At 44.0% G+C, this 51,969-nt stretch overlaps 7 protein-coding genes, 1 long non-coding RNA gene and 1 other non-coding gene across 10 annotated transcripts; 5 read left to right on the top strand and 4 right to left on the bottom strand.

Annotated features, from left to right (window-relative positions):
- The first annotated feature begins 9,306 nt into the window (after positions 1 to 9,306).
- On the top strand, positions 9,307 to 10,663 carry LOC136355716 (uncharacterized). Its single transcript, XR_010740023.1, has 2 exons — positions 9,307 to 9,725; positions 9,819 to 10,663. It is a non-coding gene; the product is annotated as an uncharacterized lncRNA (long non-coding RNA).
- Positions 10,664 to 11,842: 1,179 nt separating this feature from the next.
- Positions 11,843 to 16,309, top strand: LOC4332557 (U2 small nuclear ribonucleoprotein B''-like). Of its 2 annotated transcripts, none has more exons than NM_001417594.1 (5): positions 11,843 to 12,005; positions 12,508 to 12,680; positions 13,382 to 13,475; positions 14,644 to 14,714; positions 15,535 to 16,309. In NM_001417594.1, exons 1-5 carry the CDS (start codon positions 11,933 to 11,935, stop codon positions 15,817 to 15,819), a joined length of 696 nt encoding a protein of 231 aa, NP_001404523.1. In that variant the 5' UTR covers positions 11,843 to 11,932; the 3' UTR covers positions 15,820 to 16,309. The 2 variants fall into 2 exon arrangements, with proteins under 2 accessions (NP_001404523.1, NP_001404522.1); NM_001417593.1 differs by having other exon boundaries at positions 14,641 to 14,714.
- Positions 16,310 to 16,383: 74 nt separating this feature from the next.
- Positions 16,384 to 23,769, top strand: LOC4332556 (protein SCAR2). The gene is made up of 9 exons (NM_001417592.1): positions 16,384 to 17,817; positions 18,820 to 18,980; positions 19,116 to 19,239; positions 19,345 to 19,474; positions 19,574 to 19,641; positions 19,727 to 22,766; positions 22,854 to 22,937; positions 23,020 to 23,127; positions 23,237 to 23,769. Exons 1-9 carry the CDS (start codon positions 17,663 to 17,665, stop codon positions 23,276 to 23,278), a joined length of 3,912 nt encoding a protein of 1,303 aa, NP_001404521.1. The 5' UTR covers positions 16,384 to 17,662; the 3' UTR covers positions 23,279 to 23,769.
- An 800-nt stretch (positions 23,770 to 24,569) lies between these two features.
- Positions 24,570 to 27,074, top strand: LOC4332555 (uncharacterized). Its single transcript, XM_015773325.3, has 4 exons — positions 24,570 to 24,980; positions 25,911 to 25,980; positions 26,214 to 26,284; positions 26,823 to 27,074. Exons 1-4 carry the CDS (start codon positions 24,612 to 24,614, stop codon positions 26,823 to 26,825), a joined length of 513 nt encoding a protein of 170 aa, XP_015628811.1. The 5' UTR covers positions 24,570 to 24,611; the 3' UTR covers positions 26,826 to 27,074.
- Positions 27,075 to 27,426: 352 nt separating this feature from the next.
- TRNAL-AAG (transfer RNA leucine (anticodon AAG)) lies at positions 27,427 to 27,507 on the top strand. The gene has a single exon. It is a non-coding gene; the product is annotated as a tRNA-Leu (tRNA).
- A 785-nt stretch (positions 27,508 to 28,292) lies between these two features.
- On the bottom strand, positions 28,293 to 31,993 carry LOC4332553 (26S proteasome regulatory subunit 4 homolog). The gene is made up of 6 exons (XM_015777315.3): positions 31,422 to 31,993; positions 29,724 to 29,969; positions 29,342 to 29,511; positions 28,992 to 29,208; positions 28,776 to 28,916; positions 28,293 to 28,588 (listed from the first exon to the last, which is right to left on the bottom strand). The coding sequence occupies exons 1-6, from the start codon at positions 31,914 to 31,916 to the stop codon at positions 28,505 to 28,507; spliced, it is 1,353 nt and encodes a 450-aa protein (XP_015632801.1). The 5' UTR covers positions 31,917 to 31,993; the 3' UTR covers positions 28,293 to 28,504.
- A 2,978-nt stretch (positions 31,994 to 34,971) lies between these two features.
- LOC4332552 (CASP-like protein 4B2) lies at positions 34,972 to 37,658 on the bottom strand. The gene is made up of 3 exons (NM_001417591.1): positions 37,233 to 37,658; positions 36,988 to 37,123; positions 34,972 to 35,651 (listed from the first exon to the last, which is right to left on the bottom strand). The coding sequence occupies exons 1-3, from the start codon at positions 37,523 to 37,525 to the stop codon at positions 35,460 to 35,462; spliced, it is 621 nt and encodes a 206-aa protein (NP_001404520.1). The 5' UTR covers positions 37,526 to 37,658; the 3' UTR covers positions 34,972 to 35,459.
- A 3,705-nt stretch (positions 37,659 to 41,363) lies between these two features.
- Positions 41,364 to 42,576, bottom strand: LOC9266180 (uncharacterized). Its single transcript, XM_015774567.3, has one exon. The coding sequence runs from the start codon at positions 42,389 to 42,391 to the stop codon at positions 41,855 to 41,857; it is 537 nt and encodes a 178-aa protein (XP_015630053.1). The 5' UTR covers positions 42,392 to 42,576; the 3' UTR covers positions 41,364 to 41,854.
- Positions 42,577 to 48,619: 6,043 nt separating this feature from the next.
- Positions 48,620 to 51,550, bottom strand: LOC4332551 (laccase-3-like). Its single transcript, XM_015773527.3, has 4 exons — positions 51,299 to 51,550; positions 50,795 to 51,191; positions 50,561 to 50,689; positions 48,620 to 50,047 (listed from the first exon to the last, which is right to left on the bottom strand). Exons 1-4 carry the CDS (start codon positions 51,419 to 51,421, stop codon positions 48,804 to 48,806), a joined length of 1,893 nt encoding a protein of 630 aa, XP_015629013.1. The 5' UTR covers positions 51,422 to 51,550; the 3' UTR covers positions 48,620 to 48,803.
- Between the last annotated feature and the right edge of the window lie 419 nt (positions 51,551 to 51,969).

The raw sequence follows: 51,969 nt of genomic DNA, 5'->3' as shown, positions 1-51,969 counted from the left end.
TGACGCCGAGCTGATGTGTTTTTGACTTTGTCTATCAGGGGTTGTTCACTTTGTTTCTAAAATTAACAATCTAAACATTGTCAAAATCTTCACTATCAAATCTCTCATTCACGAAAACTTTATAAAAGTAACAAACTAAATACAACCTACACATCTCAACCTTGGTAAGGTTGATTTAGGCATCAAAGCATAAACAACCCCTTATTACATTCGTCCTAAGATATAAGCATTTTTGATTAAAAAAAATAGACTAGGACATTTCTAACTACGAATGTAGACAATCACTTGTTTATATTTTTTTTTCTATGCCCACACATAACTACGAATGTAGACAATCACTTGTTTTTATTTTTTTTCTATGCCCACACATATTAACAGGAATTTAGTGAGATTAGTAATAAATTTCTGATTTTTGCCTCTCGAAGCATGTATTAGGGAACACATTTCTAGGGTAGGGGCGGGTGTCGTGTTACGTGTGTATTTGTGTGTGTGCATATGATGTCTCCTGTATAATGAAGTACTCTTTTTTTATATTTCGGAACGGTGGAAGTAAGATTTTTCTCAGTATGTTGATCAGATTTTATTTTTCAGATTAACTTACCCGATAATTAGTGGCAAGTGTTACGTTGTGATGTCAATTAGTAATTACCACCTTTTTTCTATCTCAATGAGTCCTTTTAGGTTGTTGGGTTGATACTTGTGTTTTTTTTAATCGAAATTGAAAATGACTTGTCAGTTGTAACCCTCATAGCTGTGACTACACCAGCAATTATTCCACTCTTTTAAAAGTTGGTAGTTTTTCTTTATTATGTATGTTTTATAACCCAATGTCATGGCACATATACACACATTACGTGTCTGGATTGCTGGCTTAATGCGTAGTAGATGTTTTCTTTGATTTGTATATGACTTTTGGTTGCAACATTCCTGACAAAGGACTACACTAACAAGTAAACCACGCTTTTAGGAAAAACAATTTCATCTTGTATTTTATTCCTTTGTGGACTAATAGACGACATGTCTACATTATTGTCATTTTTCTTTGAAAGTCAATATATAATTTGACACCTTTTCCGCCCAAAGAATAAATACTACTACAAAATTTTCTCATTTCGGTTGCGACCTGAATTAAATTCCCAATGGATACAGGCCGGAAGCTTCCTGATCTGCGATAATTAATCCTCATCACGACATCGTAGCCAGCCGTCTCTGTACAAATATTGATCAGCAATGTCGTGAGCAACTTACGACCTCGTCCCTTCCGACAAACTCTTGTCTTTTTCCTTCCGCTCCCTCCGTCCTAGAAAAACAAGTATTGGATGTAACACATTCTAATACTACAAATTTAGATATACTTCTGTACAGATTTATTGTACTAAGATATGTCACATCCAGTTCTAGAATTTTTTTTTTATGGAAGGAGTATATAGTAGTAGAGTTTTTTTCCCCTTGCAGGCTGTGTGCGTGGTATTGTTCTCCATGGACAAAGTATTTCAATTTTTAAAACGACTTGGCAGAGTGTGTTTTATTTCATAGTGTCCACATGGCAACTTCTGTGATACACTACAAAGCAGTACGTTGACTGTTTTCAGTCGACTTTCCGTCACCGATCGCAGCTGTATATTCGCTCGATCGGAATAAAAGGGAACTGGAATCGAGGTTAGTTAGGACCGGGGGTGTTGGCCGACGAATCTGCACTACTGATCTCCAATCTCCACTGACTTTTGTCTTAAACTAATCCTCTTCGTTCTCCTCTCACGGTCAGCATCAAGGCTAGCTAAGCTAAAAGCTACAGCCATGTTCTGAGGTTGCAACATGGCGATCAAGCTAGCTAGCTAGCTGCATCTAAGGAGATTATTACGACCGATATTAGCTAGCTAGGCAAGGCAAGGAGGAAAGCAATGCCGGCCGGTGGGTGGGAGCTCAAGGGTCAATGTCAGGAAATAATTGGTGCTCGAGATCGAGAGGACGAACAAAATCGACTAAACGGGGAGGTTTAACAGGTGATGAAGCAAGATCTCAGTAGGTGAAATTAGCTGTTTAAGCTATAGTAGCTAGCTAGCTAGGAACAGCGTGGGCGTGCCGCGTGCATATGCGTGCTGATCCGATGACCAAAGAACCAATAATCCGCGATGTGTGTGTGGTAGCCATGCATATGCATTGACATGTAAGAATGGTCAATAGTCATCTCTAATAGTCATCCATGTCTAACTGAAAAAAGGGCGGAGCTAAGAAACTATGACGCCGAGCTGATGTGTTTTTGACTTTGTCTATCAGGGGTTGTTCACTTTGTTTCTAAAATTAACAATCTAAACATTGTCAAAATCTTCACTATCAAATCTCTCATTCACGAAAACTTTATAAAAGTAACAAACTAAATACAACCTACACATCTCAACCTTGGTAAGGTTGATTTAGGCATCAAAGCATAAACAACCCCTTATTACATTCGTCCTAAGATATAAGCATTTTTGATTAAAAAAAATAGACTAGGACATTTCTAACTACGAATGTAGACAATCACTTGTTTATATTTTTTTTTCTATGCCCACACATAACTACGAATGTAGACAATCACTTGTTTTTATTTTTTTTCTATGCCCACACATATTAACAGGAATTTAGTGAGATTAGTAATAAATTTCTGATTTTTGCCTCTCGAAGCATGTATTAGGGAACACATTTCTAGGGTAGGGGCGGGTGTCGTGTTACGTGTGTATTTGTGTGTGTGCATATGATGTCTCCTGTATAATGAAGTACTCTTTTTTTATATTTCGGAACGGTGGAAGTAAGATTTTTCTCAGTATGTTGATCAGATTTTATTTTTCAGATTAACTTACCCGATAATTAGTGGCAAGTGTTACGTTGTGATGTCAATTAGTAATTACCACCTTTTTTCTATCTCAATGAGTCCTTTTAGGTTGTTGGGTTGATACTTGTGTTTTTTTTAATCGAAATTGAAAATGACTTGTCAGTTGTAACCCTCATAGCTGTGACTACACCAGCAATTATTCCACTCTTTTAAAAGTTGGTAGTTTTTCTTTATTATGTATGTTTTATAACCCAATGTCATGGCACATATACACACATTACGTGTCTGGATTGCTGGCTTAATGCGTAGTAGATGTTTTCTTTGATTTGTATATGACTTTTGGTTGCAACATTCCTGACAAAGGACTACACTAACAAGTAAACCACGCTTTTAGGAAAAACAATTTCATCTTGTATTTTATTCCTTTGTGGACTAATAGACGACATGTCTACATTATTGTCATTTTTCTTTGAAAGTCAATATATAATTTGACACCTTTTCCGCCCAAAGAATAAATACTACTACAAAATTTTCTCATTTCGGTTGCGACCTGAATTAAATTCCCAATGGATACAGGCCGGAAGCTTCCTGATCTGCGATAATTAATCCTCATCACGACATCGTAGCCAGCCGTCTCTGTACAAATATTGATCAGCAATGTCGTGAGCAACTTACGACCTCGTCCCTTCCGACAAACTCTTGTCTTTTTCCTTCCGCTCCCTCCGTCCTAGAAAAACAAGTATTGGATGTAACACATTCTAATACTACAAATTTAGATATACTTCTGTACAGATTTATTGTACTAAGATATGTCACATCCAGTTCTAGAATTTTTTTTTTATGGAAGGAGTATATAGTAGTAGAGTTTTTTTCCCCTTGCAGGCTGTGTGCGTGGTATTGTTCTCCATGGACAAAGTATTTCAATTTTTAAAACGACTTGGCAGAGTGTGTTTTATTTCATAGTGTCCACATGGCAACTTCTGTGATACACTACAAAGCAGTACGTTGACTGTTTTCAGTCGACTTTCCGTCACCGATCGCAGCTGTATATTCGCTCGATCGGAATAAAAGGGAACTGGAATCGAGGTTAGTTAGGACCGGGGGTGTTGGCCGACGAATCTGCACTACTGATCTCCAATCTCCACTGACTTTTGTCTTAAACTAATCCTCTTCGTTCTCCTCTCACGGTCAGCATCAAGGCTAGCTAAGCTAAAAGCTACAGCCATGTTCTGAGGTTGCAACATGGCGATCAAGCTAGCTAGCTAGCTGCATCTAAGGAGATTATTACGACCGATATTAGCTAGCTAGGCAAGGCAAGGAGGAAAGCAATGCCGGCCGGTGGGTGGGAGCTCAAGGGTCAATGTCAGGAAATAATTGGTGCTCGAGATCGAGAGGACGAACAAAATCGACTAAACGGGGAGGTTTAACAGGTGATGAAGCAAGATCTCAGTAGGTGAAATTAGCTGTTTAAGCTATAGTAGCTAGCTAGCTAGGAACAGCGTGGGCGTGCCGCGTGCATATGCGTGCTGATCCGATGACCAAAGAACCAATAATCCGCGATGTGTGTGTGGTAGCCATGCATATGCATTGACATGTAAGAATGGTCAATAGTCATCTCTAATAGTCATCCATGTCTAACTGAAAAAAGGGCGGAGCTAAGAAACTATGACGCCGAGCTGATGTGTTTTTGACTTTGTCTATCAGGGGTTGTTCACTTTGTTTCTAAAATTAACAATCTAAACATTGTCAAAATCTTCACTATCAAATCTCTCATTCACGAAAACTTTATAAAAGTAACAAACTAAATACAACCTACACATCTCAACCTTGGTAAGGTTGATTTAGGCATCAAAGCATAAACAACCCCTTATTACATTCGTCCTAAGATATAAGCATTTTTGATTAAAAAAAATAGACTAGGACATTTCTAACTACGAATGTAGACAATCACTTGTTTATATTTTTTTTTCTATGCCCACACATAACTACGAATGTAGACAATCACTTGTTTTTATTTTTTTTCTATGCCCACACATATTAACAGGAATTTAGTGAGATTAGTAATAAATTTCTGATTTTTGCCTCTCGAAGCATGTATTAGGGAACACATTTCTAGGGTAGGGGCGGGTGTCGTGTTACGTGTGTATTTGTGTGTGTGCATATGATGTCTCCTGTATAATGAAGTACTCTTTTTTTATATTTCGGAACGGTGGAAGTAAGATTTTTCTCAGTATGTTGATCAGATTTTATTTTTCAGATTAACTTACTGGTTTATATGTCGTTAATCGAGCATATAAACATACACTAATTAGTGGCAAGTGTTACGTTGTGATGTCAATTAGTAATTACCACCTTTTTTCTATCTCAATGAGTCCTTTTAGGTTGTTGGGTTGATACTTGTGTTTTTTTTAATCGAAATTGAAAATGACTTGTCAGTTGTAACCCTCATAGCTGTGACTACACCAGCAATTATTCCACTCTTTTAAAAGTTGGTAGTTTTTCTTTATTATGTATGTTTTATAACCCAATGTCATGGCACATATACACACATTACGTGTCTGGATTGCTGGCTTAATGCGTAGTAGATGTTTTCTTTGATTTGTATATGACTTTTGGTTGCAACATTCCTGACAAAGGACTACACTAACAAGTAAACCACGCTTTTAGGAAAAACAATTTCATCTTGTATTTTATTCCTTTGTGGACTAATAGACGACATGTCTACATTATTGTCATTTTTCTTTGAAAGTCAATATATAATTTGACACCTTTTCCGCCCAAAGAATAAATACTACTACAAAATTTTCTCATTTCGGTTGCGACCTGAATTAAATTCCCAATGGATACAGGCCGGAAGCTTCCTGATCTGCGATAATTAATCCTCATCACGACATCGTAGCCAGCCGTCTCTGTACAAATATTGATCAGCAATGTCGTGAGCAACTTACGACTAAAAAAGCGACCATTGCCTGCATCATTAGGAGCACGATTGCGCAACATATCTAAAACCTGCCATATCATATTAACACTTAACGTGAGTCACGACGGAATTAACAAGTCCGTCTTTTGGAGGATCTGTATCGTCCAGGATTTTATTCCCCCGCTCTTTCATATGGCCACTGCAATCCAATCTAAACACTTATTTGTGTACATCGGCACATATAATTTGCTAGCTCCAAAAGACAGGCCCATTACTTAATTTGCACATCATAATTAAGGCGCAATTAAGTATAGACGATTTGAATAATCAAAAGATGACTGAACCGTACTACCCTGTTCGCCAAATCACCAGTCTCCCTTCAGATTACTGAATAAACGCTGTGCATGCATCAGTCTAATTACTAACTTAGCTTGGCTAAGTTAATTTGGACTAGAGCATTAAAGCCCGGCGATTCGATTCGGGTCAGTCAATATATTCTATCCTGTTTTCCATTCACGCTGCAGAATATATTTTTTTTCTTGTGATCTTCCATAAGAGAAAAGAAAAAAAAGGAGATCAGCATTGCGAGTTTTTGAACTTTGAACGAACGGGCAAGCAATGCATATATAATACCAGAATTTTGGACCTGTTAACTTTAATGCTATTTTCAACTATATCATTTTTTAATAAAATTGTCAAAAAAATGTCTACGTTTAATTTGTTGCTAAATTTAGTCAATACATAAAAATATCCTACTAAAATTTTGATAAAATGACAATATTATTAAAATTTTAGCATTATTAAAACTTGTTAAGGTTTATTTTGACTATACCTGAACAGCCTCAGATGGACGATGGATCGATCCAGTCCCGGGGCCGCGGGGCATCATCCAAGCTGCCGCCCGGTTTGGAAGTCACGGGCTTGCTCCCCCATCTGCAGGTGGCGTTGGGCTGCAAAAGAAGTTTGGGGGGTTTTGTTCGGCGCGCTCGCGTGCAGGAGGCTGACCCGGCGGCGGTGTGGAATCGTGCGTGGATTGGGCGGGCAGGTCAATCTCGGCGAAGTGGTGCGGTCTCGGCGGTGGAAATGTGCTTTTTGACCCGGCCTACCGCAGCGAGCGCGAGCGGTAGCGGTAGGCTCGCGGTGGCGCACGGGCGCGCGGCGCCATTTTGCGGTGAAAAGGAGGGCAGTTTTGCGGGTTGGGTTCAGTTGGTCACATCAGGTTTGGTCTGGGCCGGCGCGTTACGCTGTTCGCGTGGTAGTAGAGTTATACTGCTTGCCGTCAATCGGTTTGGTAGACACTGGACGTCGACACCTTTGGTCAGAGGAGTGGCCGCACGCTTGTTTTGAGAAAATATTTGATTTTCCACTGACCATGGGAAACCGTATCAATTCGTACTTTCTCTTCTCGTTTGTAGTAGCATTTTTTTTTCTTGTGTGTATACACATGCGGCAGAATAGAGAAAAACAGAAAGAGAAAATCTGGCGTAGCCAGCCAACAGAAGTCAGAAGGCAAGCTTGGAATTCCACATCACGTTCATCCACGGTGTTCTGAAAAATAATAGGTGCATCCACAGTAATAATCCAAAGGAGCAGGGCCATAGTGAGTAGTATTACAACAATCAGTTTTACCCTGGCCAGGTGTGTTCTGAGATAATGGTTTGTTTAAGGAGCACCAAACTAAAAGCCACGACAGTGATCGAAACACAACAGTATAGCAACATTGGCCTGCGTCGATCTAGAGCCAACTTGCCCCTAATCAAAGAGGGGGCTAATCTATCTAAGAATCTATTAGAAACCCAAAGAGACTTGAAGATCATTATGGACGCATTATCCTGGATTAAATCTGGTATCCACTGCCCACTAGGGCTCTCCACTTGCCGGTGGGGGGCTGCAAGAGGGAGCATTTTTCTGCTGCTTTTTGCTACAATGGGAAGTGGGCAAGTGACCTGCTCTCCCTGGAGGTCAAGAGATCTTGCTTAGGCTTAAGCCTAGTTTCTTCTCCCGACAGCTCAAGCTAATCAACTAAACTACGTGTGTCTATGCGGTCCTTAAGAAAAAGAAAAGACGCTGTGATTAATCATGCAGCAACTTGACCACTGAATCATGCGACGGGAAGAGATCACCACGAGCTAGCGCCATCAGCTGGGAACGAGATGCATGTATGTGCAGTACTGCAGTGCAAAAACCACTGCGATAGCTGCTTGTTGTCTGTACTTTACTGTACAATTCACTATTGTCGGTCACGTTTAGCGGCGGCCGGTCCGGTGCTAGTTTTCTCCTATGTCTGTGTGATGGCACTGTTGGTATATGGGTGGTGGTATATTATTTTCGTTTTTCTGGTTACGATCTTCAAACATTGTAATCTTATAATTTTTTCCTACTCTATCCGTGTGACATTAAAAAAAAAAAACCACTGTCATAGCTGCTTGTTGTCTGTACTTTACTGTACAATTCACAATTGTACTGGCTAGTGGACTGGTAGTACAGGAGAGAAAGAAAAGGACAAAAAAGAGCGGAGTACGAAGCTCTGCTCCAGCTAGCTAGCTCGACAGATCCATTAATATGGTTTTGACATGCATTTGATTGGTTCCAAGTGGAAGAAAAGAAAAGCCTCTCTCCAGTGATCCGGGATGGAAGGGAGGAGCGGGTCTCTCAAGAAGGCAACTTGGATTCATGGCGAGTTGGCGCTGCGAGTTTACCGGGTACGTGAAGAAGGTCGCCGCCGACGCATTCGTCGTGCTTAATTAGCTAACATGCTGCTTGCAGCATTGCTAGCTGTTTTGGCAAACTATTTTTCAACCGGACTTAATTTGCGCTTTCCCCTTTATAGGCACTAAGGCTTTCTTCGAGCACGAGTTCGGAACTTCTCCCGTCACACGGAAAAAACGAGATAACTCATTAGCGAATGATTAATTAAGAAAAACTTAAAAAATAAAAAAAATTAATATGATTTAAAAATTAAATTTTCTATAGAAAATTATTTTAAAAAATAAACAGCTTAGTAGTTTAGAAAATGTCGTACGCGAAAAATAAGAGAGAAGATGGGAATTATAAGTGCCAAACGTAGCCTCAGACAAGGAGAATTATGGCATTTTAATTACAGGGTACAGAGAGCATATGCACATCATCATACTCAACACGTACAACTGTCGTCTGTAGAAGGATATCATATCACCATCTCATCATCAAAACAAAACAAAAGAAAATAATTTAATATGGCAAAGAGTGATGGCCCACCACTAAAGCCCAAGAATACACAGCTTCTACGTTGGGAATAAGTTCATCTGAGGTCCCTTAACTTGTCAACGAATCCGATTTTCGCTCTTCAACCGAAAAACCAGATACAACAGATCCCTCAACTATCAAAACCGGTGCAGATGAGATCCCTCGGTGGTTTAGATGGCGGTTTTGGATGACGTGGTGCCTACGTGGCTAATTTGACTCGGTCTTCATCTGATGTGAACTGACGTGGCAATTTAATTCAGAAAAATAATAAAACCCGTGGGACCCACATGTCTGGTGGGACCCACATATCATCCTCAGTCCTCCCTTCTCCCTGCTATCCTCTCCCTCTTCTTCCCTGCAATGTGGACTGGGGCAGCGGGCGGAGTGGCGCGACGGCGGCCGGAGCAGCGGCGCGCTGAACGGCGGCAATCCGCCGGGCCTCACGGGCGAAGGATCGTGGCCACCACCACCGCCACGGGCCCCCTCCCTCCGCGGCGTTCAGGTCGTCGTCGTGGCCGCTCCCTCGCGCCGCAGCCGCATGGGGACCTCGTCCCTTCCGCCACCGCGCCGCGTGCCGGAATCAAACCTTGCCGATGTGCGGCGCGAGGCGGTCGATTCAGGGCTCCGGGAAGGGCGTGCCGTTGTCCCACACCAGCTCGATAGTAATACCCGTTGGCTCAGCATCATCTCCATCAGAAGGCATATCCTTTTCTGCAGTTGACTCCTCGGTAGCTTCATTCACATACTTCGAAGTTACAACAATGCCTGGTTCCTCATCTTCACACTCATCTCTAGTCATGCTCGCATCAAATTTGGGAGATAATGATTCTGATAGTTGTAGCATGAGCCTCCTATTTGCAGTGCCCTGGTTTGGAAATGCGGAGTTCGACTGTAACTGCCAAGACATGGGAAATCCAGTCCCCTGGAGGAATGGCTGCCGGCGGGGAGGCCCATGCCGGCGCGGTGGAGCAGTAGGAGGTTGACTGGAGGTCGGACGAGGAGTTCAAGAGGTTCATGGGGAACCCGTCCATCGAGGCCGCCATGGCTCCATCGAGCTGGAGAAGAAGCGCGCCGACCGGAAGCTCCGCGAGCTCGATCGCGAGCCCGACGCCAACCCGCTCGCCGGCCTCCTCCGCGGCCTCGCCAGGGACTAGCTTGCCGAGAACACCGCGGTCAGCCTCCCTGCCATTCCCACCTCACGCTTGCTCTCGGATCTGCGCGTGCGGGGGTGACGTCGTCTGGTGTGCGGTTGTGCTCGTCGGCGGCAGGTGTGGGGGGTGACGTCGTCTGGTGTGCAGACGCAGGAGTGTAGGTGGGCCTTCACATTGTGGCGAGGGAACTGAGGATGACATGTGGGTCCCATCATTTTTTATTATTATGTGTGCGAAACTGACATGTGGGTCCAATGGGTTTTATTATTTTTCTGAATTAAATTGCCACGTAAGCGCCACGTCAGATGAAGACCGAGTCAAATTAGCTATGTAGGCGCCACGTCATCCAAAACCGCCATCTAAACCGCCGAGGGACCTCATCTGCACCGGTTTTAATAATTAAGGGACCCGTTGTATCTGGTTTTTCGGTTGAAGGACGAAAATCGGATTCGTTGACAAGTTAAAGGACCTTAGATGAACTTATTCCTCTACGTTGTATACTTGTACGGAATAAGTTCACCTGCCATCCCTCAATTTTACACCGACTTTGTATGATATCCCTTATCATTAATATCAGAAATCTTCACCCCTAAACTATATAAAACAATTCAATTTAGGTCCCATTACAGTATAGATACATGTTTTTGCTGACGTGGCATCCATGTCATCAAAATAAAAAAGTATGTGGGTCCCACATGTAGGTGAAGCGAGAAAAAGATGTGGGGCCCACCTGTTGGGACCATCTTCTTAGAGAGAGGAAGGCCGGCTAGAGAGAGTGGGGGCGCCAGCGGTAGAAGGGGTAGAGGGAGGGTGTTGACAGGAGATGGGGAGAGAGGCGGACGACGCGACGGCACTGGCGGTTGGCACGACGGCGCTAGCAGGATAGGGAGAGAGAGAGGCGGATGGCACGCCAGCGGCTTGGAGCGCCTCATCCAGAAGCTCCGCTATCCTCCATCGACAAGACCGCCGCCGTATGCGTCTTCGTCGACTTCATCTAGGTCTCCCCCCTCCCCGCCTCTGTCAAAGCTGCCGAGGACCAAGCCGCATAACTCGTCGCCATGCGATAGGGTTTCGCCAAGGCGGTCGCCCGTCGCCTCCACTCCTGAGATGTGAAGAGTTGCCTCCACCTCCACCTCCACCCGCCTTAGTCGCCTCCCGCCGCCGCGCTTTGCCCACCGTCGCAGTGAAGGAAGGTAGGCCTCCTAACGGCGGTGAAGGGTGCGTTTGCCTATGAGTCCAACTGGAGGACGTTTGTGGACGCAAGCCGCCACTTGGGAAGAGGGGGGCGGGCACCACTGGCACGCGGATCTAGCAGCCCGCTGCTGCGCCCGCTTTGCCTGCCGCTGCACCTGCTCAAGAGAGGAGAAGAAAAAAACAAGAAGAAAAATTTCTCACTTACATGTGGGACCCACATATTATTTTATTTTTATTTTGCTGACTAGGCTGCCACGTCAATAAATCTATGCATCTATATTACCATGGGACTTAAATTGGACGGTTTGATATAGTTTAGGGGTGAAGATTTCTGGTATTGAGCATAAGGAATGTCAAACAAACTCAGTGTAAAAGTTGAGGGATTGAAGGTGAACTTATTCCTACTTGTACAGAGGCAAACGTGTACATGGGCTGTGGACCCAACGCGCCAATACGGCCCATCGATATTTTCGCACGCGCCGACTACGAGGCCCGAGGGCCGAAGAGAGAAGCGAAGGGGGCAGAGGAAGCAGGAGAGCCAAATCCCTCACCGCGGCCACAATATCGCGGCCCTCTCTCCTGCTCGTCTCGTCTCCCTTCCTCCTCGTCTTCGGCGGCGGCGCGGCGGAGATGTTGTCCGGCGACATACCCCCGAACCAGACGGTCTACCTCAGGAACCTCAACGAGAAGGTCAAGAAAGAAGGTACGCATCTTCTCCCGGGCGGCGACCCAGCGCGCGGCCGCCCGCTGGCCAAAATCCCTCGTAAAACCCTAGCCCTCCCGATCTGGGCCGCTGCTCGCTGTCGCCTACTCGCCTCGTTGTAGGGTTTGGTCATGTAGCGTCCGGAGGTTTAGGATGTTGGAGGTGTTTTGATTTTTTTTTTGTTCCCATAGCAGTTGATGAAGGGGGGCAGTCGGCGGGCAGATGTTGGAGTTGCTCCATGTTTTCTCGCTAGAGGCTGATGGGAATGCCCATCTTGATTCCGTTTACCAGGTTAAGCTGTCGTTTGGGGGGAAATCTCTCTTACATTGTGTGTCATAGAAATTCGAGTGTGTAGTGCAAAAAATAGTCTCCTGTTCTGTGTACCCTAAGCTAACCAGATAACCCTAGTTTGTGTAAACCATCGCTCTGTTGTTCAACTATGGTATAACAGTACACCTCTTTGCTCGATTCATGCAGTAACTTATGTTGATCTTTCCTGCAGAATTAAAGAGATCACTCTATGCGTTGTGCTCCCAATATGGGAGGATACTGGATGTGGTGGCCTTAAAAACACCTAAACTGAGGGGGCAGGCATGGGTGGTCTTCAGCGAAATTACCGCCGCCACAAATGCTTTCCGTGGACTGCAGGAATTCGATTTTTATGGCAAAAGAATGGTAATCATTTGCACTTTAGTTGATAACTGATGTTTTAATTTCCAATTTGATTTTTTTATATGGTGTGTATGTTTTGCCTTAGAGTAACATTGCATTGCTATTTTTTCACATGGGATATTAAGTATTTGCAGAGTTCAGTCTGGTGCCATATGTTGGGCTGTAAATTTTTTACAACAAGGTTCTAAATTCAATGTTAAATTTTCAGTAATGAAGCTACTCAGATGGTTATCAATTTAAATTTTCAGTGATGCAAGTAATGTACAGTTACACATGGATCCATTTATTAATAGTATGATAATACCTTGATCTGGCTAGCAAGCATCATATCATTTGCGTTCTACAATGTTTTGCGGGATGCTTAGGTTAATGAAGTAGCATAGATAAACATGCATTCTTCATAGTGTTGGTCTTACATACATTATAATTTGATTATGTAGTAAGCATTCACCTTTTTGTTATTTGTAGAATAACATGTCAGGATAATCTCTATCTAGATGCTGAAAAACATATGCCTTAACTACTGTAGAGTCAATTGCTCCTAATACAATCTCTTGTTTGTATACTGGGCAAGTGAAAATAAACAATTTATATGGACGGTCTATTACATCACAATCAGAAGAAAATAGATCAGGCTTAATAGTACCACTCTATTTATTACCAAGGGCTAGTTACAACTTAATTCTTTTCCTTGCCCTGTGCAGCGAGTACAATATGCGAAAACAAGATCTGACTGTCTTGCAACCGAAGATGGTTCTACTGCTCCAAAAGAGAAAAGAAAGAAGCAAGAGGAGAAAGGTATTTCTAATTGCATTTTCATTTATGGATGTTTGATCGTTCTATGCACAAAACTTTCTGATTTGCAATCCTAGCAGATACCTTCAGGTAGTACAGGAATGGGGAAATACTAAGAATTCTACAGTGCAAGTTAAAATTGCATTCTTCAATATCTTCAAAACTAGGGCATCAGCCTTTCAAACATCTATGTAGTGTATACTCCCTACATCACATAAACATGCCATTTCGGACATACATCAACTTGAACTTTCAAAATCTTCGGCATTGATGTCTTTTAAGTATTTCAATTATATATATCAATATCTTAGGTCTGTTATAAAACACGTACTTCCAAAGTATTCTCATCTTCTTGGTGCCTATGTCCAAAACAAAAATGTTCTCATGAATGGAAGTTGTGTAGTGGCTAGCAAAATGGAAAGATTCCTTTCTCTATCTCTGCTTTTTGTATCAATTGTACTCCTGTTCATTCTTGAAATTTAAGGAGGTACTCATAAGCTCCTTTTCCAATAGAAGAATACATTAATTATCTCAAGAAGTCTATGTCTATTCGACACGCATGACACATTGGTTGATCCACCAATTGTGAGCAAGCTACGGAGACATTTAATTTCTTTGTTCTTGAAGATAGGTAATTACACCATAGTTTCTCACACTTCCATGATGCTCCACCTATGTCTATGAACTTGAGAGCCCAACGTTTTTTTTTATACTTTGTGATTTTCTTAAGGTCCTTTCACCACATTTGACTTCATCCTAGACATCCTCAAATGCCTTATGTTACGTTAGGTACACAACACTTTCTTTGGTGATGAAGATGTATGTTGTTGTGGGGACTTCCGTCTGAAGTTTTTTCAACAATAAAATAAAATTTTGGAAGTGCCTAAAGTGTCCGCTAAGCTTATCATGAGCATCATTACCTCTATTTTATTTCAGATGCGCAAGCTACTTTTCTAGGAGTAGTAAGTTTTTGTGTTGGTAGTTCAGTCATCAGTCATAACTTATGAAACTTGATTTATCTGCTTGTTGAGTTCCCTTTGGTTTGGTTCTACTCTTTAGTTATTAGGGAATTACTGCTTAGGACTACATTTTATTTTCATTTTTCACTGTTCGATTATTGAAGAACATGTATTTATATGTTTTGCATTTGGTTTTTGCTCTCTTTTAGCAGCGGAGAAAAAACGACGAGCTGAAGAGGCGCAACAATCTGGTCCTAATGCTGCTGCCCAAAGCAATGGGACTGTAAGTTCTTTACTGGTTTATATACCATGATTTCGTTTTTTATACCATTATTCTATGCCACCTCTTATCACCTTGCCACTATTATTTCTTGAAGCCTAGTTTTTTTAATGCATTCTGTCATATATATAGTGTGGATTTTGCTGCTTAGGTTCATCTATTCTGATACCAGATATCTACCACAGTGTTTCTTTGTGCCAGCATTGTCTTATTTTACACAAATGTTGAAATGGTATATACACTTGACTGGATTATGTCTTTTACTAGTTTCAAGGTGAATGTCCATCTTTTGGTTGAAAGATTTGAGGCATCATAGGGAATTAATGAATTATATGTGTGTGCGCTTACATTAGGGGGCTACTTGGTCATCTTGACTTGTATGGAAAAATTACTGCTGTTCAATTCTTTAAATTGAACTATTTTTAGATTATTCTGGCAGTAGGAAGATAGTCTTACGGTAGTACAGTTTTTTTGTTAGCTCACCAATTTATGTCCTCGGAAACTCTGCTATAACTGTTTTTTCTTGTCTATCCCAGAAGGAACCAACTTAGGCTTCCTGGTAATAACTACCTTAGTGTTGTCCATCTTCCATGACATGGGTTAAGTGGGTAGTAGTTAGTAAGATATAATATCTCTCTATTGTTCCATTAATCTATGCTGAATGTATCGCTATCGTCAATTAGATTATGTGGACAAAACAAGCACCGGTATACTTACTACTTTCATATTATCATTTGTAATGCAGGAAATTTCATATGCTCAACTACTATGCAACTTTGAGTTTCTTCAAGTATTTTGAGTTTCTTTGTTGACTTCTGTGCAGGGTTATCAAGCCTCACGCCTGGGCAAGACTTCGCAAGAGCCACCTGCACCTCCAAACAATATCCTTTTCATCCAGAACTTACCAGCTGAGACTACAAGCATGATGCTCCAGATCCTGTTCCAGCAGTACCCTGGTTTCAGGGAAGTCCGGATGATCGAAGCCAAGCCAGGCATTGCTTTTGTGGAATACGAGGACGACAGCCAGTCTATGGTTGCAATGCAAGCTCTGCAGGGTTTCAAGATCACCCCATACAACCCAATGGCTATATCCTACGCAAAGAAGTGAATGATCCATGGGATCCCACAATCTGGCAAGAAAACCTCTGTACTTGTAAGACTTTCCGCCCTTAGCTTTCAAACTGCTGTATCAGTTTTCTAACACTGTATTTTTGGAAAGCAATTGCTTAGTTTAGAAGTCTTTGTTGCTTAAATCATATTTGGTCTTCATTCTTTTTGTTAACCCTGCTTTTGATGCTGGCATGTCTGGTATTGTGGCCTTTGTAGGCTACATTATCTTTTCTCCTACACTGGTGGTAGAAGTTAGAAGATGTATCCCTCCCTTAAAAGCCAAGAGAAAATCATGCCCCTATATTCCCCTCGTCCATTTTCCTTGGTCAGAGATGAATGAGGTGTATATGCCATATTATATTGCCAAAAATCATAAGTGTCACCTCAGTAGTTGCAGGCATGATGATTGTTGAACACGTATTTTAGTGGTGGGATGGTAGGTTTCGTGGCCTTGTGATTTTATACAATAAAGTGTGCGGCCTTCTACTACTATTTGGCTATTATGGGATTCTTGTTGCATTCGTGGCCCTCATATTAGGTGTATGCCTATCCATTCTCCCATCTATGAGTAACTTTGAAGTCCATGAACGTATATTGTGCATGCTACCCATGCATTGGCATGTTTCTAGTGGAAAAGCGATCGCGCGAAGATAGCCACAGCCACTCAGCCAGCCAGGCTACAGTGTAGTTGTGCTCACTCGTGCAACCTATGTGCTGGTAGGAGTATCTCTTATCAGGTCGGTACAGGTAGCCGGTAGCCTGGAATTTGTAGGGGCGTTGTCTTGTCGCTGGACACCGTTCGTTCCGGCAAAAATCACACGAGATAAATCTTGTAGCGTACTGACCTTGTGAACAGTATTTTTGTCGTGTAAGAGGGGGCCGGGAGGAAACCATGTGACATGTTAAAAGGCGTTTGCTTGTTTTTGCTGTGGGTTAATTCGCCTTTTTCACCTGTGGGCCGGGAGTATGCTGGATGTAGATGGATTTTTTTCTGGGGTTGCTTAGAATGGTACTAACTATGATTTGTTTTCAACAATTCATACAGAAGTATAGGTTTTACTGTTGTCTCTGGCTGCAGCCCGTGATATTCCTTGTGCTAGGAAACAAAGCAGCAAAGACAATTTCATGGTCGTTCTCTTATCCCTGACGAAAGAAAGGGGAGATTATACGATCAAGTGATGACGGAATCGGGGCATTACAAAATTGCTGCGGATATGATGAAGTGACGACGACAGCATTTGGATGTTCTGTTCTGTCCACACAAAAACGCAAATGTGCAGATCATTTCAACAGAAGAATTTTACCTTTCGATTCCAAATTTCTCAGCTATTTCACGCATGCCCTAGCAGTAAGTAGAGAGTACTACGTATAATGGGAGTTCACAAGAATCGTCGCATACACGAGCAGCAACAAAGCCAACAAAATTAACAAGTTCAGATGCACTCCGCCGGCGGTACGGTGGGGCCCACATGGGTAGTAGAGTCACCTCCCGGTGGGTCCCGCTTGACCTGACCTCACCCCTCCCCCGGGAGAACGGACGGAGAATTAATTAGCCTCCCACAACTCCTTAATTCCATCTCCTCTCCCCTGCTGATGTGTTGTGTCATCGTGTGCTTACGAGAAAGAAATACACCTTGGAGAAGAAACAAAAGGCCCGCCCCGACCCGACGAGGCGACGAAGAAGACGAAGCGCCAAAAAAAGCGTAAAAGGCAGCGCAGAGAGCTCTTCTCTTAGCCATCTGAATTGGAAGCTGCACTGCGCAGTGGCACAGCGGCGCGCACCGGCAGCTGCAACGAGAAAAAGCTGCCATTGTTGCTGCAAGGAGGAGAGGTGGAGGGCAATGCCCCTGTCGAGGCACGAGGTCGGCAACGAGTACTCGCTCGGCGGCCGCGAGCTCTACCGCCGGGCCAACCAGCACGACCCGGAGGCCGTCCTCGATGGCGTCGCCATGGCCGGCCTCGTCGGCGTCCTCCGCCAGCTCGGCGACCTCGCAGAGTACGACGACCCTCCCTCCCCGTCCTCACATGTCTTACTTTGATTTATTTCGAGAGAGAGAGAGAAAAAAAACGCCTTCTTCGATTGCTCTCCCGGTTGAATTCCTCATGGATGGTGAGCTTTTCTGATTATATTTCTTGAGAGCATTTTTTTCTGAGTTATTATTTGGCGAATTTCCTGGGATTGTTGCGTCGCAATTTGCTGGGGGTCAATGGTGATGGGATGTTGATCGCAGTAGATCACCTAATGACCTAATGCATTTGTTATGAACAAACACCGGAGGCCTTGGTGATCCTTTTTTTCTTCGAATAGGTAGGTGATTGATGTGTTAGCCATTTGACTTCCAGGTAGTTAACTCTGGTAATGTCCTAGTCCTAGCTCAGCAACTCCAACAAAAAATATCTTTTTTTTTTCTCCCCCGTCTTCTGATTGTGATCGAGCACGTACTGGTCATCATGTACTAGCACTTTATGGCCCAACTTTTTTTTAAGAAAAAAGTCTCAGGTTCGCGTTCATCTATTGAAGGATGCTCTGATTGATTTCTTAGAGCCTGGAGGTTGAAGCAACGGAAAACAAAGAATTGCATAAAAGCAACCATAGTTTGACCTGGATTCATCCCTTTAGCTGTTGCTGTGATTGCGATGATAATGATCCTTGGCATTTCTGTTGTTTATCAACGTTGGAATCAGTTGGCAGAAGTCCAAAATGCGCATCAAAATTCATCAGACGTTCTTGAATTCCATTTAAGCCTTACACCAGATGGCTGTTAGGACATAGGACACATGTGTCGAGTACTCTTCTTTTCACTTTATGAACAATAATGATTTGGCTATTTTTGGATACACCAACTAATTAAAAGCCTCAACTGATATATTTTGCTATAATCAGTAAAGATTCCATGTCACCACACGGCAACATAACTAGAACTTCTGGCAATCTTAGTATCATCATGTCATAATGCAAATCATGATGCCATCAAATTGTCCCATTGCATGTGTGCAGATTTGCTGCACAGGTGTTCCATGGTCTGTACGATGAGGTGATGACAGCATCTGCACGAGGGCATGGGCTCATGCTCCGGGTGCAGCAGCTGGAGGCAGAGTTGCCACTCGTGGAGAAAGACTCTTGTCATACAGACTACCTGTATGTTGCTTCTAACAGGGGTATGTGCAACAGCACACAACACAAGCTTCTCTGCATTCTGAAAGAAACAACTTCTGTCACCTCTACCTGTTTCTGCTAAGGAAAGCGTCTTCTACTGGTCTCGTTCATAAAAAATCGATTGGTTTTTTTTGCAGGAATCGAGTGGCATTCGAATCCGAGGTTGGAAAGTGGGGTTGTGACAAAAGGCGACACGCCTCGCTTCATCATGGACTCCATCAAGAAGTGTCATGGGCCTCCCAAATTGTTCATGCTTGACAAGTATGATGGCCTAACCTTTTTCTGTTCATGTGTGTGTTGAGCTTGCACCTACTGATGACTGAAGATAATGCTGATCTTTATGGATATGATCATGCATTTTTGCAGGTATGACATTGGTGGTGAGGGAGCTTGCTTGAAGAGATACACAGACCCGTCCTTCTTCAAGACAGATTCTGCATGTTCTAGCATGCTAGAGCAAGGAATTCAAAGAGAAAGAAGACCTCTTAGAGCTATGGTAATGAAACTGAAAACAGTAGATTTCTTCGGTAGAATGATCCTATTTGACTGAACCTAATAGATTGAGTGCTTGTCATTTCTTTTCCATTTCTTCCAGGAGATCAGGCCGACCTTGCAAAATTCTGAGATTTTCAGACCACCTAATGCAGCCAACAATGACTCCAAGTAGCACCCACTATAATCATCTCATACCACCCAGAATTTTCTCTTCTGTTTTAATCTCAGACAAACGGCAATTTCTTTTTTGTAGATTGGAGACAGATTTGTCTGGTGAAGCTTTGGATGAAGTCCCAACAAGGCGCCGGCAACTGAAGTACCGACAACTAAATGGATCTGTGTTCCGAAGCTTCAGGCCACAGATGCAGAATCTTTACGGAGAAACTTCACCAGATGAGAAGCCCTGCTCCATGAACCATTCAGAAGTGCAGATATCTTTCACTGACTCACCTGACACAAACACTGAAGAGAGGGACATCATGGTAGACACATTCAGCAGCATGGACAAAGGCAAGGAAAACAACTACGTGATGGCTGGCAAGAACAGATTGTTATCAGAAGAAGCACTATCGCGTTCTTCGGATGCTCGGTCTGCAGGAAGCAGCAAGGGATACAACTCTGAAGTTGACATCTACGTGGACGCTCTCACCACAATGGATTCTGAGGTTGAGACAGACACAGAGCACAGAGATCATGGACACCGTGCCTTGGTACCGGTGGAGTCCAGCAAACCGTGCTCTGATGTTCACGGTGCCGCGGTTTCAGGGTCTATTAGCTTCAGGAACAATGGCTCAATGGTGCCTAACTCTTCAGATGTTGTCCCAGCAGAGGAAGAAAATAATGATCACCATCAAGGGTATGTCTGTGTCCCTTCACCACAGGCCAAACCTGTTGCTGGTGAACATGAGAGGAGCAGCTCGTTGGAGGAATTGTTTGCACAAGAAAAACCGGTGTCATGCGAGCATGAGAGGACCAGTTCTTTGGAGGAATTGCTCCTTGGAGATGTCCATCCTTCTGGGCATAACATGAGATCATCAGCTACTGAATCAAATACAAATGGTGTTGTCAGTACTGTTGAATCAAATGGTACAGTTGGCACTACAAAGAAAGAAAAGGATAACCCCATCATTGCAGGCATTTCCTTCAAGAAGACAGCGAGCAAGAAATCAAAGTATGTGGGCAGCATGGAGCTTATTGTTTCAAAAGTGGGCATTTTGCCGAGAAAACTCTCCAAAAAGCATGATCCGTTCTCTGATTCCCTCAGAAACATGGCCAAGCAGTTGCTTGAGCTGAAGATTGATGGCACCAAAGACACTGAGTTATATGAATTTGAAGCAAATGGTGAGGGATGTGATATGAAGTGTCTGGAAATGTCTCACCCTCCTATTGAAATTATGGGGAGTGCCACGCAAAGCGTTCCTCCTGATTCACCTCAAGACAACGTTGATTCAAGAGCATGTCGACCAGAAGAAGTGAACCAAGAGTATGACCATGATGTTCCACCAAGTGATAGTCCCCAAGATTCAGTTGATGGAAATGTATTTCGGGACATTGCATTGTTACGTTCTCAAGAGGAACAACAATGTGCAGGTCCTGTAACTGTTGACAATTTGTTGGATCATGCACCCGAAAATACTCAAGATCAGATTGGGGAACATTTTTATAGGGAAGTGACTGAAGATATTCATACTGAAGTTGTCCCTGAAAATGGCCCTGATATAGGCGAAGAATTAGAAGAAGGCAGTATTACTGAAGAGAAGGTGAACGAGGAAGATGTCGAGGAAAGCAATGAGTCCGATGCATACACATTGGATGAAAACACCGAGTACATAGAAGAGCAAGTGGTTTCAGATGATTTGATCTCCTCACCGATCTCATCCAAGCAATCTGATGATCCTTGTCAGATGGCACCACTCACTCTTACAGATGCAGATGATGCCTTGGCAGGTAAAAATGTAGACAATGACATCTCTGAAATGCATATCACATTGTCAGGAACAATAACAGAATCCAATGTATCTACAGTGGTTGTTGAATCAGCAACAACCAATGATGTGGCCGTCCAATATAATGAACAATGCTGTTTACATCCAGAAACCAGTTTTGCACAAGATTTAACTCATGTCAGCAGCTGTGAAGTTGAAGGACAAAATGAGCCATTACCACTGTGCAGCTCATCCATGGTGGGTACAACTCCAGATCTGTCTGTAGACACTGAAGAAATACATGAAAACCCCATTTTGTGCATTGACAGCAGTTCTGATTTGTTCAGAGATGCACTAGCTCCAGACTCTAGAGATGTGCCATTACCAAACATCTCAAGTTTTGATTGGATGCTTAATGGTGCAATGCAGAAGTCGTTGAATGTACTTCCTGCTAAACCACCTAATGGAATTTTACAGGAAAATAATTCTTCCAAAGATACTGAAGATGCACCACCGCCACTACCACCTCTCCCGCCAATGCAATGGAGAACAACAAAACTTCAGCCAGGGCCTGCAGTTTTATCTGCAAAATTTGGGAGACCACCAAGACCAAAACCTCCAGTTAAGTACCAGGAAAATGAGAGTTACTCCTCACAGGATGAAAGAAATAGAGAGCCTGAAATTCTTCAGGAAGCAAGTCTGCAGAATGGCTCGACTTCGGTCACTCCAGAGAAGGAAATGGTAGTGGCAAAAGTTTCTAATGAGATCCAGACAAATATAATGTTTGGTAGGGATTCTCAAGAAAGCCACCTCAAAGGACTCAATGAGTATGATGTGCAAGCTTCTGATTCATTCTCCACATCAGAATTCAAGAGCGTGGGAGGTGTTGCTTCAGTAGAAGGCGACAATCTTGAAACTTCACAGTTATCTGAGCTTATAGTAATTCCAGAGGAGGCATGGTCTGAGCTTGTAGATATAAAATCAATATCTGGACAGGAGAAAGGAGGAAAACGCCAGCTTAGCACTGGAGTTTTCAATTGCAATGGCATGCATACTACTGGTCTGTCAGCAGAAAAGAGGGATGACTACAAAATATATGATCAAAATGAAAAGAATTTATTAGCTGGAAAGGGAAATGCAATAGCAGATTCAGAAGAAAAGGAACCAAATGGAGTTACTTGTCAGGATGATACGAAGAATTCTGACTTGTTGGTGCAACAGGAAGATGGACAACATGATAGTTCTGCTGGCACGGCAAGGGAATCGTCTTCTTCATTTGAAGAGGAAGTAGCAAAGTTTTCACCACCGAGAGTGCCAACACCACCTAAATATCCTCTATTCCAAGTTACTGCTCATGATAGAAGCATGGTATGGTTATTTTTGCATTATTCGTTTCACCACTTTATGACTAAGATTTCACCTGACCAAATGTCTATCTTTCTCATGCTTTATTAGCTAAAAAGGGCTCCAACTTTGGTTCAGCCTTCTATCAAGCTTTCAGACGAGAACAACACAATACTGGAACAGATAAAGAATAAGGTAAAGTACTCACTGTTGGACCTAAAAACATTGGCATTGAGTTTAGTTTTGCTAATGTAATTTTTTCTTGTTTACTTCACAGTCTTTCAACTTGAAGCCAGTTCTTGCAAAGAGACCGAACATGATGGGTGCTCCAAGAACGAACTTGCAAGTGGTGGCCATCCTGGAGAGGGCTAATGCTATTCGCCAGGTTTATAAACCATCTCTTGCAACATTATTAATCTCCCTTACAGTTTCAGCTGATCATAGCTTTGTCATCTATGGTCATATGATTATTTTCTCTCCTGTAAATCAAACAGGCTGTTGCTGATGACGATGATGAGGATAGCTGGAGTGACTAGCTGATTCCTCAGAGCATGCAATTTGGCGCCTGATGTTTCTTCACATTCACATTTCACAAGGTCTGTGGTGATCATGCCATCATGGACTTGCGTTTCCTGTTCTTGCATAAGTAGAGCTAGCAAACTGTGAAATGAACTACAGGGTATCATCTGATAAAGAAGCTTAATGTCTCATATGAAGTTCATGCCATGAAGATGCAACATGTAAACGGTATATCAATTTTTTCCCGCTTTTCCGGCACGTGATGTGTTTACGCCCCGTTTGGAACAGGAATTTCATAGGGATTTCACGTCGAACAATTCAAATTCCGTTGAAATCCAGAGAAATTCCCTCCTTCCAAACATGGCCTTTGTTGTCTTTGTCGATGGGCCTCCTGTAACTTGATGCACGGTGAGGATTGTATATGCCTGATAGGACTAGTTAGTGTGTTTTCTTTTTGATGAAAAAATGAATCTTGAGGGTATATAATAATACATAATGCATATATGCCAAGATTTCCTGGTCTTCTGACTTATGGAGCTTGTAAAGGACCTTTTTCTATAATATTATTATATAGTATGACAAAACAAAACATTCTGGACAAAACTGAAACAGAATTATAGATGCAAATACTACTTGGGCAGTCGCCATCACAGGTGAGTGGGTTCCAGATGGTGCTGGGACTGGATCAAGATAAGACTGTTTACATGATAACACGGACTTTTTTTTAGAAAAGGGACATAATCACACATGTAGGTGTTTAATCAAATAAAACCATTTTCATACACCCCTTAACTAACATAATAGGTTAGTAGAGTCATGGTGCATGACTATTCATCAGAATTTAAATCCTGATATCCACAAATACCACACATATTTATGCTTTCAGTAGAAGTGTATTGTGGTTAGGGTTTTATCTCGACCTGCGTCTTTTTAAACAACACGTTAAAAGAAACTAATATAAAATCAGTAGGAATCTTCTTTTCCCATGAAGCCCTAGAATTTCCACTTGTCAAGATCTCACTGTTTTCTTCCATCCACCATCTTCTTTTCCGGCGAAGCCCTACAATTTTCACTTGTCAAATCTCACTGTTTTCTTCCATCCACGATCCAATATGACAATATGACATCCAACAAATTTAAAGCACCAAAGTCCAATATGACAAACAACAAATCTAAAGCACCAAAGTAAAAGGAAAAAAAAAGATAAATAAATCACAATATTCCCTTCCACGCCACCAACTTTTCCACCCTTCACAAACGAGGACGCCTCCCTTTTCGCAGAAAAGCCCTCGCCTTCCTCGCGAATCCGCCTCCACTCCCCCTCCCTTCCCGAGGAAACCCCCACCTTGCATGGCCAAGCGCCTCCCGGCCGACGGCCTCGCCGCCATCCGCGCCGCGCTCCGCCCCTCCGCCCGCGGCCTCCGATCCCGCCCCTCCCAAGGCGGCAAGGCGGGGAAGCCGTCCGCCGCTCCGCTGGATACGCCCAGGAACGCCGCCGGCGCCGGCGCCAGCGCCGGGCGCGCGGAGGTGCGGGATTTGGCGGCGGCGTGCGGACTGCAGGAGGACGACCGGGTGCCGCTCTCCGAGGTGGTGCTGGACTGCACGAGGCGGTGGTTCCAGGACACGCTCAAGGAGGCCCGCGCCGGCGACGCCGCCATGCAGGTGCTCGTCGGCCAGATGTACCGCAGCGGCTACGGCGTCAACAAGAACGAGCACAAGGTGAGCCCCCTTCCTTTTCGCTTCTTGGTGGGCTCTCGAGTAAAATGAAGTAATGAGCCTTTCTTATATCTTGCTTCTGAATATGGCAATTGATAAAATCTTCGATATGGATCAGTGTATTTACATCTGCTGGGTAGAATTTATATATGCTTCTGTTACTATTGTAGTAATTTCATAGATTTTCCCTCATAACTGTATGTGACCGATAAACTTCATCAACCACTAGCTAATTTAGCTTGTGTGCTTCCTTGCTAAATGCTAACCATCGTCAATGGAGGAAATCGGTTCAATTGAACTTGTAATCTGCTCGTAAACATGCTTACTGTTACATCTGCAATCATAATACAGATGGAATTAATCATAAATCGTCTTTTTTAATTGTGTTCTCATGGTTAACATTCTAACAGAAACTACCTGGTACCATTTTTCCAGTCCTTTGGTGAATGTGGATATACCAGTTACAGCTTTTTGACATTCACATTAGAGTTTTCTTAACATAGAGTTAAAACTTAAACCAAAATTTTAGGCGTTGCTTGTACATCCACCTAGATTGGACAGGTGCATGTTGTCAGAGGGGGTGGGGATGGCTTGCCACTTTCCATCTTGGTTGGAGGCTACTCATCCCTCTAAGGCGCATCAAGTGAAAATGCAGAGCACAAAAGAACGAGGAATTACAACCAGGAGCATGTAATATTCCTAGGGGAAAACTGGAGCTCAAAGCAGATAAGATTGGTTAACAGTATAGGCATGCCAAATCTGTGTTTCGCACTGGGGCCTGGCAGCAGTAGGTTTTATAACATAGGGCCTGTCACCAAGCATTCTTACTGAGATTTTGGGTTTCTGTTTCTTTTTTATTCGATGCATTATTCTTCTTTATGTTGCTTTGCTACAATTTTTTAGTTGATTGACAATGACATCTTTATCACATAGGCTCAAATTTGGACGGAGAAAGCATCACGATATCGATCTACAGTCTGGAAAGTTAGCAACAAACGCCCAGGTTAGCGATCCGCAGTGTAACATCCTGCCTATATTTAAGACCATTCGGTTTTTTTTTTCCTCTAGAATTCAAGGACCCTTCAGTATTCTGTTTTTCTGGTATCTCCGGCTTGCATTTGTCTCCTGCTTCTGTTTTTCTGTTCTTTTCAAGTATCTTGGGCTTGTGAAGGTTAAAGAAAGAAAAAGAAAAAAAATTTCTACTGTTTCTGGGGCTGACATATTGTTTTGTTGCAGGATACAATGCTAGTGACTCAGATTCAGATGATTCCAAGGAAACAGGCAAACAATCACATGTTACTGGAAAGGTAAGTTTCATGTCCCATGTGCCACTGTGATCCACAACAGTCTCCATTTTCTGGCGTCTTGTAGTTAACCATTATAGTTCCAGATGTTGATTGTTGAGAAACAATCTTTGTTTCGGTTCATAGATGTCCTGCACATTTGGGTTAGCTCACCACGTATAGACCATTTAGTTGCACAATGAAGAATTTAGGATTTCATGTGATTGATTGCTTGGTATTGAGTATAAACCATTTTTATGATCCACACAACTAAATAAATTAGTCTCTTCAGAACCGGTACCCTCCTCAAGGACAGCAAAAAAAAAGATCACTTTTATTCCTCCTTTTCTCTTGAGACTTGAATACTCTGTTGATCTTGTTTTGTAGCACATAAAAGCAGGGTTGTATATACATGAAATTTGATCTTAAAATACATGTGAAATTAAGTATATTTTTTGAGAAAATGTGCACTATGTAGAGCGAAGTATGTATACTTTTTAGACATTCTGTTACTTTTTCCATTTGATTGAAAACAAGTTTTAAAAAGTCATTTACTTTGCAGTGACTACAAAACCAGCAAGGCAAGAAAAACTACCCCATGATGACATGATGTACCCCATGATGCATGAAATACGCGGTTCTATCAAGGAGATTATTTGCGTGCCCTATTAGTTAAGCGTGTATGGTGCTCTGTTCTCGTTTGTGTGGTTTACAAATTTACTTATCATTGAAAATGTAAAATTCTCAGGATGGGTTTCACTGAACACTGAGCATACGAGGAATCAGTAAGGATATTCGATTTTTTGTTTTGTCACGAGCATTCTCATCTCTTTGTTGCATGTCCTAAATGGCGAATTCTGTAAAATTCAAATTGTGAATGGGTCAGAAATAGGTACGAATTTTGAAATATCCACAGGTAAGAAATACACAAAATTGTAAAAGAATAATTAAAACACGCCTAACTAATGGGCAAAGCTGTCAAAAACTAAAACTGCGCAATAATCCCCACCCCAAATTAAAAAAAAACAAAACAAATACAAGCATGTACACGAGCTTAAAGATTCATGAATAGCCATCCAAAGGGACCAAGAGGATTAGTACAAAATTATGTGTGTATTCATTCTCATCAAGAATAGTATATTTAAATTCAGTTCATATGCAAACAGGTTGAGATGGCCGAGTTGGTCTAAGGCGCCAGATTAAGGTTCTGGTCCGAAAGGGCGTGGGTTCAAATCCCACTCTCAACAAATTTATACGTTTTTATTTTCCGAATTATTTCGCTCGAACTAAATGCAGGTTTCCCCCCTTTAGCATCTTCACCATTTCCACGCCCAAATCCCACTCTCAACAAATTGACACTTTTTTATTTTCCGAATTATTTCGCTCGAACTAAATGCAGGTTTCCTCCGAATTATTTCGCTCGAACTAAATGCAGGTTTCCCCCCTTTAGCATCTTCACCATTTGAACTTGCAAGCCTTTTTTTTTTTGCTCTGATAATACGACCTTAAATCATTTCATTTTTCGAATTATTTCGCTCGAACTCTTTTTTATTTTCCGAATTATTTCGCTCGAACTAAATGCAGGTTTCCCCCCTTTAGCATCTTCACCATTTGAACTTGCAAGCCTTTTTTTTTTTTGCTCTGATAATACGACCTTAAATCATTTCATTTTTCGAATTATTTCGCTCGAACTAAATGCAGGTTTCCCCCCTTAGCTTCTTCACCATTTGAACTTGCAAGCCTTTTTTTGGCTCTGATAATACGACCTCAAATCATTTCTTATCCCAGCATATCACATGTCACCTGTACACGTTTCGTTTCGCAATTTGCTGTCTTCCCCTCGATGGTATGCCCATGTAGTATGGATTTTTACCGGATTCTATTTAGAGTAATAACATGATAATCACAATCAACTATTGAATTAGAATGATAACGTGATGGTTTTGATCAGATTCGCCTTAATCAAAAAGTGCAATTTGACAACCGGTCCATAATCAGAACTGCATCTGTTCAAACAATCAGGAATCCCATGTTTGATCAAAAAGCATTTAACATTGAACCGTAACTGCATGCATTCCTGGTAGCCATACATTGTTCAGGGGGTTCTTTAGTTCGACATTGCTGAATAAGAAGGGTGTAAGCAAACATTCTCCGAACATTGAACCAAACACCAGCTCTACCAGTTCTCTATTACACTTAACCGTGTCCTGGAGGTAATTCTGGTGCTGATGAGTGGTGGATGTCTCACATATAAAGCCCTTCCGGTACACCTTCCTTCTTCTTGAACATGACCTTCTCTTTGGCCTTCTTGAAATCGGCATGTGTCACCTAAAGCAACAGAAGAACAGCAAATGTAAAAAGAGAAGTGCAACAAAGACTTGCATTCCATGCAAATATGTTCTGAGCGCAGCTCAAACTCAGATCTGAAAGGATTGGCACTTAGTATGCTCGAAAGTTTTAACATTAACAGTACTAGAGAGCAAGGAGTCTGGTTGAGAAAACAAAGCTGAGTTACCTTCATTCTGCGCTCCCTTAAAGCGAGCAATCCGGCCTCCGTACATATTGCTTTGATGTCAGCACCAGAAAACTCATCCTTGGTCATCACAAACTCTTCTAGGTTAACATCATCTGCCAATGTCATCTTAGATGTGTGTATCTGCACCCAAAAACTATTGATAAGAACGAAGCAGGTTTCCAATAAGACAGAACTTGAAACATTGTAGAAAAGCACCTGGAAGATCCGCCTCCTGGTTTTAATATCTGGTAACGGAAATTCAATCTTTCTGTCTATCCGACCAGGTCGAAGCAAAGCTGGGTCAAGACTTTCAATGCGATTTGTTGCTAAAATAACTTTAACATCTCCCCTTGAATCAAAACCATCCAGCTGATTAAGCAACTCCAACATGGTTCTCTGAATTTCACGCTCTCCACCCGAATGAGCATCATACCTATAAGGAGAAAAAAAAAAGTTCATCAATACTCATATAAACTATTTCATGGGAAGTTCCACCAATCTTTTACTATACACAAACAACATTCATCATATAGAAGACTTCCCATTTGAAGTATGCACTACTCTACCTCTTTGTTCCGACTGCATCAATCTCGTCAATAAAGACAATTGACGGAGAAAGATCATCAGCCACCCTAAACAATTCTCTTACAAGCTTGGGGCCATCACCAAGGTACTTTTGGATCAACTCACTCCCAACAACACGCAAAAATGTTGCTGATGTAGAATTAGCAACCGCCTGCAATAATTACAAAAAGATATTCATGAATTTTCAAGGAAAAAATATAGCTATATAATATCAAATTTGCACCTTTTTAATCATATGCAAAAATATGAACATGAAATGAATAACTAGCATTTATTAAGTTACTAGTTTATTAATGAATTGAATTTGAAATGGAGTAAACATGGGAATTCAAGACTTCAATGTCCTAAGAAAAAGAGACAAACCTTTGCAAGTAGAGTTTTGCCTGTGCCAGGTTCCCCATATAATATTACTCCCTTGGGAGGCCTTATTCCAATGTCCTCATATAGCTCAGGATGAGTCAAGGGAAGCTCAACAGCCTCTTTAATCTCTTGAATTTGGGCATCCAGACCACCGATGTCCGCATAAGACTCCAAAGGTGCCTTTTCAACTTTCATGACAGAAACCATAGGGTCAACCTCATCTTGCAAAATTCCAACCACAGAGAGAACCTGAAGAAATGATTTATCAAGTTTGGTTATAAAAAACTTCTCACAAGTAAAAAAGAGCATAAGAGCAAGTTTAATAGTAGAGCCAACTATTGGTTATAAGCTCATATTAGAGCTAACATGTATAGTAGGTTAGCTATAAGATTAGCTCTTTTTTTTTTCTCCTCTCTTTTTCTACCCTATAAAATTAATGCATCTGTCTTGAAGCATGTGTAGAGGGAGCTAGCTCTTGCATGAAAGCCAACTCTCCATATTTTTCTTTATCTCTCACCTCACATAAGTTTATAGTTGGCTTATAGCCCAATATTATCCTTGCTCTAAAGCTTCAAGTCTATTGTATCAAAACAGTGCCATAATAATTTCACCATTGAATAAAAATTATATCAAAGATTTCCAAAGTGGCAATAAACTGAGAAAGACTGGGAGATGCTTCCAGTGGATATAATTGAAGACACTAGACACATATAAGAAAAGGTGTGCTACAAAGAAATTATGGTGTTGACAGACAAAAAACAGAACAAAAAAGGAACAGTGCACTCCTAAAAGTGAAATGCTCCCATGGAGAAAATAAACTTACTAAATTACATCCAAAGGATTAGATTACACTGTTCATAATAATCACTCTTTTCCAAGACATTCAATCTTCAACCAATACTTAATCTTAGTCATGCAGAGTTCCCACAGTGTTCGAAATTAAGGTTGTAAGAGTTGCATATGCATCGCCCACTGAAATGTAAGGTAGCCGCGACCCTTAAATATGGCAATCTTACATACAAATGGAGTCAAATTAAATTAATACTATTTGCTTTCTCAACCATCAAAGTGTTTATTGCCCTTCAAAAGAAAATTTGGTGATTCTAGTACAAGCCTGAAACTGGCCTCCATCACATATAGGAACCAGTAGGCAAACAAAAAAACTGGCATTTAACGAAAAAAAAACATAGTTACTTTGAGTTTCTTCTGAAGAAGTCCGCGAAATATTTATAATTTTACTGTTACCATTTGCAGGTACCGAATGTGCACCATCTGATCTGATTGCCTACAACACAAGTCAAGCATAGATTACCTAAATGCTACTGGGTTGTGGGCATAGAATACCTTAATGCTACTAGATTGATGTACATATATGTTTAAATGTTTTCCATCTGCAAGCAACTCTACCATGACAACCATTCATACATTATATGGTTAACCTTTTTTTTTTCTTCAGAAGAAACTCTACCATACCAATAAAAACATTCATAATTACTAGTAGAAAATGCTCCGGTCATATTCACCTCATTTTTTTTCTTATCCCGCCATGACCTGAATATTCTTAGTCTGTTCCATAAGTCTAGTTCTAACCAACCTTTTCGACCCAATCACCAAACCATGAACTACTGATGTGTTAGTGTGGTGCTTCCAATCCCACTGAACCAATCCATCAGGAAAAGGGGAAATTATACACATTAATACCTTGTTATGCATCAGAATGGCACACCCTGGCTCGAGCTGGTCCTTGTCGACGAATGATAATATGCCAACATAGTATTCCGGCCCGACGGACGACGAGACGATGGCGTGGCTCTCATCGATGATCTCCTCAAGCGAGCCAACGCTCATGGGGGTGCCCCGGAGGTCATCGACCTTGGATCGGTCCTCCTCCGTCTTGTCCTCGCTGGGTCGCAGCCGCTCCTGGCTGACGACGAACTCCTCCTCCATGAGGAGGTAGTCCTTGACCCGCTCCAGCTTGAGCAAGCGGAGGCGGCACTTGGAGAGCGGCGCCACGGCGGGCAGGCGCGCCGCCGCCTCGGGCCCCTTCTGCTTCCGCTGCTTCCGGCCGACGCGGGACGGCGCGGCGGGGGGCTCGAACTTGCGGTCCTTCTTGTCGCCGGCGCCGCCGTCGCCCGGCTTGCGATCGCCGGGGAGGCCGCCCTGCTTCCCCATCCCGCCGGGAGTGCCCTGCCCCATCGCCGCCGGTGGGTTGCGTCGCTTCGAGGGTTAGGGTTTGGGTGTTGGGGGGATCGGGAAGAGGAGAGAGTGGGAATAAAAGTTTTTTCCTGGATGAGATTGATAAATATTCTCTCTCAGTAATACTCCTATGCTCCCATCGGTTGGACATTTGGCCTAAAATGGCTTATTTGGCTTATTAGAAAATTAAAATTAATTTATAAGTAAAACTTTTATAGATTTGTTCGTAGCGACTTAAAAGCCAACATTAATAAAAAAATTATGTTAAAAGTATTTCAAAATCAACTTCAAAATCAAGTTCAAAAATTCAAATTTTGGCTTATTCTTTGGCTGTTTAGGCCAAACGATGGGGCCACTGTACACTTGCCAATGAAGAAGGAAAACGAGTTACTACGTGGTGACAGCAGGATGAAACGAGCTCATACCACATTTATTTTCATATTTTTACTGGATAAAAAATAAATACGAATAGCTCGGATAAAAAAACAAATACAAATTATCTTGAATACGAATAAATATCAAATATGACCGGACACAAATACGGAAACAATTTTTTTAACACAAAAACCATCTCAACTTCTAATATAAACAAATATCATCATATATGATTAGCTCATTTTATATAAAATATAGTATAATTTATAAAAATATTTAAAGTTTAAATAATATTAAATAGTGTTGACTAGTGTTAAGAGATGGACTACTATTATAAAAGAGTAAATTTCAGAAAACTGTAACTTTAGTAACAAAACTATCAGTTAGCTGCAACATTAGTGGCATGTTTCAGTTTGATGTAACAATAGCGTGGGAAATTATCACAAAACTGCAACTTTTACGTTATATGCTGCTACAGTACATAGATGACAACTGTAGCAGCATATAACGTAAAAGTTGCAGTTTTGTGATAATTTCCCACGCTATTGTTACATCAAACTGAAACATGCCACTAATGTTGCAGCTAACTGATAGTTTTATTACTAAAGTTATAGTTTTCTGATATTTACTCATTATAAAATCTAAAAGGTATATTGAAGGTTGTAGAGTTATAAAGAATTGGGGTATGTCTCATGTTCGCAGCGGATATCCGAATAGCACTGTTCATCGGATATCCGTATCCAGTGGAAACCATGACATCATACTTGTATTCGTATCCGAGAGCAAATATCCGTAATCATATCCGTATCTGAACTATTAGAGAATTATCTGCTCCGTTTTCATCCCTCGGTGACATGACATCATGATCGTCGAGCTCATCTTACGCAGATGCTTTAGTGTATCTAGAAGACCTACGGAACCCTAAAATGCAAAATTTGTTATAGAATATTCAAATTTTATGTAATTGATTAAGGGGCATTGTAAAATCGTGTTACTATTGAGGAACACCCCCAATAAAATTGGTGTAATTGCTTATAAGACACTGGTGATATTATTTTATAATTTTCGAGCAAAAAATGAAGAGAGAAATTTAAAAAGACAAGTTTACCCCCTGCCTGCTAACCTTATTTTATAATTTTTGAAGAGAAATTTAAAAAAGATAAATTTGCCCCTGCCCGCTAACCATATCTAGGATGTGTTCGTATGTCGGGTTGGGAACTTATTTGTTGTGCATGGAAAACGGAGCGGCCCATTAGCGCGTGATTAATTAAGTATTAGCTAATATTTTTTTAAAAATGGATCAATATGATTTTTTAAGCAACTTTCGTATAGAAACTTTTTTTTTACAAAAAAACACACCGTTTAACAGTTTGAAAAGCATGCACGTGGAACACGAGGGAGGTGAGTTGGGAAAGTTGGGGAAAGAACTCAGCCTTGTGCTCCCACTGCCGCTAGCCGATGGTCCTGCCACTGTTGGAGTTAGATGTAAACTTCTCTTTTTAAAATTCGTTACTTCACTTTTTGCGTGGAAATTATAAAATAATATCTTCGGTGTCCTATGACCAATTACACCATTTCTTTTGCCCCTCAACAACGACATGATCTTGCGGTATCCCCGCAGCCAATTACACAAAGTTTTAAAATCCTATAGCAAATTTTGTCAAAAAAAATGTAGAAAAATGCCACTGAAAATTATTGCGGTTTAGATGCACATCACTAAAATATTTTGTGCTAAATATTTACAAAGCTGAAAGTTTTCTCCATCTCAAAATTTTAATCCACCAATATATGCAAAATAAATAAAATTTAATTTGTAAATATGATCTCAATATGACCATGAAAAAAATACTCATGTTACTTCAATAATAAGGCCCAATTCTTTTCTTCAACTCCAAACTTCAACTTTCTTGTTTTCCGTTAGCACGCTTTTCAAACTGTTAAATGATGTGTTTTCTTTAAAAAAAATCTATATAGAAGTTGTTTAAAAATTCAAATAAATCCATTTATCAAGTTTATAATTATTAATACTTAATTAATCATATGCTAATGAGTTTTCTCGTTTTGTATGCGCTAAAATTCTTGCTACAAATTAGGTGATCGAACGCAGCCTAAATTACGAATACAACAAGTTTATAAATATGTAATTATAAAAGCAATGAACAAATCGTAGTGGTGTATATGAGGTTGTGTCGATATCCTAATTACATTTATAATCATATGTATCTCCAAGCACATAAACTTCACGATTGCATATTTTTAAGACATAAAAAAATATAACATTGTTCTAAAATTATATGTCAAATTTGTAACTCGTTTGACGAATCGCATACCGGTTGTAGCCATCTAAATTTAAACATTGTTTACTTTGCTACAATAACATGTCAAACTAGATAACGATGTGGTTTTGTGAAATTTTTGGAGTATGATACATGGGGTTATGTGAAACTTTTGGACTATGATACATGGGGTTATATGTCACATGCCAAAACAAACCTTTTTGGTTTTATGTAATTTGGATCATAATATCTCTGGTTTGATGAAATTTGCTCCTTTTCAAAGACCAACTGTTTTTTTCTTTTCTTTTGAAGCTGAATCTTCTTGATGGCCCATGGGCTGTTATATTATTACGGCTGTCTAATTGAAGTGCAGTCACCACTAGTTGGACAACATTACAAAGTGATCATGTACTCACAAAGTCACAACCGGTAACAAATACACACATCTGACTGTACTAACATAAATCGATCACAAACCAACCACCAAGAAGGAATATAGAAATGACAAATCTAGCCCATAAATTCCTCACGCTAAAAATTTAGTACACAAATTGAACTTAGACGCTACAATAAAATGATAACAGTCTCACATACAAAAGATGCTACAATAAATGCTCACATAGGTACACTTATCTGTATCTTCAGAACAAGCAGTTCTCACCTTCTCATCACCGCAGAAATGTTGTTCTGGTAGTCAAAGGGTAGCACAAATTTTAAACAAATATTGCGGTCTTCAGAGCTTCAGGCATGTTGCATCTAAGCTTATGTACACATGTGTAAGCTACCAATAGGTAACAGCAATCACCACTACGCCTTCATGTCATCATAAGTTCTTGCATCTCCAGGATGAATGGATCACATGAAATGGGCTTTACTCCTATAGAACGATGCTTCACATGTAGGTTTGTTTGGAGAGTTTGTATCCAGAAACTATCGCTGACAAGGCGAGGGATACAAATGCCAAGAAGGCCATGCTGATTGCAGCAGCAGTCGTGTCGGTGAAGCGGTTGATTACTGCAGATCTCATCCGATTTGTAATGGGTGTAGCAGCAGAGAGAGCAGACATCAGCAAGTATGCGACTACCTGTAAATGCATCCGCTAGTCCCTGTTAAATCTGATACATAATATATGGCTGTGATGTTTTGTGAATGACTTGATTATGAGAAAGAAAATGCAATGGCAGCCAACTCAGCGTTGGAAGCTAGCATAACCCAATAGGCTCTCGATAGAATAACGGTGAAAAAATAACCTACTGCATGGTACCTTGTACTACATGGTGTAGGTATCACGACAAGAACCACAAAGTCTGAATCCTCATCAAAGAATCTAGTGAGAAAGATAAACATGTAAAATGAAATCGAAACAAACTTGTTTTGTCTGCTGTAAGCATAAAATAAATGACCTTGTGTTGATCAATAGGATTTAAATGACCTTATCAGTCCAACTTATGTTGATTAATTGAATCTATAAATGAATTGGGCTAGCAAATTCATCATGGGTCAACTTGAGCGAATCTACTTCTGAGTACTAGCATAATAGGGTCCACAGATAAATTTCGTAAGTTTTGCCATGAATCCAATTTCATGAACAGAGTTCATGAAACATGCCAAATAGTCATATTATTGCAGGAGCTGACAAAAAAATATCCTAGCTAAAGGGCACAGGTCCAAAAGAGTCATATTCTCCAGGGCGGGCTAAGTGAATGCGGTCCCCTACCAATTCAAAGTTGACGATTCTAGTACATGAACTTTCAGGCTTAAGCACATTTAGCATCATCCATCAGATACCACGGATTTTTGACATATAGTAGTATCTGCAACCCATTGAAGATCCAAAACACACCGAAACTTCCACCAACTTCCAATGTATGGTCCCAACCACTTCTGTCTACCCCATACAAATGCTATACTACCCACTGCATTACCATCATTGCTGTTGTTGCGCTGCCATATCGATTGATCAAATTATAGGACCATTATTGAGCGAGGCAGCGAGCTACTAGCCTACTAGTACTCTAAACACTTTTAGTTCCTTCCAAAAAGAAACAAGAAAAGGGCATAGGCTGTAAAGTTGTAGACATGTCTGGTAGCAGAACATCACAGTGTTACATGGACAAAATCTAGCTACTCCAACAGTCAAAGATGCTTCAACTAAAGCTAATACCAGAACTGTATGCCTGTTAGTAAATTAATCGCTTGGATCATTGGATGGGTTTCAAATAACATGGGCGAAACATAGTAGTGGATTGAACCCTCTTTAATCTGTACCGCGGAATTGGAATCTCTACCCAATGGGTATTCTTGCTTTAGCATGGTAAATTTCCCCCCACTCTTTTGCATCTTTATGCTCCCCTTTCCTTTGTCTAATCGATTGATGAGAAGTATTTGGGTGAAACAATTAGTACACAATAGCAGCTCACCTGATCACTGGCGAAATCGAGGAGCCGCCCGGACGCCGTCGGGACGGGGTCGACGCCGCGGCGCATCCGGAGAGCATGCCGCAGCGCCTGCGCGAGCGAGTAGGCGAACGCCAGTGCCGCAATCGCGAGCAGATACCTAGCATCGAACACCGCAACAACACACCCTAAGATCCCCCCATCAACTTGAATCGAAGAGGGCCAGGGCGGGGGGGGGGGGGGGGGGGGGGGTGGGGAGGGTGGCGAACCTGTACTCCTGGTACCGGTCGAACTCCATCCAGTCCCCGTGCTGGTTGGAGGCGACGAGCACGAGCGCGACGAAGGCGAACGCCGCGGCGGCCGCGTGCAGCGCGAGGGGGCTCTTGTCGAGCATGTCCTCCCGCCGCCACCGCGCCACCACCGAATCCACCACGCCGCCGCCGCCCCCCCCGGCGGCGGCGGCGGCCGAGTTGGGGGCGCCGTTCTGGGAGCTGTAGTCCGGCTTCTCCACGTCCGGCGGCGGCTTGGCGGCGGCGTCGGCGTCGGCGGGGACCATCGCCATCGAGCACTACTAGCAGCGCGCGGCGCGCGGCCTTCTCTCTCGGGGGTGGTGAGATGTTGGCCGGGAGTGTGTGTGGGTGCTAAAAACCGTAAGCGAGGTGCTTTGTGTGCGAGTCCGGAAAGGCACTTGTTACGCAGAGACGGAAAGCAAAGCTTGGGGGGATTATAGCGGGAGGTTGACGGCTCGACGCATGTAACGTGGCGCGGTGCGACGGGACGGGGGAGCTGTATCCATCCTAGTTCGGGACACGTGGAGCCTGCACACTGGTTGCAACCTCGTTGCTGGCCCACTGCTGTGTTGTTGCCCTCAGGGAAGAAAATTTGGTAAGATTGGAGTCCTACACTTATCCGAAAGACACTGACAGCAGACCGAGAGCATCTCTAACAGTCTCTTTATCTCACTTTTAAATTAAATTTTAGCAACTTTAAATAAAAAAAAAAAAGGGACAATTGCAAATTTACCACTATTTTGAATCATTATTGTAAAACTACCACTAGAAAAATTGCAAAAATACCATTAGAACTGTCATTCGAGTAGCATCCTTGCAATATTAAAAAAACCGATGGCAAATTTACAAATGCCCATAAAAAAATGCATTTTAACAAATGGCCAAACTCCTCACGCTGGCCAACTTTGGCCAGCCAAAATCGTCTCGCTAATCGTGGGCCCCACGCATGAACCCCACGCCTTCCTCCTCCTCCTAAATCGAGCGACGTTTCTCCCCACATCCCCAGATCCAGTGTGCCGACGCCCTCCCTCCACCGGCACCGCCCCTCCACCACATCCCTCTGCCGCGCCGCGTCGTCGTCCACTGTCGAGACCGTTGCCCCTCCGTCGTCGTCGTCCGCTATCAAGGCCGCCACGTCGTCATCTTCCTCCCCTCCTCTCGCCTCGCCTCCCCACCCATAGCAGCCACGCTCCTCCGCCGCGTGCTCCCTTCCCCCTTCCTGTGTCGATGCCCTCCTCCACGTCGGTGTCCTCCCTAGAGTCGGTCCTGACATTTGGGAGGCCCTATGCAAACTTGACACTATGGATCATTAATAAGTTAGAGCTAATTTTTTTTACTTCTAATACACACACACTATTCATTAGTGGATAGCGCAGTTAAAGAATCAAGAAACAAAAAAGGTATTCTAACAACTGCTACCCATCCAACAGTAACAACTACAAAAATCAAAGAAGCATTTCAATGCCAATGAATGAGCGAAGTGCATGCTTAATTTCATCAACATAATCCTGTTTTCCGAAAACCTAGTATGTCTCGTCACAGTTGGATGGGGGGTTTAACGGCCAACATCGAGTCCAAATACTATTCCCAGAAAAGCATAAGTAGTAGTGTCAGCTGGTAAAAAAAAGAAAGGGAAAAAAAAAACTAGAGTTGGATCAGTATTTCCACATACCCGGACGGGAGTTTTGTAATGAATTCCAACCCTTCCTATCATCGCAGCAAGCGATCAATCAAACAAGACAGAAAACTTTTCGATCCAGGCCAGAAGAACCAAGCAAAGGGGTGACTGTTTGTGAATTTGTGATTGCGCGAGATAAGAACAGAAAATTATCATGTCAACCTGCCCATGGCTCTCGCCATCGGCGACCGGGACGGCTTGGGGAGACTGGAGACTGGTGAGGCATCGGCGCATCGCCCTCGCGCTCGCGTGCGGCGTGCGTGATCCGCCGTCCTCCGCCCTGTCGTGTCTACGGTTGCGGGTTAGTGGCGCCCGCACGCGGTCACGGGCCAAGCGGATCCGTTAGCCCAAAAAGGCCAGCCTGCGGAAGGGATAAGTTCACCGGAGATCCCCCAACTTAACACCGAGATTTTTGAGATCCTTTAACCATAAAAACAGAAATGTGTACCCTTAAACTATGTAAAACCGTCTAAAAAAAGGTTCCGAGACAATATAGCTGCCAGGTTTCGCTGACATGGCATCCTAGTCAGCAAAAAAAATTAAAATAAATATGTGAGGCCCACATGTAAGTGAGAGAAAATGGTGTGGGCCCCACATATCTCCTTTTTTTTCATTTTCTCTTCTCTTCTCTCCCGATTCTCTCGAGTGGGCATGGCGGCGGGGAGAGAGGTGGCCGGCAGTGGAGTGGGGGCGGCGGGAGAGGGGGAGAGGGCCAGCCGGCGCGACGGCTGCGGCGGGAGAAAAGAAGAGGAGGCGGTTGGCGCGAGGGCAGCGGCGGGAGAGGAGGCGGTCGGCGCTGTCGAACGCTTATGGGATGCGGCAGACGATGCCGAGCAGGACGGCGGCGGCCTCGTCACCATCTTCCTCGTCGTCGTCGCAGTTGACGGGTGCCAAGCGGAGCGGTTTGGGAGGGAGGGGGGGGCGGCCAGCAAGCCCGTCCGAGCTTGCCTGCTTCTGCCCCGCTCCGCCGCACTCGCCTGCCGCCCCTCCGCCCACCGCTGCTCCACTTGCCATTCTCGCCTGCCGCGCCTACGCCCATCTCTCCCCCTCTCGTGCTTCTTCCCCGTGCGCCGCCGAGCCCACTCCACCACTGGCCGCCGCGCCCGCATTTGCCCGGCTGCTCGTGAATGTGCAGCTGACATGTGGGCCCCATGTACTTGTTTTATTTTTTTCTGAGTAGGATGCCACGTCAGCGAAACCACCCATATATACTACCATAGGATATTGAGTGCACGGTTTTTGTGAGTTTAGGGGTATACATTTCTGATTTTATGGTTAAGAAACTAAAAAAATCTCGCTCTTTAAGTTGAGGGACCTCTGGTGAACTTATTCCGCCTGCGTAATAACCTTCTCCGTGGGCCGTTTTGCGGGCAAGCGGCTGGCCTGGCCCGCGCCACCCAATTCAGGTCCACGAATTTGTTGGTGCGGTGGGACTGGGAGCCGCCTCGTGCAGGCTGGTTCAAGCTCAATTTCGACGGCTCCGTGTACCACGACGGATCGGGCAGTGCGAGCATCGGCGGCGCCATCCGCGGACCCGCGTCGGTCGCCTTCGCCGAGACGACCGACCACTGGAGCATCGGCGTACGTGGTGGAGGCCCGCGCGGCGCGCTCATCCGCGGCCTACGTCTCGTCTCGCTCTCGCCTGTTTCATGGAGAGGCTGGTGGTTGAGGGCGACGACCGTCCAGCTGCTGCGTGGCGACTGGCGCGGAGACACAGACGCGGATCCCGGCCGCCCTGCACGACGAGATCGTCACCTTGCTCGGCTGCTTCGCCGAGGTTGGCGTGCAGCATGTCTACCGGGAGAGCAACCACAGGTCGCCGATGACGTGCTCTGCCCCAGGCGTACCGGTATCCCGGAGTCTGGACGCCGTCATCCCCCGTCGCCGAGAAGGCCAACAATGACCGCTGCGGCGTCGCGCACGACGCGCATGCGTTACAGCGACAATCAAGAAGGCTTCTTGGAGATGGCCCGCAGCTGCACGCACAAACGCCGAGCAGTGGCTGTGCGGCCGCTGGTGCAAAGAACGTGGAGACAGAGATCGTCGCCATGGCCAAAGTCGGTGCATGGGCACGCGGCAGGATCGATCAACTCGACCGACATGGCGAACTCAAGTCTTTCGCTTCTGTTTGTATAAGTGTAGTTGTCTCCCGCTGTAAACATGTATAACATTGATCATTCTGGTAGATAATGATGTACCGATCATTATTCATTGACATCTATGTACTGTAATGTTACCTATAGTATTTAATAAATAGAATATTTTTTTTCAATTTGAGAATGGATCGATGTGTCTATTTAACTTTCCCGTGAGGAGTTGTTTAGTGGTGGTGCCAGTTCATCACTAATCAGAAGCTACACTTGCTTCGGCAGAGCACAAACACATAGTACTACTCCAAACTAAACCCGTGAAACACGGAGGGGAAAGAAAGGTAAAGAAGCGGCGGAAAACTCTGCATGTTTTGTTTCAATCTGACGAACCAATTCTGCCCTGCCCTGAGACTTGACACTCCAGAGTACATGGCTCCGTTCAGTTTACATTACACGACATTGATTTCCCCCGCTCACTTTTGTTGTTCCTCCTGATCTGACACTTGGTTACCAGTATAAATCACCCAAATTCTCCCAATTACCTCTGCTTTGAGAGCAGTTGCATCTTGCAGCGGTCAGGGTGAAAAACTAATCAGAAAGAACAGCACGAGAGGGGCAAAGAGGGAGATCATCGATCGTCTCTCACCCAAAACTCGGTGATCGAACGGCCGAAATCGCCCGCCACAACGATCAGGGCCATGCAGCGCCGTTCGATCTTCCGTCGTGCGTGCACGGTCTGTGCACCGTGCACAAAACTACAGTAATCATCCGTGTATGTACAGAAAAAAAGAAAACTAAAAAAAAAAAAGTAGCAGCAGCAGCACGAGCAGGTGTCACTCATGGGCGGCGTCTTCTTCTTCCGCGATGATCTGGAGGTGCGGCCGCCACACCGCCGCGCGGACGCTCCGGCGGCGCTTGCAGCCGGTGGCCTTGCCCTCCGCCAGCACCTCCGCCAGGTAGCTGTCGCCGCCGTTCTTCGCCGCAACGGTCGCATCACGGGCCAGCACGGACGTCTCCGGCGTCGGCGGCGGCCGTGGCGCCTTCTTCTGCTGCGGCCGCGGGCGCGGCGGGGCCGACGACGACGACGGCTTCCTCTTGATCTTCTTCTCCGGCACCGACGAGGCCGGCACGAGGAAGTAGAAGCACCCGCGCTTGAGCTCAGACTCGGGCGAAACGATCAAGATCCGCCGCGCGCCGCCCTGGGAGCACGGCCGGCTCAGGACGTGGCTCGGGTGCGCGGCGACGACCTCGCCGGCGGTGACCGGGCGCGCGTACTCCTCGATGTGGCCGTTGAGGTGGACGATGCGGACCACGTCGAAGGAGCCGCAGGGGAGGACGCAGGCCAGGCAGCATCTCAGGCTGTTGCCCATGTTTTGCGTCTTCAGCTAAGCTAGCTAGCTAGAGTGTGCTGCACTGCTGCTCAGTCACTGCCTCACTCACTAGCTAGCTGCCCTGGAAATCAGTAGACTCTTTGGCATGTCTCAGTGTCACTGGCTAATTTATATAGGGGGGGCTTAATCAGCTTGAGTTGTTGCTAAGCTAAGCAAACCAGAGTGCAAGTGTACAGAGTTTTGAGTAGATTAATTAAGAAAGGAGAAGCACTGGTGGTCTACTGCCTCGGAGGGGTCAGCCATCATGTATAAAAAAAATTAAATGCCACCATCATTAGAGTATGTTGGTTATCTCTAAACTCTTTGGATGTGCACGGTGAGTAGAAATTGCCGTTTTTTTTTTTTGACAAATTGACCCTTTTGGAAAACTTATTTCGAAACTAACCCCTGCCAAAAACTTCAACCAAAAATAGGCCGTCGCCTCAGCGCCAAACACATTGGCGCTGACGTTGGCCGTGTCAGCGCCAACGGGACTGGCGCTGACATTGTGCCACCGTGGCGGCCGGGCCGATCCCCAACTGACGTGGCAGCTACCTCAGCGCCAACCGGACTGGCGCTGAGGTGGGACTTGGCCGCAACCCCCAAGGCCCAGACCAGCAAGCCTTCTGGATGGCTTGCGGGCTGGGACCTCAGCGCCAGCCCACCTGGCGCTGAGGTGGGACTTGGCCGCAACCCCCAAGGCCCAGACCAGCAAGCCTGCTGGATGGCTTGCGGGCTGGGACCTCAGCGCCAGCCATAATGGCGCTGACTGTTGGCCATATTACTAGTCATGATGCTATGACGACGCCCGTTGTCCTCTGCATGTACTTCTTCCCTTAACGGCACATTCTCCTCTGCATGTACTTCCTCCCTTACCGGGTCATTCTCTTCCCTGACCTCCACATCCGCCATATCATTTACTCCCTCGCCCCCCTCCACGTCTTCCTCAATCAATTCTTCCTTCCTACTACACCTCTCCGACAGTTCGTGACAGCTAATGGGTGATTCTATAAGTTCTTTCTTCCCTATCCTACCATCTTTCTTCCATGCAAACACCTCAAGAGATTTGAAATGTGACCCCAATACTATATCTATATATGTTTGCCATTCGATCTCTCCATTCAAGTCTAACATAAATTTATGTGACATGACACCGCCGCCCACATCGTATCTCCCTTGTATACCAACCGACTCATCATTCCAATCCAATTCATGCTTGATGCGAGACATTAACTCCTCAAAGGTAGGCTTCGCAAAAAACACTAATTGTCTAACTGTCATTCCCTCAAATTGGCTTCCATGTGTACTTTCATCTACCACACAACCACCATAATGAAGCCGGACCAATCTATCCATCTACAATTTTAAACCCATGCATAAACATTAATTACTTGAAAATAATATGTAATTACCATTGCAATACCAATACTTCAAAAGCTAACAACATGTCTAATTTTTCCAATAAATAAGTACATTACTCAAATACTACACATTATTGATAAAAAAAACTCTACTCCTACAAATTACCTACCCTTCACCACACATCAACCCCTTTCAAACCCTCTCAATCACCACAAATCCATCCCACATCCTAGGCCATCACCACACATCCATCTCCCATCAAACCCTAGTGCATCACCAAACATCCATCCCAAATATATTTTGTCAAATGTATCAATAACAACCAAATGGATAAAGATATGCCACTTCCACACTTCATCCCCACCCATATTATCCATCTAATAATCCATCCTTAGCCAACTATTATCAAACCACGTCTACAACCAAAACAATGCAAAATATCCAATAAAACTTTGGGGAACTTAGGGTTTATAGAGGGGTTTACCTTCTCTTCCGATCCCAAACTCAATGTCGCACAAATCACCTTCGATTAGAGAGGTTTTTGGGGGAGATTGGGCGAGGAGAACGCGGTGGCGACCGAACCCTAGGCGGGCGGCTGGGGAAAAAACGGAGGAAGAACTGGCTGGGGCGGCCTCGGCCGGGCTCTAAGTAGCCAAGGTCAGCGCCAAGTTACTTGGCGCTGAGGTTGGGCACCTCAGCGCCGAAGCGGTTGGCGCTGAGGTAGCTGCCACGTCAGCTAGGGGATCGGCCCGGCCGCCACGGTGGCACAATGTCAGCGCCAGTCCCGTTGGCGCTGACACGGCCAACCTCAGCGCCAATGCGCTTGGCGCTGAGCCGACGGCCTAGTTTTGGTTGAAGTTTTTGGCAGGGGTTAGTTTCGAATTAAGTTTTTGAAAAGGGTCAATTTGTCAAAAAAACGGTAGAAATTGTGTTTCATAATAACGTGTACGTACTAGTACAAGAGTACACACACTACAACTCACTTTTTTTTTCTTTTCTGAGGAACACTAAAGCTGATTCCCATTCACGGATAAATTAATACAGTAGTGTTGTGGACATTGCCGTGGTATTAAAATGCAACTGTGACCATTAATTTATAGTCAAAAAGTATTTATATGCCACATTAAACTTAAGATGTTGCGGTTGTAATTTTCAAATAAAATATATATGTATATAATTTTCATGTACCCAATTTGATAAAGTTTGGAAGTTTGATCACATCAGAGGGGGTACTTTAATATGAGCAACACATGAATTATTTTCTGTTTTCTGTTTTATGTAGGAGTAGTAGAATGAAGGGCAATGTGTTACCATATATCACTCCTAACTGGCATGTTTATTGATTGAATGTAAGTACAAAAAATAAGTGTGTTACGTTTCGTTTGTCCGTACATGGAGAGCTCTTGTGCCAATAATTCGGGGTGTGTGCATTCTACATAGAGATCTCACAATCCGCATCAAAAGGTGAGCAAGTAGCTTCCAAACCCAACCTTATCGTCCGAATTTTTCTGGGTTTTGATTTGAGGCGCTTCTTTTTTTAACTTCCTTTGACTTGAACTCTACTCTCTCAAGGCGTTCTTTGAATTTGTTATGTCGATGCTCCCCAAAAAATATTCTGCATTTTGATCTTGATCGTCGTACACACAAGTGGCCGAAGATTGGGGGTTCAACATGAGTTTGTGCAAGATTTTATAGACTTCCTCCCTTATATAAGCTTTTATTTTCTCTCTATTAAGGAGGTCAGCTAGTTTGTCACGCCAGCAAATTTAAGCAATCGATTGGCATGTTCCACTTGTTCTAAGTGCATAGTACCAATTCTCAGGAATTATATAGTAGTAGCTGCAAATTTTTAGAAAAATGAGTCAAGTGCACTTTGGGATATTAATTGTTATTAAAGTTTCAATTCAAACCATCTTTAAACAGTTTCTTTTCACTTTGGACAAGTTATTATTGTTAAATGTTGTGTTGCCCACATGCATACAAGTGACACATGGACAATAAAGGTGATTAATCTCATTGACCTCTGGGTCGCACGGTCTTATTGACATGCTAATCATCTGGTTCAAAGTGCTTTGAGTGACATGTGGGCCACATGGTCCAAAGCGTAACATTTGGCAACAATATCTAATTCAAAGTGAAAAAGATTTGATATAAGCAAACTTTGGTAAGGATGTGCCCCAAAGTACAATTTATAATTTGAAAGAAGCTCAAGATAAATCTAACCCTCGCATGTGTAGAAATGTACATGTTAATTATATATTCATGCTTATCTTGCTAGTGACTAGTGTGACCAACCCCTAAAGCTGAGATATATAGGGCCGGATTATAATTCTTTTCTAGGACATGATCATATGAAAGCACAATCATACTTCCTACATATATAGGATTGTGGCCTTCGGCTAGCTCCAAGTGACAGCCTAACACAAGCTAATCAAGGATAATCATAGAGACACCACAAGCAGCTAGCAGCTAGCTGATCATTAAGAACATAAAGAGAGAACACATGCAATTGGGAATACTTGTACATGTCGATCCCACCATGCATGAATGCATTGCAAAAGAACAAGCACCTCAAGGCAGCTAACCGCCGGTGCACTTTCGGGGACCCGGAACGGAGCGACCTCAGCCGTCGGATCTTGATCGGGCGGCCCGGAAGCCCGCGACATGCTATTGACAGCCCTCCATGCTTTGGGGCTCTCTTTCCTCCCCCATTGAAGTTGCAGTGCTTGTATGGGGCAATGCCATTGCCAGCTCCATAGTTAATTGCGATTTCAATACTTAAATCACGGTGTGGAAGGTGTGTGGGCTTAGAGTATTAAGTAGTGACGCAATGCTCATACTCAGGCCATAACTTCCAATCACACCTATAGAATTTTAATATATCGTCTTTTTCAACATTTAGATTGGTAAAAAACCGATGCGAATAATAAAAGGTAAGTTTATAGTGTTTAATTTTAATATGTTATTTTTAATGGAAATTCATTTAAAACAAAACGAATTATTTCCTGTTGAGTTCCAATACAATTTGTATGTTAATTTCCAAATAGCCCTAAAACAACAATTATTATGTGAAAGGATTATGTGTAAGACTTTTTTTTTTAACACAATATAAATGCAGTCATTCACGCAAGTGTACACTCACCCCTATGAACGCATACATTTATACATTACCCCTATGAGGCTATATGAGTATCTCCGAGAAATTGTCAAATAGGCTGGCATAGGCTTACCATAAACGTCTCGATGTTGACGAGTATGTCGCCTAGTTAATCTTAATCTTAACTATTATAAAAATCGAAGATGTTTCCACTAGAATTTCGGTACGTCATTCATATTTGAGTTGGTTTTCTAATTTCTACAACATTCGTATTTGAGTTGGGTCCATTTTTCACGCGGCGATTGCATGCGACATGTGCGCGGCTTTTTTTTTGTTAGAGATGTGCGTGCCTGAGTCCCTTTTTCACTCGCCTCTTGCCACGCGCTGGGATTGGGCCCGCGGCGCCCTCACGCATGTGATTTATTTTCCTTGCCGCACGGCCGCGCGATTAGGCCCACGACGCCCTTGCCCATGATTGCCTAAAATCGTATCCGATTCTTTATGTTGCACACTTTTAGATATCGACGCGGTCTCTGATTCTCTTTTTATATGCGTACTGAACAGCCAGCGTGACCAGCTTGCCTCAGTGGGGAAACCAAAAACTCTTGAAGTGGCTAAAACTCTTCAAGTGCACTAGAAATTGATGTATGTACCATATGAAAAAACATAAAAATATTGAAAGTTTTGTTTATTATGTGCATAATCGGCTAATTATGATAGAAATTCAGTTTTTTTTAATCTCTAACAAAGTTTCATCCTCTCTCGTTCTAGCATATTCGCTTCCCTTGCCGTAGAATAACCACTCAATCTCTCCTTCCACTTGTCATCCTACTTGATAGTTTGTCGATCATGCCCTCTCTCTATATACATACTCAAGTTTTTCGTATTTTTTCCCGTTGCAACACATAGGCACTTGACTAGTCACTAAAAAAATAAACCATAAATACGAGCACCCGTGTCACTTGAATCTAGATGGATAATGTGGAACCTAATTAGTTGAGTTATATTCAGTTCACGTTGAGAAAGATATCTTTTGGAGTTCGTCGATGTCCATTGATAAGGTTCAAAGTCTTGATAATGGCAGGAAAAACATGTTGGCTTCACTTCATCACTACTAAATCAGATCAGATTGTCCAATGATTAGAGGGTACCAGTACTTAGAATGCGTAGGTCCGTGAATTGTCGGTTTAGGTGTGATTAAAGGGTACCAATTCAAACTGTTCAACTAGCGCAGTCTCAAGTATAAACAATAATGTCCCTCTCCACTACATATTTCGCGGCCGTACTTCTTATCATATTTTTGTTTCATGGTTGTCACTCGTCAGCATTGAGAGTTCCATGTTTTTCATATACATATCTTTTGTCGGTACCATTTTCTCCATTTCATTTTAGGGGATAAAATAACATCATTCTAAGCTGAATTGGCGGGTTAAAAGTCTATTCTAATTCCCTCAACTATTGCCCGATTCTAATTCGTACTATGTCTTTACCGTAAAACCAAATATAATGGCTTCTTTAACTATCAAAATTGGCTAATTTTAACTCCATGCTTACTTGCTTAGATAGCAAGAGGGATATAAACAGCTAGGGACTAAAATAGACTTTTTCCTTCTTGAAAAAAGGTTGAAATGATAGTGGAGGCCCATTATAATATAGGCCAGCCTGATTGGCCCGAGAACACACCATCGTTTAAACCAGTTTAAGCCCATTTAGTACTTCCAAGAGCGCACAGTGTGTACTACAAAAGAAAAAAAAAAAGCGACCCATAATTAGTAGAAACCCTCCGTTCTCTTTGCAAATTCAAATCGAAATCCAAAATACAATATGCCAAATTCTAAACGCAAACACACAGGGTGTACCATCGACACGTACAATGCACACAGCCCTCCTCAAATCGCCACCACGTACGTACGTACACAACTACACAAACCCAAAGAAACGAAAAGTTCTTCTCTACAGGGCGCACAACGGCAGGTCCAGCGGCGGCGCCATGGTGGCCTCCAGCTCCGCCTCGCCGTCCTCCACCAGCAGCGCCATGCCCAGCCCGCCGGTGAGATGCGCGTCGATGTGGCAGTGCACCAGCCACACCCCGGGGTTGTCCGCCACGAACCGCACGACGGCCCACCCGCCGACGGGCACGCCGATGGTGTTCCGGCTGGGCGGGTCGACGAGGTTGAACTTGTGGGCGTCCCTCACCGGGTCGTAGTTGCCGAACCCCGTGGCGAGCACGTAGAAGTGGTAGCCGTGGATGTGCATGGGATGCTCCTCGGCGGCGAAGATGCCGGTGTCCTGGAAGACGATCTGCACCACCGCGCCGTACCTGACGCGGTACAGCTTGGTGCCCTTCACCGGCTGCCACAGCGCGCGGGGGACGTTCTGGGAGGTGAAGTCGAAGAACACGGGTGGCATCGGCGGGAAGTCGTCGGTGAACACGCCGGGGATGTGGTGGTAGTGCGCCTGCAGGAGGGAGACGGTGTTGGGGAGCTGGAACGACACGTTGTTCATGCTCGCGCCGAACCGGGTGTTGTTGGGTCCCTGGCAGAACGGGCCGGGCATGCAGTTGAAGAGGCCGAACCCCACCGTGGTGAACACCTCCTGGGTCACCGGCCCGGGCACCTTCACCGGCGCCGGGCTCCGGATGCTGTTCGAGAACGCCGTGGCCGTGTTCGTGTCGTTGTACGCCGGCAGGTACGGCAGCATTGGCGCCGGCCCGGCTCGCCCAGGGTTGCCGCCGGAGTACTTCGACCGGCCGAGCGACCCGTTGAACGTGCCAGCGCCAGCGCCAGTGCCAGCGACGGCGCCGGCGCCACCGGCAGCTCCTGCGCCTACGCCAGCGCCAGCAACGGCGCCGGCGGCACCTGCGCCGCCGGCTGTAGTGGGGCAGCCGGCGCCGCCCTTGTACTGGAAGATGGCGGTGGCGGTGGTGTTGTCGAAGGGGACGCCCTGTGCGGAGGCGTAGGCGCGGGCGGCGAGGTAGTAGCGCCCCGGGGCGGCGTGGGCGGTGACGAGGACGTCGGTGGTCTGGCCGGGGCCGAGGAGGACGACGGTGGTCTCGAACGGCTTGGTGTACATGGCGTCGGCGGCGACCACGGTCATCTTGTGGCCGGCGAGGGAGACGAAGAGCTCGGTGTTCATGGCCGCGTTGATGATGCGCAGCAGGGTCGTCTCGCCGGCGGCCACCGGGATGATGCTCGTCTCTGTCACGGCGACCGCATGCATGGTAAGCAAACGACTATAGTTTACAGGCAAAATCATGAATCACTTGCAAGTCAAAACGGGAGTGACGTTATTCTCACAACAGATTGGTCAAGATATTTTTTTTTATCTTTCTTCATTTTTTAATATTTTTTTGATTCGTTACCTGAATCTTTGTCTCTTCATTTTGTCACGTTGCAAGCATCTAAACAAAACAATGCAACGCTCATCTCTACGACCTATGCTATACACAACAGTAGGAATGCTTTTTTCCAAACCAAAAGTTGCCTTGGTCGGTTTAACCAAATCAGGAACTTGGCACAAGAACGTGCAGTGTCAGATAATTCACCTTCCACGAACTAGTTTCTTAAAACACACTCCAAATTTGAAGATGTTCCACTTCTGGCAGAGTAACTCAAGAAGTTAAGAAAAAAGAAAAAGACATGCACAATTTTTTTCGTAACAACCGCAGAAACAATCTCCTGAACGAGAAGAACCAACAAGTAACCACTCACCTTGGGCGGAGCACTCAAGGAAATCCCCCGGCTGGCCATTGATGAGGATCGCGTCGGACACGTTCGGCGGCGCGCCGGTGATCATGGACTGCCTCAGCACCGCGATCGGGTCCCTCCTCCACCACTCCGCTGCGAACAAACAAAACCAACCCACATCAACACCGTACAAACGATCCCTCGTGCGCGTGTGCGTCTTCCGTGTAATCGTAAAGACAAAAAAAAAATGTACTATACCTAGTATGATGGGGAACTCGGAGTGGGGCTTGGGGAAAGGGTAGGGGACGCCGGGGCGAGGGCGGATGAGGAGGGCGCCGTGGACGGTGGCGCGGAGCCACGAGCTGTGCGCGTGCCACCACAGGGTGCCCTCCTGCCCCTGGATGGCGAAGCGGTAGGTGTAGCTGCCGCCTGGGCGGATGGGGCACTGCGTCACGAACTCCGGGCCGTCCGCCCACCCGTTCCGCAGCTGGCGGAGGCCGTGCCAGTGCAGCGTCACGTTGTACCTCGCCATGTTCACGGCCCTGATCGCCACCGTGTCGCCGTCGTACACCTCGATCGTCGGCCCGGGGAACTGCCCGTTCACCGTGATGATCTTCTGCGTATTGCACAGCCTCTTCACTAGCGTCTCCTGGACCTGTTGTAAAAAAGAACGCCATCGCAGTTGCAGCAAGCTCAGGATAAAATCTTAGGCAAGATTATGTTAACTGTTCACCGCAATGCAAGAACGAGATCATCACGTACCACGAACTCGTAGAAGCGCTCCTCGGCGACGGCGGCCGGGACGAGGAAGCAGAGAAGGAAAAGAGCAGCGGCAGAGAAGAAGCAGAGCCTCATTGTCACCGGCCCTCTCGTCGTCGTCGCCATTGCTCTCCGATGCTTTGGTTGCAGGCTGGAGTTTGCCTAGGTGACGAGGTTGCGACGGCGAGACGAGCGTATATGTAGGGGTGGCTCAGGCGGGAAGGTGGTGCGGTTGTTCGAGGTTTGGAAGATTAGGTTTCGATGATTTGATCCGCGGAGATGTTGCGGTGGCTGGCTCCGGCTGTTTTTTTTCCCCTTTCCTTTAAGGTGGTCGCCGCCGAGCACGCGTTCTAGCTATTAGCAGCTCTGGTTCGCATTTCGCAATGCTGATGGGGAGTTGTTGCACCCACTGGACTATCAGACTATGTATGTATAAGATTCTTGAAGAAATCAGTTCACCGTGCCCAATCTTTTTTGACTTCTTGTTCTGGCAGTTACTTTGTTTTGTGCAGTGGCCGCATAAGCGCGGTGAATCGAGAAGGTAGACCGTGAACACAACAGAAAGTGGTTTCTTCTGAAGTGAAAGGCTAGGTAGGTTTATCTCCATCTGTCAAACGTTTCTTTTTTTTTTAAATTACACAGTAGCCTACCACTGAAATCACAATGTTGTTAAA

Source organism: Oryza sativa, chromosome 3 (genome assembly GCF_034140825.1).
Source record: "Oryza sativa Japonica Group chromosome 3, ASM3414082v1".
NCBI lineage: Eukaryota > Viridiplantae > Streptophyta > Magnoliopsida > Poales > Poaceae > Oryza > Oryza sativa.
The sequence above is the reverse complement of the archived record's forward strand: the minus strand, read 5'-3'. Positions and strand labels throughout refer to the sequence as shown.

Bases quoted from the DNA above. Each gene is read 5' to 3' on its own strand.
- LOC4332552 (NM_001417591.1), bottom strand. From the start codon at position 37,525: ATGGCGATGGTCCCCGCCGACGCCGACGCCGCCGCCAAGCCGCCGCCG. The intron at 37,124-37,232 runs GTTCGCCACCCT...GTTCGATGCTAG, and splicing joins GACCGGTACCAGGAGTACAG to GTATCTGCTCGCGATTGCGG. The intron at 35,652-36,987 runs GTGAGCTGCTAT...ATGCATTTACAG, and splicing joins TCGATTTCGCCAGTGATCAG to GTAGTCGCATACTTGCTGAT.
- LOC9266180 (XM_015774567.3), bottom strand. From the start codon at position 42,391: ATGGGCAACAGCCTGAGATGCTGCCTGGCCTGCGTCCTCCCCTGCGGC.
- LOC4332555 (XM_015773325.3), top strand. From the start codon at position 24,612: ATGGCCAAGCGCCTCCCGGCCGACGGCCTCGCCGCCATCCGCGCCGCG. The intron at 24,981-25,910 runs GTGAGCCCCCTT...TTTATCACATAG, and splicing joins TCAACAAGAACGAGCACAAG to GCTCAAATTTGGACGGAGAA. The intron at 25,981-26,213 runs GTTAGCGATCCG...GTTTTGTTGCAG, and splicing joins AGTTAGCAACAAACGCCCAG to GATACAATGCTAGTGACTCA.
- LOC4332557 (NM_001417593.1), top strand. From the start codon at position 11,933: ATGTTGTCCGGCGACATACCCCCGAACCAGACGGTCTACCTCAGGAAC. The intron at 12,006-12,507 runs GTACGCATCTTC...TCTTTCCTGCAG, and splicing joins CGAGAAGGTCAAGAAAGAAG to AATTAAAGAGATCACTCTAT. The intron at 12,681-13,381 runs GTAATCATTTGC...TGCCCTGTGCAG, and splicing joins ATTTTTATGGCAAAAGAATG to CGAGTACAATATGCGAAAAC.
- LOC4332553 (XM_015777315.3), bottom strand. From the start codon at position 31,916: ATGGGGCAGGGCACTCCCGGCGGGATGGGGAAGCAGGGCGGCCTCCCC. The intron at 29,970-31,421 runs GTATTAATGTGT...TCATTTCTTCAG, and splicing joins CCATTCTGATGCATAACAAG to GTTCTCTCTGTGGTTGGAAT. The intron at 28,589-28,775 runs GTAACTCAGCTT...CTGTTGCTTTAG, and splicing joins TAAGGGAGCGCAGAATGAAG to GTGACACATGCCGATTTCAA.
- LOC4332556 (NM_001417592.1), top strand. From the start codon at position 17,663: ATGCCCCTGTCGAGGCACGAGGTCGGCAACGAGTACTCGCTCGGCGGC. The intron at 18,981-19,115 runs GTATGTGCAACA...TTTTTTTTGCAG, and splicing joins GTATGTTGCTTCTAACAGGG to GAATCGAGTGGCATTCGAAT. The intron at 22,938-23,019 runs GTAAAGTACTCA...TTTACTTCACAG, and splicing joins TGGAACAGATAAAGAATAAG to TCTTTCAACTTGAAGCCAGT.
- LOC4332551 (XM_015773527.3), bottom strand. From the start codon at position 51,421: ATGGCGACGACGACGAGAGGGCCGGTGACAATGAGGCTCTGCTTCTTC. The intron at 51,192-51,298 runs GTACGTGATGAT...TTTTTACAACAG, and splicing joins AGCGCTTCTACGAGTTCGTG to GTCCAGGAGACGCTAGTGAA. The intron at 50,690-50,794 runs GTATAGTACATT...GTTTGTTCGCAG, and splicing joins CGAGTTCCCCATCATACTAG to CGGAGTGGTGGAGGAGGGAC.